The sequence below is a fragment of the Capra hircus genome, chromosome 27, assembly GCF_001704415.2.
Source record: "Capra hircus breed San Clemente chromosome 27, ASM170441v1, whole genome shotgun sequence".
Lineage (NCBI taxonomy): Eukaryota > Metazoa > Chordata > Mammalia > Artiodactyla > Bovidae > Capra > Capra hircus.
In genome coordinates this window covers 12,687,421-12,759,509 of record NC_030834.1, presented here as the reverse complement: position 1 = coordinate 12,759,509, position 72,089 = coordinate 12,687,421, and the positions used below count along the sequence as shown (strand labels likewise).

General features: G+C 46.4%; 1 protein-coding gene, 1 long non-coding RNA gene and 1 other non-coding gene across 3 annotated transcripts; all 3 read left to right on the top strand.

Annotated features, from left to right (window-relative positions):
• On the top strand, positions 31,930-32,001 carry TRNAE-UUC. Its single transcript has one exon. It is a non-coding gene; the product is annotated as a tRNA-Glu (tRNA).
• LOC102185430 lies at positions 39,889-50,071 on the top strand. Its single transcript, XR_001297376.2, has 3 exons — positions 39,889-39,979; positions 47,744-47,894; positions 48,680-50,071. It is a non-coding gene; the product is annotated as an uncharacterized LOC102185430 (long non-coding RNA).
• ZNF703 (zinc finger protein 703) lies at positions 59,727-64,044 on the top strand. The gene is made up of 2 exons (XM_018042121.1): positions 59,727-60,172; positions 61,182-64,044. The coding sequence occupies exons 1-2, from the start codon at positions 59,939-59,941 to the stop codon at positions 62,709-62,711; spliced, it is 1,764 nt and encodes a 587-aa protein (XP_017897610.1). The 5' UTR covers positions 59,727-59,938; the 3' UTR covers positions 62,712-64,044.

The window sequence follows — 72,089 nt, the reverse complement described above, 5'->3', positions numbered from 1 at the left end:
GTGACCCCGTGGACTGTAGCCCACCAGGCTCCTCTGTCCCTGGGATTCTCCAGGCAAGAATACTGGAGAGGGTATTGGGCCATGCCCACCTCCAGGGGATCTTCCCATCCCAGGGATCAAACCTGAGTCTCTTATGCCTCCTGCATTGTGGGCGGATTCTTTACCAGCTGAGCCCTCATGACTTCTACTACTTAGGAACTGTCAGCCCAGGAATCTGGATCTCAGTCGTTCAGTGGCCGACATAGTGGGAGAGCACAGTATGAAGACCAACTGGGGGGACTTCCCGGGGGACTCAGTGGTCACGACTTTGCCTTCCATGTGGGTTCAATCCCTGGTTGGGGAACAACGATTCCACGTGCCTCGTGGTCAAAACACCAAAACAAAACAGACGCGGTATTGTAACAAATTCAATACAGACTTTAAAAAAGGTCCACCTCAAAAAAAAAAAAAAAGCTTAAAAATAAAAGACCAATTGGGTTGTAGAAATGGAGCTTCAAACCCCAAACCTACTCTTGCCCATGAGGTCATAGGCCAATCAGTTGAGCTCTCAAAGCCCCATCCTTTCACAGATAAAGACATCATGGTGTTTTGTTCACAGAGTGATTGTGAAGATTAACAGATATTAGGAAGTGAAAATGATTTGACCACTGGACAGAGAGGCACAAATATAACGTGTTCCATCCATATAGATGGAGAAGGAAATGGAAACCCACTCCAGTATTCTCAGCTGGGGAATCCCATGAACAGAGGAGCTTGGCAGGCTACAGTCCATGGGATTGCAAGAGTCAGACAAGACTTAGTGACTAAAACACCATCCACAAAGGACCATCTAAAGCTAAAATATCCATCCCTATGCTGGTATTTCCTCCTTCACTTAAGATGATATCATTTCCTCTGTGATTAAAAGTAATCAATGCAATGACACATAGAAAGATGTTCAACCTCACTGATAATAAAAGACGAATATTAAAATATCAAGAGCCCACTTTTCAGAGAGCCTGTTGGCAAAGATTCAAAAGGCAGATGACACTCAGTGTTGGCAAGGGAAACAGCCTTCTTACATATAAATACTGTGGGTGGAAATATTAATTGATACAATATTTCTAGAAGACAATATGGTGAGACCTACCAAAAAAAAAATATATATATATGCATACATACATATATATAAAGGAAATAGTGCTTACCAAAAAACTGTAAAAAAAAAAAAAAAGTTTACTGCCACATTCCTCACAATGGATAAAAAGTAGGAGTAGCCTAAAAGTTATTTCACTGGAGATTGGTTAGATAAATAAAACTACACCCATATATTGAAATACAAACAATCATTACAAAGCATAAGATACAGTTCTATTTAGTCTCATAGGAAGAAGTTTGTATTAAATTACTGAATGGCAAACAGCAAATTATTGGACAGTAGAGGGCTTCCCCTGTGGCTCAGCGATAAAGAATCCGCCTGTCAATGCAGGAGACAGGGGTTCAATCCCTGAGTCAGGAAGATCCCATGGAAAAGGAAATGGCTACCCACTCTCATATTCTTGCCTGGAAAATCCCATGGACTGAGGAGCAGGCTACAGTCCATGGGGTCACAAAAAGAGTCAGGTACAACTGAGTGACTAAACAACCACCGTGATACAACCCACAGTTGCGAGTAAAAAGATACAAATATTTTATAGCTACATTTCAAAAGTCTAAAATAAAATACTCCAGACTAGGTTACCTCTGAGGAAGAGATCATGGGTGAAGGAGAGAAAAAAATTCTGTTTACATCCAGAGGTACATTATATTCAGAAAATACATTCCACCTGAATGCCAGGTGATCAGTTGCTTAAATTCAGCCACAGAGGAAGCCAAAGCTTATACATACTTTTATGTTAAAGCTTTATTATTGTGATTTCATGTTAAAACTATAGCAAAATTTTGAGGGCTGAAATAAAGTACAGACATAGTTTTTCTTGACCATCAGCTTAAATGGATGTTCCTTAACCCTTGCACTACCAATGCGTGTCACTTTCAACCAAGGTAGGTGACAAGCAACACATTTTGAGGGAAGCCTCATTTTTCTCCAACAGTTTATTCTTTTTATATTTTCCATTACATCTGAATCAAGGATCATTTATCATAAATGTTGCATGTGATTTTGGAGGACTTCCTCTTGAAACGTGGGCATGGTAAAGTTGACATCCTATCTTTTATTTGTCTTCGCCTAATGTGAAGAACTCTCAGATGAGGCTTTTTCCTTGAAAGACTCATGGCCTGAATAGAATTAAACATTTTTAAAAATTCAAAAATAGTTCTAAAGGTTCAAAAACAAATAATTCTGAAGGTTCAGAAAAGGTTCTTGATTGTTTAATGTCATGAATGTTATTACAACAAATAATTCTCTAAAATGAGACTTAATGCCACAAGCTGATTGTCATAGTTGATTCAGGCTGCTGTGACAAATTACTGCAGACTTAAACAACAAGCATTTATTTCACATGGTTCCAGAGGCCAGAAGTCCAAGATCAAGGTACCAGCAGATTAGATATCTGGTCAGAATTCTCTTCTTGCTTTGCAGGCAACAGCTTTTATTTTGTTTTAAGAAATCTTTAGATTTATTCTTTTTAGTTATAAAAATAATAGATGCATACTGTAAAAAAGCCTGGAGAATAAAGAAAAGTGAGGGAAATAGCATTACTTATAACTCAGAGACAATCCCTTCCAGCCTTGCCTGTTTGTTTATAATGGATAAAAGAGATTCAACAACTTAGTGCACTCTGACTTTTCACTGAACAGTATAACACAGGCATTTCTTAGGAGAGAACTATAAACTGCTGACCTTTTGCTACTTGCAGCAAAAACTCTTTTAGAAAATGTCAGAAATGCCACGTGCTTGTTTTTGGAGCCAGAGTCCAGAAAGTAGTGAGACCATCCCCATTATCAGTAGGCCAGAGGGCAGGGAAACTCTGGAGGACAGCCTGGTGGCAGTGGCAGAGAAAGCAGGATGCCAGCACCTTTGAGCACCTGGGGCTGAAAGGCCCTGGCGGGAAGTGGACCCCTGCAAACCCTAGCCCCTCACTCCCAAAGACTTCCACCTTACATGCACCCCGTTTTGCCCACCCAGATCGTCTTCTCATCAGCCAGGTTCAACCCCTCATCCCTGACTTCAAGAGCCTCCACGCATGTTCTGAAGCACCTGTAATCCTCCTGCTGACCAAGATGGGAGTGGCTGCTGGCAGAAGTGAAGGAAAGCCCTGAATCCCTGTAGCAGGGGAAAAGGTGTTCTCAAGTGCAAACTTAGAAGATGCATTTTCCTAGAACACTCACTCACATGCTGGATCAGTTACTGTGGGCATCTGGCTAGGTGACATAAAGATGCTCCCATGAGGCATGAGTGTCCCCATCCCAAGACTATTTGAGGACACAAACTGACAGCCATCCTCTTGTACACATACAGCAGAAAGAGAGCTGGCTCTCTGGTTTTCTTCTTACCAGGGCACTAATCCCATCATGAGGACACCACCCTCGTGACCTCTTCTAAACCTCCTTGCCTCCCAAAGACCCTACCTCCAGATACCATCACATTGGGGGTTTGGCTTCAAAATATAAATTGGTGGGGGACACACTGAGTCCATAGCATTAATTTACTTTTTCATCTTATAATTTTTTAGGTTTTCATAATATTTTTGGTTCCCCAAAGGAGCTGACAATATCATGGTTTTCCCAAAGCAGCCTAGCTAGCAGATTCTCTCCTATCATTCATATTAAGTCTCTCATTTCACTATGAGCTATTCCCTCATTTAACTGTTTGCAAGTTCATAATTTTGTGCATAAAATTAATAACTTTCACACATAGTAGTGCAGCATTTCCCTCTCACAATAATAAATGCACATTTTCACTTCCACTGATTGATAAGATTCCAACATACACAGCACAAAGGAGATTCCCATGCAAAGTTATATCTAGGAGGCTTGCCTCTATTTCAAAACAGCTATTAATAAGTCTGAATGCCACGCTTTATTCCTATCACTGCTGTCATTATGATTGGCTATGAAGCAATCACACAACCGTTGATTACACACAGTTTCAGCAACACAGAGATAACGTTGAAGTCAGTCTCAACTACCTGTCCCTCCAAAGGCCAAGCCCAAAACTGAGCTAAATATCAGATTTCAGCAGAATACTGAGGCCAGAGTTGGCCTTCGGTCCATCTTGAACTTATTCTTCTCTACATTGTTTGATTGTTTTTTAATGAGAAGCATGCATTTGTTTCATGATTGAACAGCTATTTTTATTAAAATCACACACACACACAAACTTAAAAAAAATTTAGATGGGTGGGAATATTGCATTGAACCTCTAAGTGGTTCCCAAGCTTTTTGAATAGCAGTTGTTGTCTGATTGTTGTCTGATACTGGAGCCTGCATCTGAGAGCTCCCAGTGCCCTCAGGGATCACTGTGACCCACCATGCCTCTCACTCAAGAGTTCCTGACGGAGCTGGCTCTTTCCCAGCATCAGACTCCCCTCCCTGTACTCCATGCTCTAAAGCCTGGCAAAGGCAGTGGCTCAAACACAAAGCTAACTACCTCCAGTTCCCATGCACAGCTTGCTAGGACTTCTTTCACTGACAGGATAAAGCCTAATCCTTGGGGTGACATTTAGCATCTTCCAAAGGATGTCCCCTACCTCTTCACCCATCCTTTCCCTGCAAACCATGCTCCTGGCAACCTGGACTCTGCCCCTCTCTTCCCTTCACCTCAAGTTCTCTTCCTGGTGAACCTGAACTTGCCCTTCAAGGTCCAGTGTCAACACTGCCCTCTCCATGAAATCCTCTTCCCCCACATCCCTAGCAGAATTTGTTTGTCATGCTGTCGATGCAGACCAAGAAGCCCCCTCCCCAATCTGCAAATTCCTGAAAATAGTTACTACATCATTGTCACCCCAAGTCCCGTGCACATAGCAAACACATCCTTCCAGCAAACAGAAGGACCTTAGCAAATGGTGAAAGAAAGAATGAACGAATGAATATAGACAATTAGTCCCAATATTTTGTGTGTATTTTACACCCACTCCTTGATATTCGAGGGAATGTTCTTCATAGATTGCAAAACCAAAGCTAGTAACCACTGGACCGTTGGATTTCAAGCCCCATTCTCTGGAGACCCCACATTCACAGCAGAGGCTGCAGGCAGCTCTGCGGTCCAGGAGAAGTCCCCCGTCAGTTGGTACAGGTCAGACCCTCACTGGTCTTCACAGGCAGGATCCCAGGGAAGACATATATGTAGTATTCTCTTTCATATTCTTTTCCATTATAGGTTATTAGAAGATACTGGATATAGCTTCCTGTGCTATACAGTAGGTCCTTGCAGGTTATCCATTTTATATATATAGTAGTGTGTATCTGCTCATCCCAAACTCCTAATTTATCCCTCCCTTTCCTTCTTCCCCTTGGTAACCATAAGTTTGATTCCTAGGTATGTGAGTCTGTTTCTGCTTTGCAAGCAAGTTCATTCGCATCATTGTTTAGATTCCACATATGAGTGATATCATGACATTTGTCTTTCTCTGACTTACTTCACTTGGTATGATAATCCTTGGGTCCATCCATGTTCTATGTGAAAAGTGAAAGTAAGGGTCACTCGGTCGTGTCTGACTCTTTGCGACCCCATGGACTGTACAGTTCATGGAATTCTCCAGGCCAGAGTACTGGCGTGGGTAACCTTTCCCTTCTCCAGGGGATCTTCCCAACTCAGGGACTGAACTCAGGTCTCCCGCACTGCAAGCAGATTCTTTACCAGCTGAGTCACAGGGAAGCCCAAGAATACTGAAGTGGGTAGCCTATCCCTTCTCCAGCGGATACTCCCAACCCAGGAATCGAACCGGTGCCTCCCGCATTGCACGCAGATTCTTTACCAACTGAGTTATCAGTGAAGCCAATATTGCTATAAATGACATTAATTCATCTGTTTTGTGGCTGAGTAATGTTCCATTTTATATATGATATGTGTATCATGTTTTCTTTATCCATTCATCTTTCAATGAACATTTAGGTTTATTCCATGTCTTGTCTATTATAAATAGTGCTGCTATGAACATTGTGGTTCATGTATCTTTTCCAATTAAAGTTTTCTTCTTTTCCAGATATATGCCCAGGAGTGGGATTACTGGGTCATATGGTAACTCTATCTTTAGTTTTTTAAGGAATCTCCATATTGTTCTCCATAATGGGTAGACCAGTTTATTCCCACCAAAAGTGTGGGAGGGTTCCCTTTTCTCCACAAACCCTCTCCAGGGTTTATCATTTGTATACTTTTCATTATGGCCATTCTGACCAGTGTGAGGTGGAACCTCATTGTGGTTTCGATTTGCATTTCTCCAGTACTGAGCGATGCTGAGCATCTTTTCATGGACTTGTTAGCCATCTATATGTCTTCTTTGGAGAAAAGTCTATTTAGATCTTCTGCCCATTTTTTTTTTGATTGGATTTGTTTGTCTTTATTGAGTTGCTTGAGCTGTCTGTATATTTCAGAAATTATGTCCTTGTGGGTCCAGTTTTGCCTGCTTTTACACTTCATACAAGTTGAATCCTAGGATATGCGTCCTTTTGTGTCTGTCTCCTTTCATTTAACCTCATGTCCAAAGTTTCACCCATACTACTGTGCTTTCTTTAGTTGTTAAAACAGCCAAATAAAATACCAGGGAAGAAAAGAATTTAGGAAACACGTATAGTATTACTAGCTGTGTCTTGGGCAGTCTGTAGACTGTAAGCTCCCTGAGAGTAAATATGATGTCTTACTCATTTTTTGCTATTTTCAACCCTTGAAAGTATGCCTAGCTTGGGGGAGAATGGATACATTTATATGTATGGCTGAGTCCCTTCACTATTCACCTGAAACAGCATTGTTAATTGACTATACCCCAATACAAAATAAAGTTTTTTTAAAAAAATTATGCCTAGCTCGTAATTGGGCCTTGACAATTTTTGGTTGAATTGGAAATTGTTATATTGCATAGACCATCTGGCCTTTTATGTCCTTTTTTTCCCTCTACAGCCTCATTGCCCCTCTAGCCCCATCTCCGCAACACCAGCCTGCCTGGGTGGACTCTGCCCTTTGTCTTTCTTCGCTGGGCCGTGCACAGGCTCTGTCCCTGTTTTCAACTCTGTTATTCCCTCTCCAGATGCTAAAATGACTCACTGGGGTGGAGAGAAGGAAGCTGGGAAGAAGTGGGGCTGAGTAGGGATCAAAGCTGTAGACAGAAAACTGTCGGGAGAGGATCCTGGCTGGGCCAGGAGAAGAGCTGGAAGCAGCCTAAATGCGGTGGTCAGACAGGAGACAGAGGCAGGCGCTGCTGGGGCTCCCCCCACCCCGCCTGGGCTCCAGACACCAGCTCTGGAGCCCCTCGGTCTGGGTCTGAGCCTCACCACCTTCCCTCCTGGACATGCATTGCAGCCAAGTTCAGAGCTCACCCCAGCTGTCGGGACACACTGTCACTCCAGCTGTTACTGAGCAATGGATTCCTGTTGCCAAGATATGGATTTGGTTTTAATAACAGTTAGTGCAAACACTGTAAATTTACTGCTGCGAGAGAGAGTTTTTGAAAACGTCCACTCTGGCTATAATTTTTCAGCCGCGCCAGCTGTTTGCGCTCAGCTCATACCTGACATGGTGCTTTGAAATAGCAATCACTGTATTTATAAGAAGGCGAGGACCCATAAATATGTCACAAGTGGAATATACAACGCCATATTTCACCATTTTCTATTTTAAAATTGTGAGTTATGGCTGCAGAAATGCACGCCCATTAAAGGTGATATGATGTATTTTCTGCCCTGTTCAGGAGTCCATCCATCATCGAGACAATAAAGAAAACCGCACTTACTTTTTTCCTGTCGTCTGTAATTTATGATCCCCAAAAAGCTGTAACCTTTTGGCAGGCTTTGCAGAAACCACTGCACTGTTAGCAACTAAATAACCTTTTATAAGGTTTTAAATGTGTTGCTACAGTCTCAATGCACTTGCTGTATTGATCCAGAAGATCTTGAGGAGGGGGAGAAAAAGGGAGTGGGAGGAATGGAGGAAGATGATCTATAACCAGATCGATAAAGGCATATAGATTGTTGAAAGATGCTTCTAATGATTTTTGCCAGCCATCATCTTTCAGCATGCCACGCCCTATCTCTTAGGCTTCGGTCTTGGCTAGAATTGATTGACCTTGCTTTTTCCTCCCTCTCCTCCCTCATTCCAGCTGAGCAGCCAGACAAGGGAGAAGCAGAATGCATTGGCCTCCACAGGCTATTTGCAGGAAAGCTCTGAGAATCGCAGGGCTGGAAGGGGTCATCAAGGCTATTTCAGGGCCCAGATGAGGAAACTGAGGCCAGCCAAGCAGCCATGACGCACACAAGGTCACGTGGCATTGGAGGAGCAGAGCTTTAAAGTGGATTTCTGGTTTTCTGTCCACCCTTTCCCCAAATCTTCCATCCGCTGGAGGTCTCCTGTTTGCCCCCAAGGAAGAGGTTGTGCCTAGAACAGGTGAACGCATTTCTGTTGAGCTCTGCAAAGCCAATAAATCTGCCTGACAGTGAGGTGGAGCGCGAAGACAGCGAGCTTGGGAATCAGACAGAACCGAGCTGAATCCAGACCCCACCTGTCACTCCCATGGGCAGTCACCAGCCTATCTAGATCTCTGCTACGCCTCCTGCAAGATGGCAATATAATCCACCTAAAGGTGGTGGGAAAGATTGGATCTGATGTCTGGACAACACTGAGCTCAATGCCTGTAAGTGACAAGGGAACAGTGAAAGTGACTGAGTCCCTGTCCTGCCCTGTTCAGCCCTCCTCCCATTGCCAGGATTTTCGTGGCTCTCCTCCTGCCCTCTTTGCCCCACCTTATTCTCCAGAACAACAGCAATGGAAACCCTCCCAAAAGAGCCAGTTAAGGGAGAAAGTTGGACGCCATTTTCAACTGCAAAATCTGTGGTGCAGAGGCATTACCTTGATTGTCAACGATGAAAGCAGCGGAGGTGAAAATGATTACTTTCCTCTCCTGAACACAAGTGGAGCCAGGCTCCTGGAGCTCCGAGACCACGCCTGGTCAGTTCCCTCTAGAGGGACCCACAAGAGGCCATGGGTAATGGAGCTTTTCACACTATATTCTTGGTAGGGAACATTTGCTGGGGGAAAAAAAGTCCTTGTGAAGCAACCGGACTGTGGTACAGTGGATGTGTCTCAGGGGACCCTCTTTCCAGACAGCCCTGCATTCTCAAAAGCAATGCTTTCAGCTCCAGGAACACACTGCTTGGGAGCAGAAGTGGACAAATGACCTGCAGGACAAATCCGGCCATGGCCTGAGTCTGTAAATAAATTCCATTAGAACACAGCCACACCCATGCGATTATGTATTGTCAAAGGCTGCCGTCAGCTACAACTGCAGACAGGAGTACAGAGGTCCCTCAGGGTCCAACGGGCGTTGGCTCCAGGGTCCCCACTCACGTCCCTTATATAAAATGATGTAGCATTTGCATGGAACCTACACAATCCTCTCATAGACTTTAAATCATCTCTAGATTACTTATAACACTTGATGTGATGTAAATGCTATGTAAATAGATGCCTGTGTGTGGCAAATTCAAGTTTTGCTTTTTAGAACTCTCTGGAACCTTTTTTCCAAGTATTTTTCATCTCCAAAGATGCTGAACCCAATGGATAAGGAGGGCCAACTGTAGTTTCGATGGAAACCAGAAGACCCACCAAGTCTAAGACAATTACCAGGGGAACTTGCCTGGTAGTCCAGCAGTTAAGCCCCCAGGCTTCCACTGCAGGGGATGTGGGTTCCATCCCTGGTCAGGAAACTAGGATCCCGCAAACCTCGTGGCAAGGCCAAAAAAAGAAAGAACTTTTACAAAATAAAACAGCTGCTAGCTCTTTCCCCAAAAAAGTTGCAAACCCCTGCTCTAAAGTCCACCCAGCTGTGCCACAAGCCAGAGGGGCATCCCAGCAGCAGGTGGTCTATAAATATGTGTGTGGTGATTTATAGTTTACAAAGCACTCTCAGGAACGTGATCTTAAGTGAACCTCCCAAGCAAGGAGATGGAGATTCTGATTATTCCTATGTTACAGAGAACTTCACTGAGACTCAGAGTCCAAGCACTTGCCCCTCCAGATAGTCCAAGGCGGAGCTAAGTCCTGAACGCAGGCAGAGTGTCCTGAGAGGCCCAGCCTCCCCACCACCCCATCCAAAACAGGAAACCTCATGTCCTTTGTGTGCCCTTCCCATACCCCTCTGGTGCCCCAGCCAACCAGCTGGCAACCTGCGATGTCACTTAGCTGCTCTGGTTCTTAGTTTCCTTGCATCCAAAATGAAGTCACGAAAACACTCACTTTGAGGAATGCTAAGGGGCTTTTCCCCTGGAGAAGGAAATGGCAACCCACTCCAGTATTCTTGCCTGGAGAATCCCATGGACAGAGGAGCCTGGCAGGCTACATTCCATGGGGTCCCAAAGAGTCAGACACGGCTGAAGTGACTTAGCACAAAGGGCCCTTCCATGATGCAAGTACCCTACAAAGCATTTCCTGGAGGAGGGGGGACCCACTTCCTTGGCCCAGTCTGAACCACCTGTGGACAGGCCATAGGAGAAGCTAGTGAGGCAGACCGGAGGGTAGGAAGGAGGGGAAGGAGAAGCCTTCCTCTGTGGACTGGCCACCCTAAAGCCCACATGGGCCCCTGGACCCCACAGGCCATGTCAGAGGATGGAGACCGTAAGAGTGGGCCCAGAGAGGCTGCCCGCACACTCAGGACTCCACCCTGGCTCTGGACAGAGCTCATCCCCAAGGCTGGAAAAGCCCAGGCTGCCCTTCTGTGGAGGAAGGGTGAGTCAGGGTGGGGAATAACAGGGATAAGAGAGGTCACCCCTTTGTCACAGGCCCTGCCATCTCTCTGTGTCCACGTCTCTCTCTCGCTTCCTGCTCTCTCCCAGAGCACCTCCCCCAAATCATTATTAACATTGTAAATAAAAAGCGAGAGGCAAGTTATTAAATGTAAAATATGCGGAGTTCCTCCCGGAACTCTCCGGGCAGTTCATAAACGTGACGGCTTAATTTTGCCGCCGATCCAGGCAGCTGATGAAGCATCGCCGGCTCCTGGGCTAATTGAAGCTGTTAACGAAGCGGAGGAGAGATGATCGCAGGCGCCCCCATCCTGCCCGCGGGGAGCAGCGGGGCTGCCCGGGCCGGAACCACGGTCCGCATCTCCACCCTGTCTCAGCGGCCACCGCGCCGGGCCCCCACCCCCGGAATCCCCGTGAGCGAACTCGCTCCCTGTATCCACAGCTCTGGCAGCTCAGCCGAGCTCCCAGAGCCTGCATCTGGAGTCAATTTAAAAGCCACAAGAGGTCCCCAAGTCTCCCCACGGAGAACAGTGGTTTCAAACACAGATTGGGGTAGAGTCTGCGCAGGGTTAGTCTTCCCATAATCTGAAGAATTCTGGCTCTCAGAGACCCTGGCCCTCAAACCTCAGGCGGAGTGGAAGCAACTCAGATTTCCATCAATGGAAGGATGGACAAACAAGCGCGGGTATGTTTATACAAAGGAATATCATTCGGGCACAGGAAACAAAATAAAGCACTGACACCTGCCACAACGTGGATCATCCTTGAACATATTATGCTGAGTGAAATAAGGCAGGAACAAGGGTCACTTATGGTATGACTCCATTCTGTGACATATCCAGAATAGGTAATTCAGAGAGACAGAAAGTAAATGGGTGAGCAGGACCTGGGGAAGGGGAAGACGGGAAGTGGCTGCTTCTTGGGGCAGGTTTCATTTGGGGTGATAGAAACATTTGGGAGTAGACAGGAATGGTAGTCACACAACATTATGAATTACTAAATGCTACAGAATCGTTCACCTTATATGTATGTGTGCGTGCGTGCTCAGTCATGTCCGACTCTTTGCAACCCCATGGGCTGTAGCCCACCAGGCTCCTCTGTCCATGGGATTCTCCAGGCAAGAAGACTGGAGTGGATTGCCATTTCCTTCTCCAGGGGCTCTTCCCAACCTAGGGATTGAACTCGTGTTTCCTGCATTGGCAGGCAGCTTCTTTACCCCTGACCCACCTGGGAATCCCTATGTTTATCTGTATTTTACCTCAATGAGGCCGATTTTAACTTCACACTCATCCAACTGGTTCCTCTTCAAGGGCTTTTGACTCCTTGATCTGAGCACTTGGTCAAGCCCTAGCTCCACGTTCCTGGCTCCTGTATGACAAGGGGTGACCATAGGCCTCCAGCCTCTTCTTCAACCAACTGAAGTATCAAAAACAACTGCTCACCTTTTACCCCTGTTGAGGTTTGTGGGCCAGAACAAGAGAGCCTGTGGTAGGAACAGCTCAGTATAGAAGAGATAACTAAGCCTTTGAAGTTAGGAGAACTTTACTGCAGTCCTGATTCTGCCATGGTATAGATGTGAGATCTTGGATGGATTCCCTTAAATTCTCAGATCTTCAGTTTCCTCATCTGTCACACAGGGATGGCCACATCAGCCTTGCTTTCTTCATAGATTTGTTATAAGCGTCAGAGGAGACACTTTGTGTTATTATTATTATTATTGGTACCTGTTTAAAAACTCACTGACTCGATGGACATGAGTTTGAGTGAGCTCTGGGCGTTGATGATGGACAGGGACGCCTGGTGTGCTGCAGTCCATGGAGTTGCAAAGAGTCGGACACAGCTGAGCGACTGAACTGAACTGAACTTTAAAAACTAGTGTATTGCACTCAACATCACTAGTCAACAGAAATGCAAGTCAAAACCACAATGAAATATCACTTCACACCTGTCAGAATGGCTATCATTAAAAAGAATACAAATAACAAATGTTGGTAAGGATCTCAAGAAAAATAAACCCTTGTACCCTGATGTTGGGAATGTAAATTGGTGCAGTCACTATGGAAAACCGTATGGAGGTTCCTCAAAAAATGAAAATTAGAACTATCATATGATCCAGCAATCCCACTTCTGGATATATATTTGAAGAAAAAAAAATTCCCAATTGAAAAGATACACGCTCCCAGTGTTCATAGCAGCATTATTTACACTAGTCACGATATGGAAGCAAGTTGTGTCCACCAATGAATGAATGATAAAGAAGATATGGTATAGGGAATTCCCTGGATATTCAGTGGTTAGGATACAGTACTTTCACTGCTGGGGCCCAGCTTTGATCTTTGATCAGGAAACTAAGATCCTGCAAGCTGTGAGGCCAAAAAAAAAAAAAAAGAAAAGAAAAAGTTATAGTGTGTGTGTATACACCTACAGTAGAATATTACTCAGCCATAAAAATGAATGAGATTTTGCATCTGCAATATAGATGGACCTAGAATGTATTGCTTAGTGAAATAAGCCAGACAGAGAAAGACAAATACTGTATGTTATCACATACACGCGAAATCTAAAAAAACAAATGAATGAATACAACAAAACAGAAACAGATTCACAGATACAAAGAACAAACTAGTGGTTACCAGTGGAGAGGAGAATGAGGGGAGGGGCATGATAGGGTATGAGATTAAGAGGTACAAACCACTATGTATAAAATAAATAAGCTACAAGGATATATTGTAACAGCATAGGAACGTATAGCCAATATTTTATAATAACTTTACTTTGGGTATAATCTATAAATATTGAATCACTATGGTATACACTTGAAACTAATACAATATTGTAAATCAGCTATACCTCAATAAAAAAAAATAAAGTGTATTAACCAACAAGTATTTATTAAGCAACTGCTCCATTCCTAACTGTGTGCCAAGCTGTGTGCAGGAAGCAGGGGAAGGGAATCAGATGGAGACCAGGCATAAGAGATCATCCCTGCCTTCCAGGTTAGAAAGGCCAAACCAATACAAATGAAGCCACTGGAAAGCAAAGAGCAGCTTTGTACAGTCAGTACTGATATGTTGCTGGAGGAAACACCGTGAGTTCCTGACACCGAGAGCCCAGGGCCCCAGGTTCTAGGCATGATCTGTGGCCAAGTCAGTGAACCATTTGAAAGGCACCTAAATATTTTATTTTTAATATTTTGACTTTTGTTTTCTTGCTTTCCTTTTCTTGGTCGCACGACTCAGCTTGTGGGATCTTATTTCCCCAACCAAGGATGAAACCCACATCCCCCAGCAGAGGAAGCCCAGAGTCTTAACCACTGAACTGCCAGGGAAGTCCCTAGTTCTCGGACTTTCAAGAGAAAAAGTTCACTTTAAGTTCCTCAGAGATCCTTCCTGGCTTTAAAAATCTGATACTAAGCAAAATTAAAACACAAACCAGGAAAATTATTTGTCATAGATATGTTAGAAGATGGATATTCTTAACATGTAAAGGGGCTTCGAAAATTCAATAGGAAAAAGATGAATATCCCAAAGGGAAAAAATTAGGTAAACAACACAGGTTTTTGCACAAAAACTTCACTACTAATTATAATAAAGAAAAATTGGAAATATTCTAAATCCAAAGCAAAGTAGAATATTTTTTATTTTCACCATGGCACAATCATATTATATAGTCATTGAGAATCCATTTTTTGTAATATTCAATGACAAAGTGTCTGTAATAAAAGAGGAAAAAAGAACGAAAACTTTCAGAATTCCAGTTTTATGTCTTGTTTATCCAGAAAAAAAAGACACTATATGCATTCAAAAGTTAACAGTAGTTATCTCTGAGTATAGGTTAATAATTTTATTTCTCTTTTATTCTTTTATGTTTTTCTGAATTTCTATAATGAGCACACTATTTTCTAATTTAGAAAAAATATGTATAATCTATGATGCAACAGAACAGCAAATTCAGGGTTTTACATTCAGCTCCATTAAAATTTCATTCTAGCACTAAAGTGATAAAACCTTCACTAAAATAAATTTTTGAACGTTATTAAAAATGGCCTTGATTATTTTGCAACTGTTTCTCTACAACAGCATCTGTCTCACTCAGTGGTTGATTAGCCTACCTAAATTCTCAACTATTCATAAAATGTCTTGAGGACAGGAATCTAGTCAAATTTATTCCTGGCACCAAATACCATAATAGGTGTTCAGGAGATGTTGGTTGAAACAAAGGCAAGAATCGAGAGCTCATAATTCTGAAAGAAATTGACCAAGGGGCAATAGAAAGTGAGGTGGAGGGCCTTGAAGGATGGGTTGTTTTTGATTCAGTTGCTAAGTCGTTTCTGACTCTTTCGCGACTCCATGGACTGTAGGCCTCCAGGTTCCTCTGTTCATGGAATTTCCCAGGCAAGAATACCAGAGTGGACTGCCCTTAAGTTCATCCATCTGTACAGTGAATGTGCCAGGTCCATAGGGCTATGCTGACACTGAAGATCCTGAGTTAGATGGGATCCAGAGCCTTGAAGCTTAGGGATAGACGAAGACATACCAAAAGCTGGTGGGGACAGAATAACAGAACTGAAACAGAGCACAAAGGAAGAAGCTGTTCATCCTTCTGATGCTGGAAGGCAGGAAGAGAAGCAGGGAGATGGTACAGGACCGCGAGGACAGTCTTAGAGGGACGCAGAGAGGGAAGGCAGTGATTGGAACCAAGGCTGGGATTCAGGGGAAAGAGGTGGGCTTGGAAAACAACACTCAAGGACATCAAGGGACTCTGCATCCTCCCCCATCACCCACATGCACACAAAGCTCACACGTGGGGAGCCGGGGTGCTCGGAATAGGCCCACCTTTTCAGGAGGGCTCATCCTACACCTAGACCCAGTGGGTGTCCCAGCAGCTGAGCCATTGCACTCTCCCTGTGACCAAGGTCTTGAGCCTCAGCATCCAGCTCTGCAGGGGTCCTGTCTCCCCATAAGTAAGCTGGGGTACCTGCCCAGCTCTATGTTGTTCAGTTGCGTCTGACTCTTTGCCACCCCATAGTTGCAGCATGCCAAGCTTCTCTGTCCTTTACCATCTCCCAGCGCTTGCTCAAACTCATGTCCATTGAGTCGGTGATGCCTTCCAACTATCTTGCCCTCTATCGCCTTCTTCTCCTCCTGCCTTCAATCCTTCCCAGCACCAGGGTCTTTTCCAATTAACTGGCTCTTCACATCAGGTAGCCAAAGTATTGGAGCTTCAGCTTCAGCATGAGTCCTTCCAATGAATATTCAGGGTTGATTTCTTTTAGGATGGACTGGTTTGATCTCCTTGCAGTCCAAGGGACTCTCAAGAGTCTTCTCCAGCACCGCAGTTTGAAAGCATCAGTTCTTTGGCGCGCAGTCTTCTTTATGGTCCAACTCTCACATCTATACATGACTAGTGGAAAAACCATAGCTTTTTTACTATACAGCTCTATGTGGGATATTATTTTAACCTTGAGAAGAGGCAGCTCTGAAACTGGGGAGCCCATAACCATGCCATCTGCATCACAATTCCATCACCTCTTGGTGATAAAGTACGAGTCTCTTTTCTTGCATGACTGCCCGGAGTTTAATGGGATGACCCTCCCCAATAAGCTGGTGAACGTTTCCCAGGGAATGCCCAGAAAACACACACAGTCTACAGCATACAGGGAAGCGTTTGTTGTTTTTTATTTCCATCCAGGAAATGCCAGGATTTCCCTCAGGGTCGTCGTTGCCTGCTCTGATCTGGAATGCATTATTTGAACGCAGGCAAATGTAAATTAACGTCGTCTTCAAACTGAGTTTCTCAGCTAGGTAACAAAACGTTGACATCAGTCTGAAAGTCAAATTAGGCTCTGCGTGATGTGGTGTGACCTGAGGTGTTGACACCCTGGCCGGGTGCCTTTCGAGTTTCGGGAAAGCTCGTGATTGGGAACAGAGCTCATGACTTCAGCTGGTTCCCAGAACGCCCCTGGACAGCGAAGAACCCCTGGTGAGCAAATCCGGGATGTTGCTTCAGCCTTTTCCAGGAAATGCGCACGATACGTTCATCCTTCACCCCATTACCGGGTCCCTACGACGCATCTGACGCTGTGATGGGTACTCAGGGGCAGCGGGTGACCTCCAGCAGATGTAGACCCAGCCAACAAAATCTCCCCTGGACCACCGTCTCTAGTTCCCACCCCAGAGCTCTCCTCCCTTTCCTGTCAGGTTGGTTTTACCTCGTGATTTCCTTTCCTCACCTTCCAATCACCCCTCCGTCCACTGCAGACCCCCTCTGGCCCCACCTCTCTGTGGAAACCTCTTCTACTGAGGACACTAGAAGTTTCCTCACTATCCACCCAAGGATGGGGCGTATTCCTCCCATGCATGCGTGCAAGTGTGCTAAGTCACTTCAGTCATGTCTGACTCTTTGCAACCCTATGGATGGTCTCCCACCAGGCTTCTCTGCCCATGGGATTCTCCAGGCAGGAATACTGGAGTGGGTTGCATGCTCTTCTCCAAGGGATCTTCCCAACCCAGGGATTGAACCCACATCTCCTAGGATTGAACCCCATCCTGCATTTCAGGCAGGTTCTTAACCACTAGTGGCACCTGGGAAGCCCTCCTTCCCCCCAACTTCTTTCCAATGTTCACACACAAAGTTGATGCATCACTCCTTTCTGAAATTCTCCTCCCTCTTGACTGTCACTATTTCCTTATGGTTTTCACAAACATTTCTGACAGATAATTCTCCTTAGAGCCCTCAAAAATAGATAACTGATGAGAACCCACTGTACAGCGCAGGGAACTCTATTCAGTTCTCTGTGGTGACCTAAATGAAAAAGAAATCCAAAAAGAGGGGATATATGTATACATATAGCTGTACACTTTGCTGTACAGCAGAAACTAGCAGAAAACTGTAAAGCAACTGTGCTCTAATAAAAACTTAAAAAAAAAAAAAAAAGATCATGTCATCTGGGAAAAAAGTGCTCCCAGCCCTCCCTATTTCCTACAACTACAGAATCCAAGCTTCTTGGCATGAAAGATGTCTTGGGATTTAGGCCCTGACAGCCTCTCCAGATTCACCTCCCCACCATTCACTGCCTCTCCCCACACCTAATGCCACAGCAACTCAAAACCATGTGTGAGATCCCTTGAAGACCATGCTACCTCCCATGTGTGCTGTGTGAATGCTCTTCCCCGGAATACCTTTCTCCAGCCCACCTGGTCATCCACCTGGCGAGCCTGGACGCTTCTTCAGAACCTGGTCAGTTGTCACTCTCTTGGTGAGGTCTTCTCTGATCAGCTCAGCCCTACTTATTCCAAAAAGAGCCATCTACCCCTCCTCTGGACTACCCTTACTGTCTACACTCAGCTCCACTGTCACACAGACCACACTGTCTTCTCAGGGTGCCCTAGGGCACAGTTCAGACCTTGGCAGAGCATCCCTTCTGAGCTGCTGGCAGCCATCTGGGAGGAGCTGATCCACATGGATCACTTTGCCCTCTTTTCAACTCAGGAACACCACAAGCAGGAAAGAGATCTGATCGCTGGGCACTCAGGTGGCCTTTCCAGGCTCTGCATGGAGGCTGAATTAAGGACAGAGCAGAGGGCTGCACCAGAGCTCGTCTAGAGGGGGCTCAGGGTCCTCTCAGTCCAGCCCCAGCCTCTTTGAGCAGCACAAGAGGGGACCACAAGGTCCAGGAAAAAGACAGGAATGCCCAGGAAATGAGTTAGTGAGTTGGCATGAAGTAAGCCCCGGCCCTGCAGTATCTGAGCAAGAGTGGTGAGTGTGGGTCACAGATTTCTCTGATGGGGTGTCACAGGCCTGTCCACAAGACGGAAGGCTGAACCTCCTGTTGGCTGAGTTATACCGGAGGGCCCGAGGGTTTTTTCTTGGTGACAATTTTGGTGTTTTGTTTTGTTTTGTTTTACACTGCCATGAGATAAAGAGAACAGCTTCTGTTTCGCAGTTTTCACGGTAATATCATGTGCATTTGAGAGTCGGGGCATGCGTCCTGCTGCTGTAATTTTTTTCCCATCTGGAAAGATGGAGGGGCGGGTGTTCACGCTCCCTGCGACCGTGGCCTTCCCAATGTTGTGGTTTCGCCGCTTGCTCTCTCACGCAACTCCCAGCCCACTGAGGGCAATAAATCATTCCCTTGGGGTGGGTACCATTAAAAACAAAAGGCAGCTGTGCTCAAGGGCCCCTGGGTACAGAAGAATAGACCCCCTTGCCTTGGCCCTGCTAACACATCTTCTTCCAAACCTCCTTGAGAAGGAGAACCTTGAGTTCTGAGAAGAGGCCTGGCTGACTCAAGACACGAAGAAGGGCTTTCTGAAAATGTCACGAGAAGTGGGGGTGGGTGGAAGAGAAACGCAGGAGTCCAGTGCATAATGGTGTGTTTTAAACCACATGCCTTTTTCCAGACTGGGTTATTAAATTAATTCAGAACTTATGCTCACACTTAAAAGATCTCTCTCATATTTTATGAACACGATGATCTCAGAGTAATTTGCACTGGAAATGTGTCATATTAAATCAGGGGCACTAATAAACTTTATGACTTAAACTCCACATGGATCAGACGTGGCAGATAAACCATCCTACTTTTGCACTCACGTTCATGCCATTGAAATATGGCTCCTGCTATAGGAAACCATAAATAAGCTTGATAACATTCCTTCTGCCCCACCGTAAACGCACCCATCGGTTGGAGGCATCACCTGTCTGTCCTGCTCCTCCACTCCAAAGCGTGTGATGCCGGTGGAACGGGTTGACCAGGCAGAGATATTTCTTTGGGATTTTAAAGCAATTTGACTCCCATGGCCTTATGAGCTTCCATTCACACTGGCACAGCCTTTGTGCTGGACTGTGTATAACTGCTCAGGAGTGTTTTACAGGTACAAGTGTTGTATAAAAACTCCTGGATGGTGAGTTATGATATCTGAGCACTTCTGGTTCTGCTTCTGGCTGGCTCTATGATCTGAGCACAAGTCAGACAGGATGGTGTAACAGAAAGAGTCCAGGCATGTGAATCAAAGGTTTATTTCCACTTAACAGAGGTTTTTTTTTGAAAACTTCATGTGATCCAGGCCCTGTGCAAGTCACTAGAAATAGAAGAGTGAATAAGATTCTATTAGAACCCCAGCAAAGTTATTTGGGAAGCTAAATTAAATTATCCGGGCTTCCCTGGTGGCTCAGAGTTAAATAATCTGCCTGCCAATAGAGGAGATGTAAGAGACGCAGGCTCCACCCCTGGGTCAGGAAGATCCCCTGGAGAAGGACATGGCAACCCACTCCCATATTCTTGCCTGGGAAATCCCATGGACAGAGGAGCCTGGTGGGCTGCAGTCCATGGGGTGGCAAGAGTTAGACATGACATGACTTAGCAACTAAACAACAACAAATCACTACAGAATACATAAAGATCTGTACAAATTTATATAAATACTTTGCAATTTTGTTTGTTTTAAATTTTATTGAAATACAGTTAATAGTTTTAGGTGTACAGCAAAATGATTTTGTTATACCTAATAAATATGGCACCCCACTCCAGTACTCCCGCCTGGAAAATCCCATGGACGGAGGAGCCTGGAAGGCTGCAGTCCATGGGGTCGCTGAGGGTCGCACATGACTGATCGACTTCACTTTCACTTTTCACTTTCATGCATTGGAGAAGGAAATGACAACCCACTCCAGTGTTCTTGCCTGGAGAATCCCAGGGACGGGGGAGCCTGGTGGGCTGCCATGTATGGGGTCACACAGAGTCGGACACGACTGAAGTGACTTAGCAGCAGCAATAAATATATATTCTTTTTTAGATTCTTTTTCATGAGTTTTTAAACTCATATAAATAAGTGTCTGAGACTAGCAAAGAAAATTCAGAAGAATGAGGAGGGACTCATCTCACTAGATATTTAAATACAAAATCAATATATTCAAAGTGGTGTGGTACTGCCAAGCTTTCACACAAACTTCCAGCCAACAAACCTGAGGGTGTGGGAGTCAGGGTGAAAAGAAGGGAAATGACTGGAAGCCTGTATTGGGAACACATGGACGTCCCGGGACTCTGCACCAAGGTGAATAGCCAAGCATCTGCTTTCCCTACTACTCAAGGAAGCTAACAGTCTTTCTCCAAAAAAAATTAAACTAAGGAGATTACAAATTCACATCAAAGGACAAGAGCTAGACAAATGGTGAAAATAAGAAAATTCTATGAAAGTCGACTCTTTATATATGAAGGACCGTCCACCCATTCCTGCTCCATTTCAAAAGTGCGAGCAGCCAAGTACAACCTCACACACATCAACAGAATTCTGAGGCAGGAGACTGGATGGTACTTCTCTGGTAAGGAAAAAAGAAAAAAGACTTCTACATACTGACAATAAAAGAATGCTGTAGAAAAGGTCACTGGCAACCCAATCCTCCTCCCCCTCATCACAAACAACTCCAATTAAACAGGGACAGAGAGCTAAGGATCATCAGACCCCTAAGGAAATCCTTTCAGCAGAAGATGCAACAGAAAGGAAAATAATTTGGAAAGAAAATAGACAAGGCAATAATATTCTCAGAAAGAAAAGATTATTTTTCATCCATAAAGCAGAAGCAAGATGTTATTAAAAAAGGTATTAGTGCTATTAATGCACAGCTTGAAAGCAGGAAAGAGCTCTTAAAATTAAAACTGATCATCAAAATAGCATTATTCAAAAGGATTAAAATTATAAAGTAAAGAAGTCTCCCATAAATTATAACTAAATGGCAATAAAGTAGAAAATAGAAGCAGAAAAGATACAAATACTTGTAAATCCAAAGAATAAGAATCCAAATAATAAGAATTTCATAGAATAGAAGGGAAAATTCATGGGAAAGAAATTATGAATGGAAAAATTAAATAAAATTTCCTAGAACTAGAGAACATGAGAATTATCCAAGTGACTAGCATAGTGAATGAAAAAAAATTCACATCTAAGAACACCACTGTGAAATTTCAAACATTAACAATAAAGAGATAATCCATTAAAAGTCCATGGGTCAAGGTGGGGTTGGAGGCAGCAGATGCATATAAAGAATGGGTTGAATTTCTCAAAAGAAATCCTAGATGTCAAATGATAGTGGATCAATGTCTTAAAAGTTATGAAAGGAATGCAAAAATCCATTGCATTACCATACAGTATCATAAACAATCTAAAAAAGAAATGAAAACAATTCCATTTACAATAACATTAAACATAATAAAATACTTAGGAATAAGCTTAACCAGAAGGCAAAATGCTTGTACACTAAACACTACAAAACATTACTAAAAACAATTAGAGAAGACACAGAATTGGGCAGATATGCCTGTTTGTAGACAATATTGGTAAGATGTCAATACTACTCAGAGCCATCTACAGATTTAGGACAGTCTATTGAAATCCCAAAAATGTTTCTGCAGAAATGGAAAACTTCATCTTATAGTCATGTAGAATCTTAGGGGAACTTGAAAAGCCAAAACAATCTTGTAAAAGGATAACAAAGTTGGAGGAGGTCTCACACATCCTGATTTCAACACATACGACAAAGCTATGATAGTCAAAACAGTGTGGCACTAACATAAAGACAGAAAAATAGACCAGTGGAATAGAACAGAGAGCGCAGAAATAAACCCTAGCATATGGGAAAATGATTTTCAACACAGATGCCAAGACCACTCAACAGTTTTCAGCAAATATTTCTGGGAACATAGCCACGTGCAAGAAAATGAAGTTGGACCCTTACGTTACACCATATAGCAAAACTAATTCAAATAGATGAAAGACCTACATGAAAAAACTAAAAATATAAAACTCTTAGAAGAAAACACAGAGGGAAAACTTTCATGACACTGGATTTGGCAATGATTTCTTGGCTATAACATCAGAAACACAGGCAACAAAAGAAAAAATTGAGAAGTTGGACTTTATCAAAATTAAATTTTTGTGAATCAAAGAACACTATCAACAGAGTGAAAAGAAAACCTATGGAAATATTTGCAAGTCATACATCTGACAAAGGATTGATATTCAGAATATATGAAAAATTTCTACAAGTCAACAACAAAGAAACCAACACTCCAATTAAAAAGTTGGCAAAGGACTTGAATAGACACTTCTCCAAAGAAGATATACAAACGGCGAATAAGCATTTGAAAAGATGTTCAATATCATTAGAGAAATGCAAATCAAAACCCCAATGAGAAACCACTTCACACTCATTAGGATGGCCTGTATAAAATAAATTTTTAAAAAGCAGAAAATAAAAAAGTGTTGGCAAGGACGTAGAGAAATTGGAACCTTTGTGCATTGCTGATGGGAACGTGAAATGGTGCAGCTGCTATTGAAAAAAAAAAAAGGTGGCAATTTGGCAATTCCTCAGAAAATTCAATAGAATTACAATGTGATATAGTAATTCCACTTCTAGAGATACACTCAAAGGAAGTGAAGGCAGGGACCCAAAGAGATATTTGTGCACCCATGTTCACAGCAGCATTATTCACTACAGCTAAAAGGTGGAAATGACCCAACTGTCTATCAGCAGATGAACAGATAAACAAAATGTGGTATAGCCATATAACAAAATCCTATCTATAAATTCTGCAATAAAAAGGAATGAAGTATTGCTACCTGCAAAAATATGGATGAATCTCAAAAAATATATGTTAAAGAAGCCAACAGAAAAGAATAAATATTATACGATCTCATTTGTAAGACAGTTCTAAAGAGGGTAAATCTCTGGAAACAGAAGGTAGTTGAGTGGTTGCCCGGGACTAAGGCCGGGAGTCGAGATGCGCTTTAAATGGGTGCCAAGAGACTCTGGGGTATGCCCCACAGTGTGATGCTGGGGTGAGAGAAATGTTCTAGAACTGGATTGTCGTGAAGGTTGCACAATAAATTTACTAAACTCACCAAACTGTACACTTAACAAGCGGTGAATTTTATGATAGGTGAATTATACTTCAATAAATCTATTTTATATATTTATAAAAAACAAAAACTGGTGTCATCACTCCTCCCCACACTTACCGTATTACCCAAAGAGCTTTGTTCTGAAATCCTGAAAGTGAACAGGGGACACCGGCAAAATGAAAAAGATGAAATTGTCCGCTGAAGCACTTCCTGACACCGGGAGAAAGACTTGCAGTCTTCACAAGCTGCTTGGTCACAGTCAACGGAGACGGAGAAGCGAGGTGGGACCAGAGTTCCTCTTCCTGCAAAGGGGAAATCACAAGCAGCAATGCCTTGTGAAACTGACAGGCAGTGTGTCCCAACGTCCCATTGGAGCATCAGAACCCTGGAAAGAGGGACTGTGTTTCTCCCCAGTCTCCAAGACGGAAGGAAGAGTTATTACTATCAGGTGTTTGGAGGAAAGGAGCAGGGCTGGATCTGTGTGTGTGTGTGTGTGTGTACATGCATGCACCGTTACACAGTTAAACCCCTACACAGACACAGACTCATTTGTAAGTACAATATAAAATACAAAGTTTCATCATCAGAATCATATCACAATTATTTTACACAGTTTTGATTATAGGGAAACGATAAGGCAGTACACTCAAACCCTACTCTTGGTTGGTTGCCCATTTTTAAGTAGGAAATGAAAAAGCTTTAAAAAAATAATCTCTTTTTACACAGGTTGGTCCTCATACAAATTGGCAGGCAGCATCTGCAAAAAGAAAGTCTCTATCTGGAAAGGTAAACGCTTAATTCAAGCTTCTGTGTAGTGAAATTACTTCTAAACAAGATTTTAAAGGATAAAAGTAGTTTAGGGAGTTCTGTGGGGTTTTTTTGGCCACACCTTGCATAGCGTGGCGGGGCGCGGGGTAGTCCCCTGGCCAGGGAATGAACCTACGGCCCCTGTAATGGAAGCTTAGAGTCCTAACCACTGGACTACTAGGGAATTCCCAGATAAAATCAGTCTACAATGTTAATTTCAAAATGCACACTGTTCTTGAAAGAATGGACTAGAAAACAAGGAAACAAAAACAGTTGCATTGGGTTCAAAAGAAAACCTTTGCTAGCTTCATTAGGTTGGGAGACGATGTCCTTTATCATCACAGAGCCAGCCATACGGTCGTTACTATCATTGTCATGGTCTCCAGTGTGTGTAAGAAGGTGAGGAAGACCATGAAGGCAAAAAGTAACTCTGGACAGAGGAAAAAAACCTAAATAACACAGATCTCCAGAGATCATTCTTTTGCTTGAATTTCCAGCGTGGCTGGTTCTGTAATCAGATTAGCCAAATATTTATAGAATTTCTACTTTCCCATTAGCTTTACAGACATAACAAACAACGTGATTCGTTTGTGTGGAGAAGTTCATTGAGGTCAAAGGTAGGAACTGCATTTGACTCTGCCACTTCCAAGCTGTCCACTTACACGTGTGCCAGCTTAAGCATGTTTAAGGATCCTCACTACCCTCAGGATTGCCTTGAGAATTGAATGATGCAATGGCTGGTAAAGCAGTAGCCATCAAGAGCCCACCCAATCAGTGGTGGGTCTTTTTCCATCCCATTCACAACCCTGCCCATGCACGTGCACATACACACACACACACACACACACACACACACACACACACACACACACAACAAGTTTACTCTGAGAAGCCTTGTTGACATTTCCCATGGAAAAATACAAAAGAAAATCATTTTCAAGAAAAAAAAACTCAAACAGCACACAAGATGAAGACTGTAAAGGAATTCCTGCTCCCATGGAAGAAGGACTTGTGCCTGGAAACAGCAGAGACACCTATCCCCTGCCTTCTCCTATACCTGACAGGAATAGGGTAAGAGGACTCAAGAGCGCCCAAACCTGGCTAGGAATGTTCCAGGTGAAAGGCAGAGCTGGGTGGACCCGGCTGATTACGGGGTCAAGACTGCGTGTTCAAGCTGTGTCAGGAGATTGACCCCGGCAGCCACCTTCTTTTTGACCCTGACCTCCTCACGGCGCTCCCATCACCCTCACCACAACTCAGGAACGTGGAACAAGGCACCAGGCAACTCATTATTGAGTCTGACCAGCAGCTTCCTCTCAGAGCTCAGAAACAGAACTTCCTCACTCCAGGTGTGCTGTTCCCACCACTGTGGCCAGCCCAGCATGACTTGGAAGACGAGGGGCCACCTCCTCCCACAGGGCGGCTACATGGGAGGATCTGCCTGCTCTTGAACGTCGTGAGCTGCCCAGTCCTCTACCACAAATCTGACTAATCCCAGGATACACTTCATCCCACACTGGCCTCCTTTATTTTATAACCCATGTGGATTTCAAATCTGTTATTTCCTAAAGCATTCGTTTCGACACATAAGGTCTGCAGGACCCATTTCTTAGGCTGACCAAACTCATCCTAGTTGGCCCGGGACCTCTGTGGCTTGGACACTGACACCCCTGTATGCCACAAAACCTCTCAATTTGGGGCAAACCAGGACAGTTGGTCAATGTTAATGATAAGGTTCATCATCCTCTGCTGACATTTACGTGGTTAGACCAACAAGATGAAAAGCACGGAAAAGAATGCCTAAGTAGCAATGGTAATTCTGGAAAGTTCTAGTAAGGTCCAAAGCCATACTCGGCAAGATGGACATAGGCATTGAATGTGGCCAAACCAGGTCCCCGTGGCGTTCATGGCAACCTCAGTGTGGAAAGGGGTGGCTGCAAGTCAGCCCCCTCTTTTCTGAGCTCCTTGGAATAATCTCTCCCATAAATATTTCAAACGACTTGCCAAAGGAGAAAATGGACTCAGGCAGTGGTTCTCAAATCACAGTGCACTTAAGAATAACCTGAAGGGATTTCTCTGGTGATCCAGTGGTTAAGACTCCACACTTTCACTGCAGGGGACATGGGTTCAATCCCTGGTTGGGGAACTGCCACATAACGGGGCCAAAATTTTAAGAAATAATAATAATAACCTGAAGAACACATTAAAAATATGCCTTTCTGGCTAGTAAAAAGAATGAAAAAAAAATCCAAACATGAAAGAATGAAAGCTCAGACTGTTTTAATATGAAAATGAGAAAGGAAAATGATCCATGTCATATACCAAGTTCAAAAATCGCACACAATGTGAAAAAATAGTAGAAAACAAAGGTATTCAAGTTAGTAAGCCTGAAGAAAACTAGAAATAGGATACTGACTGCTTGAGGTTGGACAATTTGACGGATGCCATTTTAGGGTGGATTACCTCACAATTCTGTGACATTCAATTTCAATTCTTTTCAGCCCTATGAAACAAGAAACACAGATTCTGGTTCCAGCTGGATTATGCTGCTTCAGAGAACTGTAAAGCAGCAAGAAAAGACTTTCTTCTATATTCTGTAATCTGCTGGGAGTCTTTGCTACCCTCTTCTAATGAAAGTAAAAGTTACTTAATAACAATCAAAAAATACGCCTTTGTCAGTCCTATTCCCTAGGCCCGAGCGTAGAAAGTTTAGCTTGAGGGTGTCCAAAAAGCAGTCTTTTTAACAAGAACCCCAAGGGATTCTGATGCACGTAGAGTGTTGAGTATACTGTTCAAGGGTCTGGAGCGGGAGAGAAGCTGTGAGAATTACTTGCCCTCTCATAATAAGTAAGGCCAAACCATGCAACAAGGATCTCTTGGCATCAGGACTGCTATTATCCAAAAAGTGCTTTCTTATAAATCTTGAGGTTGTCAGAGTATCTAAAGCAAAGCACATCTGAGTCAACCCAGATAACTATGGTCTACATATACACACATGCTATGCCATGTATGGACCCATATAGCTCTAATGTATATATAGTTAACAGCATAAATCAGATCACAGCTGTTAAAGTGGCACTAAGAAACAGGCACTCAATAAGCCTTTATTCATGGGATGTTTAATGCTGTTGTTGCTCAGTTGCCAAGTCGTGTTTGACTCTTTGAGACCCCATGAACTGCAGCATGCCAGGCTTCCCTCTCCCTCACCATCTCCCAGAGTTTGCCCAAGTTCATGTCCATTTCAGTGATGCCATCCAACCATCTCATCCTCTTTTGCCTTCTTCTCCTTCTGTATTAACATGTATGAACACATCAGGAGTCCAGTTCTGAACACATTAAACCTGAGATGGCAGGACAGTGAAAGTGAAAGTTGCTCAGTCGTGTCCACCTCTTTTCGATCCCATAGACTATATCATCCATGGAATTCTCCAGGCCAGAATACTGGAGTAGGTAGCCAGTTCCCTTCTCCAGGGGATCTTCCCAACCCAGGGACTGAACCCAGGTCTTCCGCATTGCAGGTGGATTCTTTACCAGCTGAGCCACCAGGGAAGCCCGACAACCAAATAGAGGTGATACTGGGCAACTGACTACAAGAGCCAACCACTCTGGGATTTGGTCAGAAGTCAGATTGGGGGTAGAGATACAGATAATAGGGAGCGAGCCACCTAAAGCCTCCAGGTCTTCAGGAAAACATAAGCTACACAAGCTACAGAGGCTGAGGCTCAAATGCCAAGTCAAGGTCAGAAAGCCCACAAGCAGGAGCCAGGCTCCCTACCTGAAATTAGGAACTGGTAGAACCTGGGCTATCTATCCACCAACAGAAGCCAGACTGTCTACTCTTCAGCTCAGGCTACAGCTCAAAGGCCAAGTGTGGAAATCCTTTGCCTCTTGAGCATAAAAACTCTAATTCATTACAGTACACAAACACATGGAGGAAAGCATAGGATTGTACCATGGGCACTCCACAACCCAAGACATCAACAAGAAAAAAGACTCCCACAGACAACATTCCCAAGGGAAGATACACTGAGGCCACAATCACAGGCTACATGTGGAAGGCCGAAAGTATGCCATGCAATTGACATTACCCCCATCCCTCCAACCCTCATCCAAGGAGAAGGAATAAATCATACCTGCAGAGCTAGAGATATTAAGACAATCTGAAAGCGACTTTGAAATCGGTTCAGTGGGAAACGGAAAATCATTTCAGGGTTTTAAGAAAAAGCTGGGCTTGCTGAAAGGGGTATTTTAGAATGATTAGGGTGGCGATGACAAAAAGAATTAAATGGAGAAGGGTGAGATTGGAGGCAACAAGAATAGACCTCACACTATCCACCTACAGGTAATGTCTTCTCTTCTTCTGAACGTTTCTAAAATTTAACCTGCACATTTCTAATAACGTCATTAATTTATTTTTATTTATTTATGGCTGTGCCGGGCCTTCATTGCTGCACAGGATTTTCTCTAGCTGCAGCTAGCAGGGGCTACTCTCCGGTTGCCGTGTGCAGGCTTCTCCTTGCAGTGGCCTCTCTTGTGGTGGAGAATGGGCTTTAGTGCACGTGGGCTCAGTAGTTGCAGTTCCCAGGTTCTAGAGCACACGCTTAATAGTTGTAATACGTAGGCTTAGCTGCTCTGTGCCATGTGAGATCTTCCCAGACCAAGGATCGAACCTGTGTCCCTACATTGGCAGGTGGATTCTTTATCACTGGGCCACCAGGAAAAACTCATCTGCACTTCTTTTAGGACCTTATGACCTCACCACTTTATTGCATGTTTTATAGCTACTTTCCCATATATAAGCCAAAGAAAGGAATTTGCCGAACTCAAGGCTCACTCTACATATATACACATATATATCTTTCTGTATTCCCCACAGCACCTAACAGTGTGCTGGTCACATGGGAGACGTTTCATAAAAAATGTGTCATGAATAAATGATCCAACACATGAACAAGCACGACGTTAGAAAATGATTAATCAGAACCTTGCTCCGTGGACCCCTGCCATGAACCAGAGCACAAAACCAAACTTGAATTGGTCCATCATTAGTTCATCTCCCTAGTACCAGGTAGGTTCCCTAAACTGGTTCTCTTCTTGGTGTATGCAGATATCAGCTGTCAACGATTTAAAAACCAGTTGGATTCAGTGACAGGCTTAAGCCCCATCCCATCGATGAAATCTGCCATGTGTGGATTTCCCCTGTATGAATGGTGGCATAACCTGTCTTCCTCTTCAACTCGATTGTCAGTTTGTAGACATTTGACTCTGTTATAGCAGGCTTTGCCCTAAATCTGATTCTCCCCATTCCTAATCAGTTAGAGCCCTTCTCCTTCCCTCTTTGTAAGGGACCAAGCCTTGGGAAAGAGCAGTGACTTAAGAAATTGCCCAGGACCACAAGCTTACCAGATTGAATAGCAGGGCAGCAGAGATTGCCTGCCCCCGAGAGGTCCTAGAGCCTTGCTCATGGCCGAAGCTTTCCTGCATAATAATGGTGACAGTAATGATGAGTGACTGCAGTGATACAGAGCTACCTCATATTGAACACCTAATATTGCCAGGCATGGGACATCTTTGGTGGTCCAGTGGCTAAGACTTCATGTTCCCAGTGAAGGGGGCACAGGTTCAATCCCTGGTCAGAGAACTAGATCCCACTTGCCGAAACTAAGAGCTTGCATGCCACAACTAAAGTGGTGCAATGAAGATGGAGGATCCCATATGCCACACCTAAGACCCAGCACAGCCAATAAGTAAATAAATTTTTTTTAAATTATTTCCAGGCATTACGCCAGTCATCTTTAATATGCGTGTGCACTAAGTTGCTTCAGTTGTGTCTTTGTGAGTCCATGGATTGTACCCTACCAGGCTCCTCTGTCCATGGAATTGTCCAGGCAAGAATACTGGACTGGTTTGCCATTCCTTTCTCCAGGGAATCTTCCCAACCCAGGGATTAAACCCAAGTCTCCTGAAATGACAGGTGGCATCTTTACCACTAGCACCACTTGGGAAATCCCTATCTTTAACATAATCTGGCATAAAATTCTCACAAGAATCCAGTTTAAAAGGTACCAGCATGCCCATTTTAGAGATGAGAGAATCAAAAAAGGAAGCTAAATAAGTCATCGCTGTAAACATCTAGTAGGGTTCAAATCCAGATCAGCCTGAAAGTTCTCTGCACTCTTCCTATCCCCCCACCCGGCCTCCACACTCCCAGGTTCCAACAAAACACCCAGCATCTCCCTCAGACACTTTGAAAAACTGTCTCGAGGACTTTAGATGATATACATGAACTTTGGAGCTGGAATTGCTTTCCAGGAGACTAGAAGCATGCTCAGACACCAGCCTCCTAAGTTTTTATTCCAGTTTCGTTCATGGCCTCTTGAAGAGACTAAATAAACCTGGTTCCATCAAGTGGCCTCCATCTCACCCTGCAGAGAATGAGCTGATCTGCCCAGCTCGTGATTTCCGCGCCCTCAAATTGAAGCCAACTACCCACCCACGTGGCCAATGCAACTGCAAATAAACAGTTCTGAAATTTTACCGGGCTTATTTGGGGATACAGAGTAAGACCATCATGGAGAAATAGTATTCATAGCACATTCTGGTACTTACATTACTGAAAGGGTCCATTGCCAGCATGGTCAAAACACACTGCACGGGCAGGCTCTCTAGCTCAAAATCACTGCAGAATTAATTATTTTAAAGGGCTTCAAGAAACTTAAAGTGAATGCTTTTTTTAATTATTCTACAAACCACATGACCTTCAATGAGCCAACAGAAGAAACAAACTGTGATCCAGTCACACTGTGAACTATCAGAAATTAGTAAAAACAGATGAATTATATTACAGCTACTTGCAACAACACAGATGAATCTTAGAAACATAATAACCAGGCAAGAGATACGATCAAATGACTCAAAACCAAGAAGAAAAATAAATACATAAATAAATAGATAAACAGAAAAAACAATGGTGCAGATATTAGTTATCTAATGGGAAAATTTTAACAGTTATTATTTATGCATTCCACAAAAAAAAAGGAAGAGAAAGGACAGAGAATATTACCCAAGAACTGGAATCTGTTCAGGAAAGAGTCAAATGGAAACACATTTGAAATGAAAACAGGAAAATTACTGACATTAAGAACTCAATAGGGACTTCCCTGGCGGTCTAGTGGTTAAAACTTTGCCTTCCATTGCAGGGAGCACAGGTTTCATCCCTGGTTGGGGAGCTAAGATCTCACACGCCTCATGGCCAAAAAATAGACAGAAAATAACGAAACATAAGACAGAAGCAATATTGTAACAAATTGGGCCAAAAAATAAATAAGAAAGAAAAGAGTTGAATAGAGAGAATTCCCTGGTGGTCTAGTGGTTAGGACTCAGCACTTTCAGTGCCGGGACCCTGGTTCAATCCCTGGTCAGGGAACTAATATCCCACATGTCTTGGTCTTTCCAGGTGGCAGTACTGGGAACGAACTTGCCTGCCAATGCAGGAGACGTAAGCGAAAGCGAAAACGAAGTCGCTCAGTCGTGTCCAGTTCTTTGCGACCCCATGGACTGTAGCCTACCAGGCTCCTTCAGGGATTCTCCAGGCATGAATACTGGAATGGGTTGCCATTTCCTACTCCAGGGGATCTTCCCAACCCAGGGATCAAACCCGGGTCTCCCGCAAAGACGTAAGAAACGCTTTTAATCCCTGGGTCAGGAAGATCCCCTAGAAGCCACGGCAAAATCCACCCCAGTATTCTCGCCTGGAGAATCTGACGGACAGCGGAGCCTGGCTGGCTACTGTCCAGAGGCTTTCACAGAATCAGACATGACTGAAGCGACTTAGCACAAAGAGTGTATTATGCTAACTGAAGTATTGATAAGTCAGACTGAAAAAGACAGGTGCAGCGTGATTTCACTCGAACACTAAACAAACAAAAATTATTCAACATGAACAAATCAAGCATAAACAAACACATATAAACAGAGAACAGAGTAGCGGTGACTAGAGGGGCAGGGGGAGGGAAGGTGAAATGAACAAAGTGGATCACCTGAATGGGGACAGATGGAAACTGAATTTTTGGTGGTGAGCACGCTCGCATGTACAGAATTAGACATATAACACTGAACACGTGAGACTTCTATAATATTATAAACCAATGCTACCTCAATTTTTAAAATTTAATTTAAAAATGTTTTAATCTGCCATGTTAATCAGCTATATCCCAATATAAAATAATAAGAAAAAGTGTTTAATGTTTTAATCTGAAAAAAAAAGGGAAAAAAAGATTTTCTACAAACTCCAAGCAAGATAAATACAGAGACTATTCCTAGATAATCACAGGAAAATTACTGAAAACCAAAGACAAAGATCTTTAAAGTAGCCAGAGGGAGGGGAAAAATCCACATTTTTTTTTCCCAAAAGAGCAACAACAAAGCTGACAGCTAAAAGCAATAGAAAAAAATAAGAACTAGAAGACAGTTAAAGGAAATTTTTAAAGTGGTCAAGAAAGTAATTGCTAACCTAAAATTCTATGCTCAGTAAAAATAATCTTCAGAAGACATACTACAGATATATTCAAGCAATGAAAAACTGAGAGAATTTATTAGTAGTATATGGAACACTAAAAGGATTTTTCAGGCAGAGTAAATAATTCTAGATAGAAATGTAATAATGCACAAAGGAATAAACAACACCAAAAATGTAAAATGGATGGGCAAATCTAAATTAATATTTACTTACCATATAAAACAATAATACTAGTGTTTTGGAGGGTTCAAAATATATAAACAGAATTAAATATATGTTAACAATAGAACAAAAGACAGAAAGGGGGTAATGGAGTTAAAGTGTTGTAAGATTCTTTTATTGTCCAGGATGTGAAACAAATATTCATTTAAGGTAGGTTATAATAAAATAATGGTACATGCTGCAATCTCTAGGGTAATCATTAGAGAATGATAAAAATAATGTACCAATAACAAGCTAATGGAACAGGGAAATTGAATAATTTTTTAATGCATGATTAATCCAAAGGAGGAAAGAAAGGAGAACAAATTTAATAAAAGACACATGGAGCAAATAGGAAGTAAACAGTAAGATCAGTTTAAACCTTAGTATCAATATTTACTTTAAATATACATGGACCAAAGTCTCCAATTAGAAAACAAAAATCGTGAGACTGGATAAAAATAAATAAAATCCAGCCATATGCAACACACAAGTAACACATCTTAAAATGTAAAAATACAGGAAGAAAAGTTGTGTGACAGTTTTAAAACCTAGTCACAAATCCTTTTGCACTCCTCTCATTAAGAAGTGGGGGTTTAACTCCCCTGCCTAGTCTGGACAGGCTTGTGACTCCTTCAATCAATAAATAATGGCAGCAATAACACTGCGATTTTTTCAAGGCTAGGTAATAAAAGTCTATGCAAATTTGTCTTTATTCAGTGAAATGCTCACTCTCGGAGCTTTGAGCCACTGTATAAGCAGCCTGACTGCCCAGAGGCTTCCAGGATAGCCCAAGTTACATAGAAAGTCCTCACTGAGCCCAGTCTCCAGTTATCCTGGTCTGAGTACCAGCCAGTAAGTGAAAAAGTCATCAGATAACTCCAGCCCACAGTCATTCAGGTGTTCCCAGCCACAACTCCAGACATCGTAGAACAGATATGAGACATCTCTGCTATGCTCTATCCAAACTCCTGACCCAAAAAACCTATGACAGAGACAAAAGAGGTGTTGGTTTGTCCACCAAGTTTTGAGGTGCTCTGTTATAGAGCAATAGATACTTGGGAAAGATTGAAACTAAAAGGATGGATGGAGAAAGATACTCAAAGCAAAGATTAACTAAAGAAAGATGGTGTATCTAGACAAGTATCAGACGAAGTAGAGTTTAAGGCAACGAGCTTTACTGAATAATATTTCCTAATGAAAAAGGGGTTGATAAAACAGAAAAATATAGCAATTCCAAATTTGTACACACATAATAAGATAGCTTCAAAATGTATAAAGCAAAAACTGACAGAATCAAGGAAGAAAATGCAATCCACAATTTAGAGATTTTTCTTATACTTCTATGAGTGCACTTTAAAGGGTAAATATCATTCAGATACATTCTCTGATGACAGTTAAATTGAGCAAGAGACTCAAAACAGAAACTTAAACAGGAAACCCCCAGATGTCCAGAAATTAAGAAATATACTTTTCTAAATAACCCATTGATCAAAGTAAAAAAAAAGTTACAGTAAAATATCGTGTTTAACAAACAACAAAAATTACATCAATAAAAAGAAAAGGCAAACACAGAATGGGAGATATTTGCCATACATAGAGAGATTAGAAACTATTTTGAACTGAATATCAGTGAAGCACCAAAATTAATAGATGCAACTGAAATACAGATCAAGAAAAATAGCTCACTCCACTCACCAAAATGACTAAAAAATTCTTGCTGAAATAACAATACCAAGTACTATCAAGGATATACAGCAACTAGAAGTCAAACAGTCCGGGTGGTACGGTATGTAAATTGGTACAACCACTTGGAAAAATTGCTTGGAAGTATCTATTATAATATGTTCATACTTTATGACACAATAATTACACTCCTCTTACATCTAACAAAAATGAGTACAGACATGTGCCAAAAGACATATGCAGGAAAGTTCACGGACGCTTTATTTGTAACCACAAAAAAATGGACACAACACAAATGTCTATTAACAGTAGAATGAATGAATAAACTGGGTGATTTATTCACACAGTGGGATATCACTCCACCAGTGAAGAAGAATGAGCAACTAATACATACGGATAGATGAACATGGATGAATCTCGCAAATGCAATGCTGGCTGAAAGGAGGTAGACACAAGGATAAAGTAAGTGAAAGTGTGGCTCAGCCGAGTCGTGTGCAGCTCTTTGCCACCCTGTGGACTGTAGCCCGCCAGGCTGCTCCATCCATGGGATTCTCCATCCATGGGATTCTCCAGGCAGGAATACTGGAGTGGGTTACCAGTCCCTTCTCCAGGGGATTTTCCCAACCCAGGGATCAAATCTGGGCCTCTCGTATTGCAGGCAGATTCTTTACTGTCTGAGCCACAAGGGAAACCCAGACATAAGAATACATACAACTTCTGGTGACATGATTCAGAACAGTGGTTACCTTATGGTGAAAGAGGGTGAGAAGGGATGTCAGAGAAACTGTTAGAGTATCAGTAATAGGTCATATCTTGAACTAGGTGTAGTTACATAAGTGCATACTTTCTAAAAAATATAATAATCAGGCTATACACTGAAAGTTTGTGAGGTTTACTGTGATGTATGTTATACTTTTTTTTTTTTTTTGGTTTTTTTTTTTTTAAGCAAAGGGGTAATAAACACGAGATTCAGGATAGTGGTCACTTTTGGAGGACAGACCAGAAAATCGGATGGGAAAGCACACAGATGCTTTAAATTTACATACCGGATACAAACCTATACCCTTTTGTATGTACCATATATTACATTAAATGTGAACAAAATTATTTTAGTAAAAAAAAAACTACTCAGATATTTAGAATGCACGTGCTGCACTCAGGAAGAATTTGTAAACTAAATTCACATAAATGACCTTCAGAGATATTTAAATACAGGAAGACAGTTGCATTAATTGAATAAGTGTCCTCCGAGCATCACGCTGATTGTCCCTTCAAGAATCCACTTTGTATGAGGCTGAGCAATAATAATGACAGGCATTATTGAGTATACATGCCACTGTCTGTCGAGCACTGTTGTGAATGCTTTACATGCATTTAATTGTCGTATAACCGTATGAGGCCGGTACTGTGATCACCCCAATTTAACAGATGGGGAAACACACACAGGGAGTTCAAGTGATTTGCCCGTGGCCTCACAGCAGGCAAGCGTGAGAGCCAGCCTCGGAAGGCAGGTTTTGAATTGCAGTCTGGTTTCAGAGCGCACTCAGTTAACCTCTGCAGCACTCTGCCTCCTGCGAGAGGCACATCTCCAATTTCTGGGAGTTCTCAACCATACCCAACTCCCAACAAGGCCTGAAATGGAATTCCAGGGTTTTAACACCTGCCTCCTAGAGAAGGGTATAATGATGTATCCCCAGTAACAATGACAATCAACCATGTTGTCATTACCTTCAATAACACCAGCAATAAATAATAAATAAAGCCCACACTGTACCATATTACGGAGTGGATTTGAAAGTTGCCATGATAGGACAATTAACATGTGCCTGCATCCCAGACCTTCACTAAGAAAGGAGGAACCTGGATAAATTATCATTTCTCTCTGAACTTTCTCCTGTCCCTTCTTGGCTTATAGCACCTAACACTTTAAACTATGCACTCAATTTATTTGTGAGGTGTATCTTACCTCTCCTCTGGGAAGACAGAATTAGTTTCTGATTCTTCCTTGCCTTCCTTGTGGTCCACATTACATAGACATAGTACATGCTCAGCAAATATCTATGTGATGAGGGCATCAGTCAGTTCAGTCACTCAGTTCAGTCGTGTCCAACTCTTTGCAACCCCATGGACTGTAGCACATCAGGCTTCCCTGTCCCTCAGTAGCTCCTGCAGCTTGCTCAGACTCATGTCCATCGAGGCGGTGATACCATCCAACCATCTCATCCTCTTCCAGTCCCCCCCCGCCCCATCCTCCTGCCTTCAATCTTTCCCAGCTTCAGGGTCTTTTCTAATGAGTCAGTTCTTTGCATCAGGTAGACAATATAAAGATGAGTTCAAACACTCCAGTTCTTTTAAAAAGCATGTACATATCCCTTGACCTTGCCCATCAAACTCATTGCTATATTCCTGGGACGTAGAAAAGGACCTGTAAGTTGGTAAATACCACATTTTGGTTGAATGAATGAAAATATGAAAGACAGACAATTCTCCCATACTGTAAAGTATCTATATCCAATTTCTCAACTGTGCAAATGGTCTGGCTGACACTTACAATGGGTCAACGTGTCTATCAACTCAAAGGAATAAGGAATTTGCTGCTGTACTGCTGGGTCTTGGTGACAGAAGGAAGAGTTTACGGTAGAGTGATGGGCAGCTGCCTTGAGAGAAAACCCTGCCCACTGGTCCAAGCCTGTGGCTGCAGTGGTGGTGGCCTGCCTTTGGGATTTGCAGTGAGCACTTCCTATCATGCAGTCTGGGGTTGACTGTAAATGTCTTGAGTATGTTCAAGAATTTTCTTTTCTCCCCATCCAGCTTTATTGAGATGTAACTGACGAATGAGTGCTAAGTCATTTCAATCGTGTCTGACTCTTTGTGACCCTATGGACTGTAGCCTGCCAGGCTCCTCTGTCCATGGGGATTCTCCAGGCAAAAATACTGGAGTGAGTTGCCAGGCCCTCCTCCAAGGGATCTTCCTGACTCAGGGATTGAACCCACCTCTCCTGCGGCTTCTGCATTGCAGGTGGATTCTTTACCACTGAGCCACTGGGAAGCCCATATATCTTCTATATATACCTATATATCTTATAGCTAATATACCTATATATTTTACAGATATAAATATATAGATACAGATATCGTATCTGCTTTATCCATTTATCCACTGATGGACCCTTAGGTTTCCTTGTCTCAGCTATGGAGAAAAGGGCTGCAGCGAACATGGGAGTTCAGGTATCTGCTGAAGATCCTGTTTTCATTTCCTTTGAATATACACCCAGAAGTAGAGTTGCTGGATCACATGGTAGTTCTATTTTTAACTTTTGAGGAACTTCCATACTGTTTCCATTGTAGCTGCACCAACTGAATTCCCAATAAGCATGCACAAGGGTTCTCTTTTCTCCACATCCTTGCCAGCACTTACCTCTTGTCTTTTTTATGACAGCCACTCAAAACATGACTTTTCCTTGTGGTTTTGATTTGTACTTCTCTGATGATTAGTGATACCGAGCACCTTTTCATGTACCTGTTGAATACTTGTTTTCTTTGGAAGAATGTCTACTCGATTTCACTGCCCATTTTTTTAAATCAGATTGTTTGAGTTTTTGCTATTGAGTTGTATGAATTCTTTTATGCTTTGGATATTAACTCCTTATTAGTGGGTTGCTTTGGATATTAACTCTTTATCTGTGTGTTGTCTTTTCATTTTGTTGATGGTTGCCTTTGCAGTGCAGAAGCTTTTTAGTTTGTAGTTCTCATTTGCTTATTTTTGCCTTTTTTTGGCTTTGCTTTCCAGGTCAATCCCAGAAAATCATCACCAAGATTAATGTCAAGGAATTTACCACCTCGGCTTTTTCTAGGAGTTTTTCAGCTTCAGGTCTTAAGTTCAATTTTTTTTTAATTATTGAAGTATCGTTGACTTGCAAATTATATTAGTTTCAGGTGAACAATGTAGTTATTCAATATTTTTTTAGCTTACACTCCATTTAAAATTATTATAAAATACTGCCTATATTCTCTGTGCTGTACAATATCTCCTTGCAGGTTATTCATTTTATATCTAGTAGTTTGTACCATGTTCAAATCCTTAGTTCAGTTTGAGTTGATTTTTGTGTAGGGAGTAAGATAGAGGTCCAGTTTCCTTCTTCAGGATTTTCTTTTTTTGTCTTGTAAGAAGTCACCACCATATCCTCCAATTAAAAGTAGATTAAAAATTTTTTTTCAAAAGAAGTCACCACCAACATCCAGCTTTGTGGTGGGAAAGGGAAGGAAGTTCCCCTCCTCCGTCTCCCCTGCTCCATGTCCATCTCCGGTTTTCCTTGGGGAATTACTCCTCCAGCAGTGGGGAGGCACATGCTGGCCCTTTTCAGATAGGCAACATCACGAGGCAGGGTGAGGGACGCCTCGAGGCACCTTCTGGAACAGACGTCTGGGGAAAGACTGTCCTTGCCGTCCCTTAAATAGCAGGCCTTGTTCCTCCAACCCGGACGCTAACCCCCTTCCTCTCTCCTCCCCAGTCCGTCTCCTACCCCGCGGCTCCTTCAAGCTCAAAACACAGCTGTCCTGTCCTCTCTTTTTCCTCCCCGCCTCCTCCTCCGGGTCTGCCCTGGGGAAAGCCAGAGCCTGATCTCAGGAGCAGAGTCTACAACACAGCCCACGGAGCCTGGAAGAAATGCCCTGGAACGAAACTGGTTCTTGGGGGCCTCGCTCACCAGAGCATCAGAACTCAACACTCAGCCCAGCTTGTCTGTTCAGATCCTTTCATTGCACAAAGTCCACTTCTGGTCACTGCATATTGAGATGTCCCCTACAGGGCATCCATCCGTCAGCAAAGCACCCCCCTTCCCTTGGCTGAGCCACATTGTGGGGGAGGGGGGGTGCCCTGGGGATGGGAGGAGCCTAACCCGGATCGCTCTCCGACACTGAGGCTCAGAACCCAGTGACTGAGAAGTTTCCTCCAGACGCCTTGTCTTCTAGAAGCACCTATTCATTCTTAACGCTCTGGGTGAGTTTTTATGGCACCTATTTCAACCCCTCTGGGTGTCTTCCAATGATGTCTGCCTGGGTCCGTTCTCTCGGGCGCTCTCTCCATCTCTTTTTTTGGCTCCTTCAGTTTATTTTTGCCTCTCTGTGTGTGTCTCCCTCTGTCCGGCTCCAGGCCTCTGCACGTTGCCCCGCGTCCCTGCCTCCTTTTCTGTCCCTGGGTTCTCCTCTCTCCTCCATCCTCCAGGAGACCCTGGGAACGGAGCTCGTGGCGCCAGCGCTTTCATCCCGATCCAGGTGGCTACAATCCAGGACAGGATTTACGGTGCCCTGACCCTGAGCCGTCAAGAACGAACAGCCAGATTAATGGGGTGGGCGGGCTGGGGTAATAATCGTTTGTTTGATGTGACAAGCCTGATAGGCGTTGATTTACTTACAGACTGATGGGCTTTTAATTGAGCACCTCCATCCCAGGCACTTCAAAGGCGGGGGAAGTTGACAAGGGGCCCCTTTCACGGAGGGCTCCCGGTGATTGACAGCCCCCCTTCTACCCGCGCTCCCCTCGCCGGAGGATTGGGCCCGGCAGCCCTGACCCGGCCCTGCTGGCAAAGTAACACGTCTTTCTGTGCAACTCAGAAATGGCCTTTTGTCTGCTGCCAAGGAAGGCAGGCCCTGCTCGGAAGGGCCGGCCGGTCTCCCAAGAGGATGAGGCGTGGAGGGGAGTCTGAGATGCTGAGAACCGGTCCACAGGACCGGGTGGGGGGGTGAGGGGGAGGGTGGACGGCGGGGCCTGCGAACCGGAACCGCTTCTTTGTTCTTCCGATTGTTGCTGGGCCCGCTGGCTTCCGCTCACCTCTTCCTCCTGTCCTCACTTCCTCTCCCTGTTGGAACTCTCTTTTTGCTTGGGGAGAAGGCAATGGCAACCCACTCCAGTACTCTTGCCTGGAAAATCCCATGGGCGGAGGAGCCTGGTGGGCTGTAGTCCATGGGTCGCTAAGAGTCCGGACACGACTGAGCGACTTCACTTTCACTTTTTCACTTTCATGCATTGGAGAAGGAAATGGCAACCCACTCCAGTGTTCTTGCCTGGAGAATCCCAGGGACGAGGGAGCCTGGTGGGCTGCCGTCTATGGGGTCGCACAGAGTCGGACACGACTGAAGCAACTTAGCAGCAGCAGCCCTTGCTTGACTCCCCAGCTCATGGACTCTGCCTACTCCTCCTCTTTTCCCTCACACTTCTTCCTTCTGCTGGGAAAGGCCCAACGAGGTGGAGTTGGCTTTTGCTGTCCCCCGGCCTGACCTCTTGAAACCAGTCCCCGTTCTCCCGGGACGGCCGCCCCTTCCCTTCTCAGGCTGCAGGTGGCGAGGCCTCAGCTGGCAGCACCCTGGGACCCCTCCTCCCTACACTGGTGTAGGTGGCCATACAGTGACCAGGGCCACAGAGGCCTAAAGGCAGGGACTCAGGTCCAGTGGGGTTTCCATCACATTTCTGTTTGGGCTAGAAGCTTTAATCATAGAGGTTTTATTGTGTTAGAGATTTTGAGTACTGAAGGCTAGGACTTCATCCCCACCCATGGGGCAGAACCTCTATACTGCCCAAGGGTTTCCTCAGGCTTCCTCACTAAGTCAGGGATCAGTGAGACATCCCTCCCCCGCACCCCCCACCGACACCCCAGCCAGCTTCAAGTTCTGAGTCAAGCTGCTTTAGTGATTGTGGAAAGCCCTGTTCCCTGTGTTTCTCTTCTTCCTCTGTAGTAACTGAACCAAGATCACTGGGCCAGGAAGTGAAAGAGTAGATACCTGGCTAGAAAGGCATCATAATAACTCACATTTGCATAGCATTGTGGAGTTTGGAAGTAATTTCACATATATTATCTTAATTGGTCCTTTAACCACCATGTGAGTTAGTAAGTGGCATGTTGTTATGGCCGTTAGAAGGTGCTAAAATTGAGACTCAAAGGATAACACGTTCCCAAGAGGCAGAATTGGCTCTCAAACTCAGGTATCTCCCTCCAAGTCTGCTCCTTCCTTCGCCACCCCCGCTGCAGCCTGGAGACTATTAAACTGTTCCTTTGTTGTTTTTTTAATTATTGTTAAATAATTAAAGGTCTTAGTTTTGGCACTCCGGATCTTCCATCTTTGTTGTGGCGTACAGAGTCTTTAGTTGTGGCGTGCAAACTCTTAGTTGTGGCATGCGGCATCTGGTTCCCTGACTAGGGATCGAACCCCAGCCCCCTGCATTGGGAGCATAGAGTCTTATCCCCTGGACCACCAGGGAAGTCTCTGAAAATAATGTTTTATCATAGCTGATTCACAATATTATACTACTTTCAGATGTTAAACATAGTGATTTAATACTTTTATAATTATAATACTTTTATAATTATACTCGACTTGGTTGTAAAATATTAGTTATAGTCCTCCTCCTTTATAAAATATATCCTTGTAGCTTGTTTATACATAGTAGTTTGTACCTGTGGGTCCCTACCCCTATCTTGCCCCTCCTCCCTTCCCTCTCCCCACTTGTAACCATTAGTTTGTTCACTATATATGTGAGTCTGTTGCTGTTTTATATACATTCATCTTGTTTTTTAGATTTCACATATATATCACAATATACAGTATTTATCTTTGTCTGACTTACTTCACTAAGGATAATACCCTCTAGGTCCATCCATGTTGTTACAAATGGAAACATTTCACTCTTTTTTATGTCTGAGTAATAGTCCACTGTATAAATGTACCATGTCTTCCTTTATTCATTCATCTCTTGATGAATACTTAGGTTGCTTCCATATCTTGACTGCTGTGAATAACGCTTCTGGAAGCATTGGGTTGCATGTATATTTTCAAGTTAATGCTTTCATTTCCTTCAGATATACATCCAGGAATGGAATTGTTGGATCATACTGTAATTCTATTAACAGTAAAAAAAAAATATTCTCACGAATGAATCATTTTACTCTATAATTGCAGAGTGGAGACCTTTCTAAAGTATAAAAATCAGGGCCCAGAAGTCATAATAGAAATGATGGATAAATTTGTCTACGTAATTTATCTTTACATATTTTACAAGCAAAGTCAAGTGACAATAAACAGGTATGTAAGGAACATTTGTACAAATAAATGTGTAAGAATAGTATCAGCATTACTTCATATAACAATAGAACATTTGGAAAACACAGCCATTAAGAGGGACCAGGTAAGTACATTCCAGTACATAACGGTGAAATTTTTGTTGAAATGATTCTTGCTGAACTATTTGAAGAAAGGCCACAGTATTGTGTGACAGTAGAGTCAAACAGCCTAGGATATATTCCTAGTTCCACTGCTTGCCCTTGGTCAAATCATTTAAATCTTACATTGCCTCAGCTTCCTCATCTGTAAAATGGGACAAAAACACCACCTACCTTATAAAGTTATTGTAAGGACTAAATGAGTTAATAACACATTTCATCTAGTCATCGACATTACACCCTTATTTCACATCCAACAACGAAAGAAAAATGCTGCAAAATAATCTGTGATACAATGCTCTTTTTAAGAAATCAATGTCAGAGACATTAAAATGCAAACAACAAAAAAATACCCTTAGAATTGATTAAACTTGTCTGTGCAAAACGCTTAGAAGAGAGACTGCACAGTCCATGCTAAGGGAGCGACTGTCCTCATCACTGAATTGCATTCTCTCAAGACTGCTATCTGGAGAAGGAAATGGCAACCCACTCCAGTACTCTTGCCTGGATAATCCCCATGGATGGAGGGGCCTGGCAGGCTACAGTCCATAGGGTCGCAAAGAGTCGGACACGACTGAAGTGACTTCACTTTGCTTTCCTTTAAGACCTCTATCATGGGCAAGTGAATCTTCATTTTATAGGTGAGGAAGCAGAGACTTCAAGAGATGCAATAGCTTGACCAGCTCACAGAGCACTGAGCCCCCAGCAGGCATTTCAACCTGCCCTTAGAGTGCACTCATCCAGTTATTACAAGAGCTGACCACGGCCCACCAAGGTGCCAGGGAGCTGGGAGCTGAGTGTTGTTCTCTATCGCCTTTGCTTTCCTAAACTGAAGCTTTCCCTCTCTGGTGCAATTACTCTGCTTTTCCCTCCCTCTTCCTCCTTTGCCCTTGGCCCTGATCTTGTTACTTTTCTGTTTATGGCTTTGGGTTGTACTGTGTCTGTGTTTTGGATAGTAAGGGATCTCAAATCTTTTATGGAGGCAAGAGAGGTACAAATAAGTTTAAAGGTAAAACTTAGCTTTTAAGGATGACATGTAGCAAGAAAAAAGGAGAGAGAAACATGTCCATGATAACACACAAGGGTACATAGGCTCAGCACCAACACGTCAAAAAAGTGCTTACAGACCACCCTCCAGTCCTACAAGGGACTGTGATGCCAGATGTCCTCAGAGCTCAGCTCACCCCCTCAAGCTAGGTTGTCTGCCACAACAGACTCTTTTTTCCCATGACCCAGTGAGACACTAGGAGGTCGAGCGGGTAGCGGGGAATTTTGAGAGGGAATGGGAGGGCAGCTAACTTTAAGATCTTCTCTGGCTCTGCTTGGCACACCCCCTCCCCATCTCAAAAAAAAAAGGAACATATACCTGAAAGAGTGTGAGTTTCTAGGTAACTATTGCAGTGAGTCTGAGGCAACCAGAGCATCCCACGAGCTCCAAATGGAACCAATGTCTATCGGTGTTTTCAAGGAGGCCTATCAGTGTTTTTAAGATCAGAAAGAGAGACTTCAGGACCCATTTCCTTTGGAGTTCTGCAGGGCCTCCCCACAACCCTAGTGGCAGCCCAGGACCCATGACTCTTTGAGATCACAGACAGATGCCACTTGCCACTTCTGCGTCCTCATCCCAAGTGAGGAATCCCAATATTCTACCTCTTCTTCCAAGCTTGTAATGCTCATGTTAAAAGATAATGAACAGGGCCTTCTGGTGATCCACTGGTAAAGAATCTGCCTGCCAATGCAGGGGACATGAGTTTGATCCCTGGTCCAGGAAAATTCCACATGCCACAGGGCAACTGAGCCTCTTTGCCACAACCACTAAGCCTGAGCGCTAGAGCCCGTGAGCTATGACTACTGAAGCCCTCTCACCTTACAGCCAGTGCTCCACAAGAGAAGCCACCCCACTGAGGAGCTCACACACAACCTGGGAAAGTCCATGCACAGCAACAAAGACCCCACACAGGCATAAATAAAACAAATAAAAACTTTTAAAAGATAATGAATACCCAGGTTCCCAAGGACTGACATAATCAAACTGAACGTAACTCAGCTTAATGTTGAAATTGTTAACCACCTTGAGCTACTAGTTAGTGTGATATCCAAGAAATGTATTTCCTTTAAATTTTAGAACATCTGGTGGAGCTCCTGTGAGTTCTGGGCACCTTGGTGCAAGGGAAGCTAACTGGTATATCAAGATGGTTAACAGATAAAGAAAAGAAGAAAATTAATAAAACAGGGCATAGGATTGCACTGGGCTCTTCGCTCCCATGTAGAGAAGCCGCCAGTTGTCTTGGGCATTGCATTCTTGAATTTCCATGGGGTTTTCAGGATGGAGAGGGTTTTTCTAGAACTTCTGTTGACTGTCCCACATGCCCTAAGATCCACAGAGCACTGAGTAAAGAGTGGAGGTGAAAGCTGGGTAAAGTAGTGAGTTTAACAAGGTTAATTGCATTAGGGAGCTTCGCCATGGGCCACAAAAAGAGCACACCATCCCTTGGGACTCCTGAGTGGAGCCTCCTATTCTTCCTCCAGGTTGGAAAAAAATGTACTTTAGGCTCCAATCCACCAGAGAAAGAAAGGTGTATCAGCAAAGGAGGGGAAAGAGGAAGATGAGTGTTTGGCTATTTATTCAAATACATGCAGTTCATCTCTGTTTAGGGGCCTCCCTGGTGACTCAGATGGTTAAGAATCTGCCTGCAGTGCAGGAGACAGGTTCAATCCCTGGATCAGGAAGATCCCTTGGAAAAGGGCATGGCAACCCACACCAGTATTCTTGCCTTGAGAATTCCATGGACAGAGGAGCCTGGAGGGCTACAGTCCATGGGGTCGCTTCTCAAAAAGCAGGTTTGCACCAAATCCCTTCCAATGTCTTCTGTATCCAAGCCTCCTGTGAGATAATCCTCTTAATGGAATATTTAAGAAATCAGATATAAATCACCAACCTTTTATCTCACCGGAAGACTCATGTGCCATAGGACGTCTGGTGTATACATCTATCTACACACAGATGGTTGCAGGTGTCTTTCTGAGCAGATGTCACTGTATTTTTAGGCTCTATATGTTTTCCAATATCTAAATCTATTTGTTTTCTTGGTGCAGAAATTTTAGCAATTTTAGAAAATCAGAGCCCAGAAAATAGAGGCACCTGGAGACATTTCCAAATTAAAACACACATCCCTCAGAGAAACCTTTTATGTCATTTGCAACCAACAAAAGTGCCTATTGTTATGATGTGCTCATAAATAACTTGATTTTGGCATACACTTTGGTACCAAACAGAAGATGAATAAATTAAATGTGATTTACAACCTTTTTCATTTTTATTAGCACTGCTCTGAAGAGTTTATGTAAGGGACATGCCATAGCAGTTATGCCAAATGTTTTAAGGCGTTGGTATTGATATTATATAAATTAAGGTGTTTTAATTTGCATTCTTTAATTAACTAAATACTGGCAGAAAAATAAAACACAAGGGCAGCCCTGACTTATTGCCTCTATTAAACTGCTGACGTCTCCGAAAAGATGCTTTAAGTAATCCAATTCATTCGGAGAGGGGGAGGGAGGCATATTAACACTCTCTTATTTGGCAAAATATATTAGGGTTTAAGAAACCAATGTTCAGCTTTGTTTGCAGGGTGGTTTGGGGGGGTGGTGTTTTAAGGTCTGAATTTATGTCCCTAAAGAAGGAGCTGACCCGATGCTTTAATCATCCATCCTATGCAAGTCTGAGCTAAAGAAGTGGGGGCAGCCTGGCCCCACCACTGGGCATGGGCAGGCTCCTTGATGCAGGGCCCTGCCGACCAGGACTGCCTGCCCTTGTCGCCCAGAGCTGTATCACTGCCAGTCTCAGAAAAGAAAAGCTGGCTGAATTAGCCCAGTGGTCCGATGGATCCCGTACCAACACTATTGTTGTTCAGTTGCTGTAAGTCATCTCTGACTCTTTGCAACCCTATGGACTGCACCACGCCAGACTTCCCTGTCCTTCACTGTCTCCCAGAGTTTGCTTAAACTCATGTCCATATAATGCCCATATCATGTCCATATCAACTTAATCACATCCAGAAATCAAAGAGAGAAATAGCTAACAATCCTCCAGTGGAATTAGCTGCTTCTGGTCAACCCTTCCCTTCACACACAGAACCCCCCAACCACACACACACACGCACACACACACACACACACACACACACACACACACACACACACAGAGATTCTAATAAGATATGTCAGGAGTACTCTAATTCCTTTCCACAAGCCCTGGATCTGATCACTATCTCCAGAGACTTTGTTTTTTCTTTTCCATTATGGTTTATTACAAGACACTGACTATTGTTTCCTGTGCTATACAGTAGGATCTTGTTGTTTACTTACTTCACAAGAGTAGTTTGTATCTGCTAATCCCAACCTCCTAATTTGCTCCCCACCCCCCATCCTCTTTCCCGTTTGGTAGCCATAAAACTGTTTTCTATGGGAGACTTTTTTAAAAGTTACTCTTACCATGGAGTCATTAACATCTTTCTCATCCAAATTCTTCCTTTCTCTTCACTTTCTAGATCATTCTTGATTTTTGCGGTTTCTCCTCTCCTGGTCAGGCTTCATCTTTTATCATTTTCCCCTCCAGACTTTTAGTGGGGAACAGCTCTAAGGAGAAGATTACAACTCCCAGTGGTTGGCCAGGGGAAAGAGCCAGCTTCTCAAACACAGGTGAGAGCACTGTATTTCTCTTCCCTAAACCCACGGGGAAAGGAGCCATCTGTACAAACTTCCCTGTTCTCCCACGATTCCCAGGGGCTCTGGGTTCACTTCTCTGCCTGGACTGGGAGTCAGCACGTCAAGGGCAGACCTCTAGGGGCTCACGGATGCTTGCTGAGCTGACCGGAGACATCACCCAGGGAGAGGTGGGCTGGAGAGCGGAATTCACCTTTCTCCTCTGTCCACACTCTCTCTGCACCTTCATACACATGGTCCCTTCTGACACCACCCGATCAGAGGCAGTTCAAAGGCCACCCAAGGCCCCTTGTCCAGACCTCAGAGGACTGTCATTACATCACGTCCCCACCCCAGCGTTCTTCCTGGACACCGTTCCTCACTTGCTCCACAAGGATGGATTCCAGCTTTTTAATCAAGAAAATGCCATTCTCCTTCGCCAGACTCCTACCCGCCTCCTCCAGCCCCACCCCCCACACCCCCCCCACCCAATCGCACTTTCTTGTCGTTCCCCATCTCGCAGCTCTGTCAGTTGTTTTAAAACAAAAACATGTCTCCTGTCATAAATAAGATTGTCATTATGCATGTCGACTGCAGTGGGGGAAAAATTCACCCGGGGCCTGATGTGGAACAGGCGTAAACATCATAAGGAAAAGGACACGGTCTCCTCAGCGTTTTCAGCTACCGTTCTGGTTTGGATTGTTTGGGTTTTTTTCTTTTTCTTTTTTTTGGTTGTTGCTGTGGTTTTTATCATTTGTGCATTGATTTATTATTTATTTCAGGAAATGAATGAGAAAAACAAAGACAGCCTGGCAGAAAGTGGTTGTGTACGATGTATCAAGATGGACCTTGGGAAACATGGAAGGGGTACCCTCAGGATGCCTGAGAAAAGTCTTCAAGATGGTACAATTCTTTTTTTATATACAAGTATTTATTTTGGCTGTGCCGCACATGGGATCTTTAGTCACGGCATGTGGGATCCAGTTCCCTGACCGGGGACTGAGCCCAGGTCCCCTGCGTTGGGAGCATGGAGTCTTAGCCACTGGACCACCAGGGACACCCCCTAGAATTCTACTTTAGACGGTCTGGAATGAACGTTTATCCTGATTCCATGGCCCATCAATACTCCATGCAGTCCTGACTCCTCCCAGTGTTACAGGGTGAAGGTCACTCACAAAAAGTGAGCTTGGACGCAGCAGACCAAGGAGGCCCAGCCCTGGGCCTGAACTAGAGGAAACAGAGGCTTTCCTGTGCATCTTTGCCACGAGAAACTAAAGTGTCCAAACACCTACAGAACGGCATCATCTGTTGCTCTTTTTTTAGTTTTTTTTGTTTTTCCCTTGGCAAATGGTCAATAAAGCAGAAAACTCTTATCATCTCAATCCTTGTTGAGAAGTTACATACCCATGCCCTTGGTGCCTCTGAATTCTGTAGGCAATGCCTCTCCAAAAATACAATATTCAAATAAGAACAAAGTGAAGACTGTTCAGCCGCTTTGGCAAGCACTCTGCTAATAGTAATTACTGATGTCATGATTTGATGTCTTCAGACACATCGCAAGCCTCGTGCTGGAAATTTGCAGCGAGAACCAGATACAAACCTCCATGGATACAACAGCAGTTTACGTATTATCTTTGGCACGAACTTCTGCCTTCTTGTGAGCGTGAACGAAAAAAGGTGCAGTCCAGCGTTTCTGTTAGGGTTCACTGATTGGAAAGTTGGCAATGTTAAAATGTGTATTTATCAAAATCATGGATTCCTTGAGGCTGGACGTAATTTTTCCTCTCCTCTTTCTTCTGCTAAACGAGGGAGAAGGTGGGACGAGAAGGCAGAGCAAAGCAAGAGAAGCACGCACATTTTCTTAAATCCAGAGATGGAAATGGAGCCCTTCTTACTGAGCCTTCTCCAGATGAATGCCACCAGACATTCCTGGAGGCATTGCCCTGGCTTTCTTCCCTGAGTCCCTCGGCTGAACTTCTAACTCACTCCAAGGGTGTGTTGGGTCCTACCTACTTTCTTGAAAGGGGCTTGTTTTGAACGCATATAGCTTTCAGCCCTGCAGTTCTATTCCTAGGAACTTACCCTATAGTTTTATTAGCACACATGGAGAATTATATATATTATATATACAGTAAGACTCCTAGAGGGTGTGGAGAAAAGGGAACCCTCCTACACTGTTGGTGGGAATGCAAACTAGTACAACCACTATGGAAAACCGTGGAGATTCCTTAAAAAATTGCAAATAGAACTGCCTTATGACCCAGCAATCCCACTGCTGGGCATACACACCGAGGAAACCAGAATTGAAAGAGACACGTGTACCCCAATGTTCATCGCAGCACTGTTTATAATAGCCAGGACATGGAAACAACCTAGATGTCCATCAGCAGATGAATGGATAAGAAAGCTGTGGTATATATACACAATGGAGTATTACTCAGCCATTAAAAAGAATACATTTGAATCAGTTCTGATGAGATGGATGAAACTGGAGCCGATTATACAGAGTGAAGTAAGCCAGAAAGAAAAACACCAATACAGTATACTAACACATATATATGGAATTTAGAAAGATGGCAATGATGACCCTGTATGCAAGACAGCAAAAAGACACAGATGTGTATAGCGGACTTTTGGACTCTGAGGGAGAGGGAGAGGGTGGGATGATTTGGGAGAATGGCATTGAAACATGTATACTATCATGTAAGAATCGAATCACCAGTCTATGTCCGATGCAGGATACAGTATGCTTGGGGCTGGTGCACGGGGATGACCCAGAGGGATGTTGTAGGGAGGGAGGTGGGAGGGGGGTTCATGTTTGGGATCGCATGTACACCCGTGGTGGATTCATGTCAATGTATGGCAAAACCAATACAGTATTGTAAAGTAAAATAAAGTAAAAATAAAAATTTTAAAAAATAATAAATAAATACAAAACAAAACAAAACAAAAAAAGACTCCTACATACGAACAAGTTCTGTTCCAAGAGTGCTTTCATAAGTCCAACTTGTTCATAAGTCCAGCAAAGTTAGTCTAGGTACCCAGCTAACACAATCAGGTATTAGGTTTATAATACTGTAACAGTTTTAATACTGTACTGTAATAGGTTTATAATAGTTTTCACACAAGAGATACATATAAAACAAACACACAAAGAGATTTTTAACCTTATAGTACAGTACAGTAGGACAGTACAATGACTGGCATCCAGGGGCTGGCATCGAGGGAAGAGGAGAGAAGAGTCACTGACTGGAGGAGAGAGAGGAGGTGGGAGATGGTAGAGCTGAAGGATCGCCACCAGCGATAGGAGACGGAGGGCAAGCTGCAATTTCACTCACGCCTGATGTTGATAGAACGGATGTTTGCGTCTTTGAAAGTTCGAAACTTGACAGTTCATATGTAGGGTACATAAATACACACATAAACATATATATGGTTATTCACCATAGGAACAAACACTGGAAACCATCTAAATGTCCACCAGCAGGGGAATGGTCAAATAAACTCATCACACATCCATGTAACAGTGCGGTGAAACTAAAAAAGTAAAATAAAATGCAGAAGCCCATGATGCAATCTCCAAACTATATTAATTTTTAAAAAAGCAAGTGCAGAACATTGTATGTAGTATGTTGCCATTTGTGTATAAAAGGGAGAAAGAATACGTATGTATTTGTTAATATATGTACAGAATACCTCTGAAGGATGGACAATATACTCATAGCATTGATGCATGGGGGAGAAGAACTGGATTGCGAGAGGGAGGTCTTTTTCAATGTGCATTCTCATAGTTTGGGAATTTGGTGCCATGGGAATCCACTTAATCATAAATAAATAAGTGCATGTTTCCAAAAAAAGTAATAGCTTAAATCATTTTTAGAGGGGGCTTATTATGGAAATCTCCACTCTGAATGGACTACTATATACTTGGATACTTGAAGCCAGCGGCTTGGTTGGGACCCCGCCTCTTGGATTTCCATCTCCCAGCAGAGGCTGGCAGAGGGCCACGGAAATAAACACTCCTCGAAATTGTTCTGACATCTTGGAATTTGGTTTTATCAAATACAAGCAGCGGTAATTGAGCCACTGCCTGAGCGGCTCTTCCCTTTTCTCTAATCATGTTTGTTGAAATGAATTTGAAGCTGCACATCCCTGCTAATTGGGAGGCCAGCCTAGCAAAGGGCCTGCTTTGGGCAAGTTGAGAGGCTTATCCACCAGAAGGGAGGGGTGGGCATCAGAGAACTATCATCACCTTCATGGCTGAAGCCCATGGGTGTCAGAAGCAGGTGTGACATCTGTCCTGTGCAACTGAAATAGTCGGTTTGCTACCAGGATCTCTGGGGGCCCAGTGGTTCCGGCTGGGAGGGTGTGCTCAGAGCACGGGGGCAGGACATCTGAGGAACCCTGGTCCCCGCTTCCCTTTCTGGGGCCTCCGCCCTGCTCTTGGACTCCCCTAATACCCAAATGAGAGATGGTGCATGAACGCACCTGAAATGATGCATACTAGCACCCAGAGGCGCTCAGTAAATGTGGTAGAATCTGAATTGAACATGAAGCAAATGCTTTTTTAGAACAGTGGGCAACTGGAACCAACTCGTATGTCTAAAATACATTAGCCACAAGGATATATGGTACAGTGCAAGCAATGCAACCAACATTTTATCACAACTTTGAATGGAGTATAATCTATAAAAAATTGTGAATCACTGTTGTACACCTGAAACTAATATAATCTTGTAAGCCAATTGTACCTCAACTTTAAAAATTAAAAAAAAAAAAAAAAAGACTACTGGGCAACTAAAGTACAAGGTAATGAGCACGATTTCAGTTACAGCCTCCTGACTTTTTCTTTTAATCTACAAAAGAAGCCCACAGGTGCCCAAAGGAGAAGATTGCCCTGCCTTTTAGGAGCCAGCAATGTGCATGTCTTGGAGGTGACCAGGACTGGCCGGCCTGCCCTGGTCCTTATCTCCCCTGGGATCACCTCAGGCCTGTACCTACCAAGTAGCCAATAAACAGTACTTGAATGAATTCGTTCAATCCAGTTCAATTAATGAAATGAAAGTTTACCTTGCTCCCTTCTCTGTGTCAGCTTCCTTTCTACCATATTCTCAGTCCTGGTGCGAGTTCTCAGTCGCTTCAGTCGTGTCCAACTCTTTGTGACCCCATGGACCATAGCCCGCCAGGCTCCTCTGTCCATGGGATTCTCCAGGCAAGAATACTGGAGTGGGTTGCCATGCCCTCCTCCAGGGGATCTTCCCAACCTGGGGGTCAAACCTGTGTCTCTTAGTGTCCAGCACTAGGAGGCAGGTTCTTTACCACTAGCTGGAGATAAAAATAAAAACCTGGTTGTGAAGAGCAGTATTCTGGAAAACAGTTGAAGTCATTTGTTATTTTTTAGACCACATTTTAAAAATCTTTGCCAACAAAGGTCCATCTAGTCAAGGCAATGGTTTTTCCAATAGTCATGTATGGATGTGAGAGTTGGACTATAAACAAAGCTGAACGCCAAAGAATTGATGCCTTTGAACTGTGGTGTTGGATAAGACTCTTAAGAGTCCCTTGGACTGCAAGGAGATACAACCAGTCCATCCTAAAGGAAATCAGTCCTGAATATTCATTGGAAGGACTGATGCTAAGCTGAAGCTCCAATACTTTGGCCACCTAATGCAAAGAACTGACTCATTGGAAAAGACCCTGATGCTGGGAAAGATTGAAGGCAGGAGGAGAAGGGGATGACAGAGGATGAGATGGTTGGATGGCATCAGTGTCTCAATGGACATGAGCTTGAGTAAACTCCAGGAGTTCATGATGGACAGGGAGGCCTGGCGTGCTGCAGTCTATGGGGTCACAAAGAGTAGGACACAACTGAATGACTGAACTGATACTGATAATGAGGCTGTGCCAGGCAGCAGGTGGGATCTTAGTCCCCTATGCAGGGTTCAAACCCACACCCCTGCATGGTGAGCATTGAGTCTTAACCACTGTCCCTCAGGGAAATCCCTGAAGTCTTTAGCTTTCCTGCTGCTCTCTCAGGCCTGCATTCAGATTAGCTCAGAAACAGATACTTGCATTTGAATCCTGGTTCTACCACTTTTGAGCTGTGTAATTTGGGCAAGTTACTTAACCTCTCTGAGCCTCAGGGCCTCACCTATAAAAACAAGCATACTCCATACCTCATCAGTTTGTAGTGAGAGGTGAATGAGTTCTTACAGGTAAGGAGCTCAGACAGGCCAGCATACCGTAAGGCTCCATAAATGTTATTATTACCCAGGGTCAAACACTCTCTGCTAATCGCAGCCAAGGTGTTGGCAGATTACTAAAGGATGATTCCTCCCAGCAGTATCTGCAACTTAAAAGGGGAATCTGGAAGAAACCTGAAGGCCCAAAGGAACAAAGTCGTCAAGGGTGACTGCCCAGGGCTAAGGTTGATGTCTGGGGCGGGGCTGGTGCAGGGAGGAGAACTTCAAAAGCACACCTCCTGGCACCCCACTCCTTGCCACCGCCCCCTACCACCAGCCGCCCTGCCTATCTCCCCGAGGGCTGATAGGAGATAAACGAAACCACTTCTTCAAAGCACCCAGCTCAAGGACCATGATCAAACACGGGGCTGGAAGATAAGCTTCAGTCTACATTTCCTTTGTCCGTTCCTTCCCATAACTTCTCCAAAGGAAACTCCAGGTGGGGGAGGGAAAGGAGGCAATTCCTTCTTCTTTCATCAAAGGGAGTCACCTCCCCGTCCCCATGGTGGTGGGGCTGTAAGAGGAGACCCAGTAGGCCCTCTTCTGCCAGGACTACCACGTGGCTTCAGGCTCCCCCAGAAGCTCTGGGGGCCCGACTTTATCTGTCAAAGCCGGGGGCGGGGGGGAGTGGGGGGGGGGCCAGACACCTGCCCAAAATAACTCAGAAAATTGCTGCAAGATGATGAATGCAAACAGGTATTTGGGGAAAGATCCTTTAATGGGCTCATACAGTTGACATTTCGAAAAATACTAAGTCATCCACCTTTTTGTTTACATGGAGAGGGGAGACAGAGCTAAATAACCCTCCTTTGTAAAGTTCTTATTCATTCATCAGCAAACTAGCACTGGACATGGATGGCATTCAGACTGCATGGATTCAAGCCGCCATCTCCTACCAGCTCGAATTGGCGGCAGGGGTACTTAACCTCTCTGTGCCTCCACATCCTCCTGGTGAAATGGGGTAACCATACGACCTACCTCCTAGGGCTCCAGTGGGGACTAAAGAGAAATCGTGCAAAGCGCTTACACATGCTTGGCTCTCGTGTTAGCTGCAGTGACCACGATGGTTAGACATCCCTCTAGGCAACAGTATACAAAGAGGATGAGAGCTATAGGGAAGCATCCACGGTCCAGCAGGAGGATGGACAAGTCAATAAATACTGGCAGGTGCCGGGTGATGAGTGTAATAACAGAACAGAATTGGAGCTGTGAGAACGGAGAAGGGCCACCAGAGTGGGCTCCCCAGCAAGGCTGGTCCTTCTAGCTTTGCCCGCTTGCTCTTACAGTGCCCCAGGCTCCTCTGGCCTCCTGGTGCCCGGGGCTGTGTCTGAAGCTAGGCAGACGCAGGTGGTGCTGAATCAGGGCTCCTGGCCAAGGCAGTAATTGCCAGCCGCTGAAAGATATTAAGCGCCAGGGAGGAAAACCAAGTCCTCTATGAGGCAGACTTTTCAGAGTTCTTACAGCTTGTAAAAAAAAACCAAAAATGTAAATAGTTACCCAGTGTGATATTATTTCCTGTTGTTGCCATTAGGGCTTGAGTGTCATGTAGAGAGAACCCATCATTCAGGCAATTCGGCCCCACGACGATGGAAAACTCTGCATTAACGGTACACAACGCACCTCCCACCGCTCCTCCCAGCCTGACTCAGGCAGGGTTTTTTTTCCTGGGTAGCGAGTTTTATGTAAATTGAAATCTTGAAAAAATATATATATAAATATTCAGAATTTCCTAAAGGATTTTCGTGATGGCTTCTTAGAGGGTTTTTTTTTTTTTTTTTCAAAGACCGGGGAAGGGGTACCCTCACTTGGGTAGGGGGCTGGGCCCTAGCCTCGGATCCTCCAGGCCTGGGGCGACTGTTCTGAGCAATCACCCCACAGATGCTGAGGACACTACTGGTCACAGCTATCACTGACTCGGGACTTCCTTTGTGCCAAGCACTAGATATGTGATATGCATTTTCTGGTTTGGCCTGCTAACCCTGAGGCGGTCACTGCTAGGCTTTTTTTTTTTTTTTTTTGCTTAGTTTTAAATATTTCTATATTTTTATTTGGCTGCATCTAGTCTTAGTTGTGGCATGTGGGATCTTTAGCGGCGTAATGGGCGATCTTTTTTTATTAAGTTGTGGCATGCGGGTTCTAGTTCCCTGACCCAGGATTGAACCTGGGTCCCCTACCTTTAGAAGCATGGAGTCTCAGCCACTGGTCCACCAGGAAAGTCCCACACTCTTAGGCTTTACAACTGAGGAACTCAACGCTCAGCAGGGTTTCCTTGCCCGGGACCACTGCAGGATTGTGATGCAGAGGCCTAGTTCCCAGAGACCTACCTCCATGAGAGGACTTTGTCACCCACTGGTCACAGACCTTTGGGTGAGTGACTCACCTCTCCATGCTATACACGGGAATGACAGAGGTACCCGAAGCTTATCGAGAGCCTGAAGCACAGAATGTGACTCTTCACCACGTTGGCAGGGGTATGCTCAAGCAGCCCCACCCTGCCCTACTGTCACGGTGCCCTCCCTCGAAGGGCAATCTGGGAAGGGCCTCTTAGCCACGCAAGAGCCGCTTTTCTGCAAGGGAAGCACCTGGGCCCTGAGCAAGACAGTGTCTCACATGGCCTTTTCAGCCACACCCTATCAATAAACACAGCCCAACTGAAAACTTCTTTTAACCTTTTTCCCTCCCAGGTGACAAGTCATTCCTTTGCAAATGGCCCTTGCAATAGGCTACTAGGACCCCATTTAGGACTCTGTAGAGGTTAGCATTTCAGCTAAATGAATATCAATTACCGATTGTAATAATCCTCTAGCATCCAGCAGCGGTAAAGAATCCACCTGCAATGCAGGAGATGTAAGTTCAATCCCTGGGTTGGGAAGATCCCCTGGAGAAGGGCATGGCAACCCACTCAAGAATTCTTGCCTGGAGAATTCCATGGACAGAGGAGCCTGGTGGGCTACAGTCCATGGAGTCACAAAGAGTCAGACACGACTTAGTAACTAAACAATCTTTTAATTAGGCCTCTGGCCTGGCTGAGTATGATTTTTCATTTTCCCAACTAAGGTGATTGGATGGATCCAGCCAAAGGGGCCCCACTTTGCTCATCAGCATCCCAAAGGGAAGCATGGCCCTAATCCCTTGCTAGCATTTTCCAGGAGAGGGGAAATAGGGCTGGTCTCCACCGAAGTGCCATCTGGCACCCCCAGTTCCTAGTGATGACTGTGAACTAAGGGAGCAGGGTTTTTTGAAGACAATATGTGATTCCCTGGGCAAACTCCCCACCCTTCACCCCAAGCCTGGTCACCTCCTCCTCACCTCCTCCTCTCCCCGCCCCCACTTTCATTCATTCCTTACCTTCTTCTTCGCCTTTCCTCCCCAAGTAGACAGTAAATATTTTATCACCTTGCATTCTTCTCCCCTCTTTCTGTTGCCTCCTGCCCCCCATTCCTTCCAAATTCCTACATGCCCTTGTCTCTCTCTCCCCTCCTCTTTGCTCCTAACTGATTCCCCATTAATCATTCAGAACACACATCTGCATGGGTCGGAGCAGGAGCCCTTGGCTGGCGTTCACAGCTGGGCTGGTTGTGATCATCAAGAAGGGGTCTTTTCATCTTTTCCTGTCTCCTAGGGTTCCCCTCTTGCCAGATCTTCCTCCTCCTCCAAAGTGGCGTTCCAAGGCCCACCGTCTTCTTTCTGGAAGGTTCTGCACTCTCTCTCTGCAGAGAAGTCTCCCAAAGGCCAAATCACCTCGTAGATTGAAGCAGCCTTGCAGTGGTCATTTAAACTTGACACTGGCAGTGGCAAGGATGTCAGAGTGCTCAGAGGCTGGTAGGAGAAGGAGGAGTGGGTAGGGGATAGGGACCACCACAATAAAATAAATGGGGTCTCCCCCCTCCTTCTTGTACCCCCCGTGCTGCGGTATGGAATACATCACCCAATCAGGACATCCCTTGGCATTCATTGTAACCTAGTTTTATCAGGATTAAAATCGGGGTTGGGAACGCCTGTGTAATTTCTTAGAGGTCTAGACATCCTGTCCAAAAACCAGACCGATCCAAGGAGTACACTCAGTTTAGTGTTTGATTGACGTGGCCTGGGAGTGGTGCCTGGTGCCTTCTCTACTGAGCATCGTAAAGACTGCCATTTGTTATTTCTGTGATACTCGTTTCTGTTGGAAGAACGCCTTTGAAATCGTCTCTGCCCTTCTGGGGATCTCAAGGCGTTGATCAATGAGCAGCAGAGTCAGAGACCGGCAGTTCGGGAACAATATGCCCCGAGTGACAGGCCCGACAATCCGAGTGACAGATGCGGGCTGGGAGGGGGGTGCTCAGAGCAGGGCAGTGACACCAGCGCGCCTCCACTGGCCGCCGAGAGAACCGGGAAAGGGTTCTCCCCAAAGGCCTGCGTCCAAAGGGCCAACTTCACCCTCTTCTCAGCGGACGGGGAACTCTAACGCCAGGACAGGGACTATGTGAAATCTCTGTCGGGTGCGAAGCTGGCAATGCATACTTTATCCGAAAGGCACGGGAGGCAGGAGACAGGGGGATACTGTTATTTTCATTTAAAAGTTTTTAACTCCGAAATTCCCTTGGGAAAACCTAGGGCATCTTCCCCCTCGAGAAGAAAAGGGGGGCGGGGCGTGGAGGGGCCGCATCTTTGGCGCTTACAACGACGTGCAGCGTTTACAGAGACCCGCCTCTTGTAGGATGCAAACCCCTCCACGTCCCTACCCACCCGCTACCCCTGAAACAGCAGTCAGGCGCGGTGCCATGAGAGAATTGTGTGCCCTTAAGCAGCACGCCGTAAGAAACCCGGAACACACCCAAGCATCGAACCTATAAATCGGTGCGCAGGCACCGGGCGCCAGGCGCGTCCCGGCGGCGTGCACCACAAGCGGGGACCGCGCCTTATCGAGACCATCTCACCCCGGAAGGGGAGTCCTCAAACTTGCAGGTTGCGGACAGGGCTGGCTCAAAGTTGCTGGAGCGGTTTTCGCCGCGTCGTTAGAACCGTGGCTGCCTCCGAGGTTCGGGCGCTTCCTAGTGAGCACACCCGGGAGGAAGCCAATTCGGGGGGGAAAGAGCTGAAAACCCGAGCCGAGCTGGGGTTCTGGAGGAGCGGCCCGCCCCCAGGCGGCCTCCGGGAGCGGCTGGGACTTGGCAGTCCCGGAGCCGGCCGCCAGGGGCTCCTACCCCATCCCCCAGCCCACCCAATTCACCCCACCCCAGAGACACACGGACTGCGGGTGACCTGTCCCCCTTCCCCGGCCAGCACCACCCCACCCCACCCCAGCCGTGCGAAGGGAGAGAGCGCAGAGCGACAGAAAAGCCCGCGGAGGGCAGGGCGCAGAGCCCAGGGTCCCCGGGGAAGCCCTGATCTCGCCGGGACCCCGGGACCCGGGCCGGCCCGGTTGGGGGCAGGGGAGGAGGCCGGCGGTGGGGCCAGGCCGCGGCGCGGCGGCTAGCGGGCGCGGCCCCTTTAAGGCTCTCCCCGCCCACCGGCTGCGCCGGGCGCTCTCCCCGCCCCGGGGTCCCGGCGAGATCGGCGATTGGGCGGGCGCGGCGATCCCTTTGAAGTGTGGCTGCCGATCGCGGCTATTTGACGTGCGGCTCGCGGAAGGCGAAGGTTTTTGTGTTGCTCGCCGGGGCCAGCGGCGGCGGCGGCGGCGGCGGAGGAGGAGGGGTGGAGACGCGGCGACCGCTGCACCGCACTCGGAGCTGCGGAGCGAGCCCACCCGCCCCGGGAGCTCGCCTCCCCGGTGCGCCCCCGCCCTCCCCGCCCCCCTAGCGGCGCTGCCTCCTCCAAATGAGCGATTCGCCCGCTGGATCTAACCCAAGGACACCCGAGAGCAGCGGCAGCGGCAGCGGCGGCGGCGGGAAGAGGCCGGCGGCGGTGTCCCTCTTGCCCCCGGCGGACCCCCTGCGCCAGGCGAACCGGCTCCCCATCCGGGTCCTGAAGATGCTGAGCGCTCACACCGGCCACCTCCTGCACCCGGAGTACCTGCAGCCGCTGTCCTCCACGCCCGTGAGCCCCATCGAGGTCAGTCCCCTGGTCGCTGCCCGCCAAGCGCCCGCCCCATTCCGCCCACCACTGCCCGGCTCCCTGCGCCCCGCGGCTCGGTGCGACGCTCGGGTCCGGCCCCAGTGGCCGACGGAGTGAGAGGAGGGACGGAGATAGAGGGATCGGAGCCCACTGGGTTCTCCCCTACGGGCTTCTCCCCGGGGGAGAAGGTTCCCCTTCCACACTCGCCCTTCGGAGCTTCGCGTTTCCTCTCTCGGATTGGATTTGCTCTTGGAGTGTCCACTGGGCCCTTTACTTTTCCTCGGCACCCAGTCCCCAGGCCATAAAGTCTGTCTCCTGGGCTTTTTTCGGCCCCCCACCCCACCCCCACCTCTCCACCCAGGTTTGTTCTCTTTGAAGCCCGATCGCCGCCCCCCCCCCCCTTCCCGTCCCACTCCGCTTCTGCCCCATCCGGTTGGAGCGCACGACGCCCGGGCACTCCCGACCCCGGCTCCTTCTTCCTCCCGCTCCCCTGGGGGCCCTCCCCGGGAGGGAAGGGGGCTCCGAAGAGAGCGCCTGCGGCCGCCCAGGCTCAAGATCCAGCTTCTCCCCTGCTCCCACCCCGCGGCGACACCGCCAGAAACCCGTCCCAAGCGAAGTTCCCCAAACTGAAGGCATAAGTTTTTAATCCAGGCCTAGAGAGGAGGAGGAGATGAGAGAGCAGGGGGCGAGTCACGGCCCCTCCCCCAGCCCCGACTCCAGAGAAGTCACCTTCCCCCGGGATGGCCTTCGGTGGACGCCTTCCACGGCCCGTTCCCCAGGGCCTGCGGCGCCCTCCGGGACCCGGGGCAGCGAGGGATCCCACCACTACCAACGCGCAGTGTAAGCGCAGTTGCGCTCAGCCCCCGCGCTCGCAGCCGGTCTCCCGGAGGCCCTCCTTTCCCCTCTCACCCACCCTGCCCCCCAGGTAAACCACCCCCCCCCCCGGCCGCTCCGTGGGTCCCTGGTCTCATCCGCTTCTCCCTCCCCTTGCCGCTGTCTCCCACAGCTGGACGCCAAGAAGAGTCCTTTGGCGTTGCTGGCCCAGACTTGCTCGCAGATCGGCAAGCCGGACCCGCCGCCCTCGTCCAAGCTCAACTCGGTAGCGGCGGCCAACGGGCTGGGAGCGGAGAAGGACCCCGGCCGCTCGGCCTCGGGCGCCGCCTCGGCCTCTGCGGCGCTCAAGCAGCTGGGGGACTCCCCGGCCGAAGACAAGTCCAGCTTCAAGCCCTACTCCAAGGGTTCCGGGGGAGGCGACTCCCGCAAGGACAGCGGCTCCTCCTCTGTGTCCTCCAGCTCCTCCAGCTCCTCCTCCTTGTCCCCGGGAGACAAGGCGGGCTTCAGGGTGCCCAGCGCCGCCTGCACGCCCTTCCCCCCGCATGGAGCGCCGGTCTCCGCGCCGTCGTCCTCATCCTCCCCTGGCGGTTCCCGGGGCGGCTCCCCGCACCACTCTGACTGCAAGACCGGGGCCAGCGGGGAGCTGGACAAGAAAGACCAGGAGTCCAAGCCCAGCCCGGAGCCGGCGGCCGTGAGCCGCGGCAGCAGCGGGGACCCTGGCCCGCACGGCGGTGGCGGCGGCGGCGAGCCTGGGGCCTCCGGGCGCAAGTCGGAGCCGCCCTCCGCGCTGGTGGGGGCCGGCCACGTGGCACCGGTGTCGCCCTACAAGCCGGGCCACTCGGTGTTCCCCCTGCCTCCCTCCAGCATCGGCTACCATGGCTCCATCGTGGGTGCCTACGCCGGCTACCCGTCTCAGTTCGTGCCTGGCCTGGATCCCAGCAAGTCTGGCCTCGTGGGAGGCCAGCTGTCGGGGGGCCTGGGCTTGCCGCCGGGCAAGCCCCCCAGCTCCAGCCCGCTCACCGGGGCCTCCCCGCCGTCCTTCCTGCAGGGATTATGCCGAGACCCGTACTGCCTGGGAGGTTACCACGGCGCCTCGCACCTCGGCGGCTCGGGCTGCTCCACGTGCAGCGCGCACGACCCGGCCGGGCCCGGCCTGAAGGCGGGGGGCTACCCGCTAGTGTACCCGGGGCACCCGTTGCAGCCGGCCGCGCTCTCGTCCAGCGCCGCCCAGGCGGCTCTCCCCGGCCACCCTCTCTACACCTACGGCTTCATGCTGCAGAACGAACCGCTGCCGCACAGCTGCAACTGGGTGGCGGCCAGTGGGCCGTGCGACAAGCGCTTCGCCACCTCGGAGGAGCTGCTCAGCCACTTGCGGACTCACACGGCCCTGCCCGGCGCCGAGAAACTTCTGGCCGCCTACCCGGGGGCCTCGGGCCTGGGCAGCGCCGCCGCAGCCGCTGCGGCCGCTGCCTCCTGCCACCTGCACCTGCCCCCGCCCGCCGCCCCCGGCAGCCCGGGGTCGCTGTCCTTGAGGAGTCCACACACTTTGGGGCTAAGCCGGTACCACCCGTACGGCAAGAGCCACTTGTCCACAGCCGGGGGCCTGGCCGTGCCGTCGCTGCCCACAGCTGGACCCTACTACTCACCGTACGCGCTGTACGGACAGAGACTGGCCTCCGCCTCGGCACTCGGGTACCAGTAACCACAGCCCTGCCTCCTCCCCGCGCCCTCCTGCCCCACCCGCCGCCGCTGCAGCCCCCCGCCGCCTGCCCCCGCCGCCGGAACCCCCCCTCCCACCGCCCAGATCCCTCCCCTCCCCACCGGACTGTGTATTTATTTACTATAATGTTAGCTTACAAGCTGGGAATATAAGTGCATTAACGACCCACAAGAGTCAATGGTATGCAAAGAGTCTGTTCGCCCCTCCCCTCCCCGAATAATAATATTAATCACACCAGTAACTACATGCCCCCGCCCCCCCCCCGCCTTTCTTTTCTGTTTTATTTTTTCTTAGATGTAAGTTTGCCTTTTTTGTTTTTGTTTTTGGATTGGTTTGGTTTTATCTGGAGGAGGGGGCAGCGTGGGAGCTTCTTTTTGTTTTCCCTCCAGGGGGACTTGCTTGCATGCTTCCTAACGTTCAAACTACGTTTCCTCCTCCCCGCCCCGCCCCTCTGCCCTTCATTCCTTCTTGTTTCTGTCCATTCGAGGTTCTGGTTTGTTGGATTTTTTTTTCTTTGTACAAGTAACAGAGAGGAGGTATTTTTTTTGTAACGCATTCGGAGGTGTTGGGAGCGACCTTGGGGGCTGAAGGTCTTGAGCTCTGTGGACCGGGGACTCTGCCCTGTGACCACTCCCTTGCCACTCTCTTCCCTCTGGGCTCCTTAGTCTGCTCCCTGGTCCCCCAGATTAGAGCCTTGCTCCCCTATCTTGCTCTGAGCACGAGTCAGTGGCTGGAGAGTCTTCCAATAGCCTTTCCCCTTTCCAGACTCTGAAAGGCCCCAACCACTCGGTGGTGGTCGCACCACCTGCTGGTGAGGGGGCTGGCAGGGCTCATCTCATTCAAATAAAAGTCCTAGAAGGCCCTGCTGGCATGAAACTTTGCTGTTTATAGTTTGCAAAGTGCTATTATAGTCATTGTTTTTCTCTGATAATTGGGGCAGGGGTCCCTGTCCTGGCGATGGGGGCTGGGTCGGTGATTCTTGCTAGATCCTTCCAAAGCAGACCAGTGGCAGTATCAGCTGGCAGTACAACCCTTTTAGCACCTTTGGGGGGTGTGGGAAGGGAGTCAGGGAGCATGCGGATCACAGCAGAGCCCGTCACCCCTTCCCAGGCCTGACCCAAGAGTCCCCAGAGTTGGCCGTGGGCTCCCTCAGTTACTGGGATCGAAGACTCGGCCCAGGGTCTTCTCCCGACCCCCTCCCTCCCACCCTCCCTCTGGGCCTGATGCAGGGGGCTGCGGGGCCCATTTGAGATGAATAGAGCTCTCCCTTGGTAAGACTTATTTTGTTAATAAATGGAGTACTTGGCTATATTCACACCGTGGTGTGTTTCTGTCTTGCCTCACCCAACGGCCCACTTCCAGACACCTAAGCAGATGCCCTTCTTTTATTCTCATTGAAAACACCTTATGGTTTCCTTCTCGGATTTCCGTTCAAGAACGAGTTTAATGCGTGTTCTCAAGAAAGAGGGGGAGGAAGGGGGATGCGGGAGGGGGCAGAAAACCAAACTGCCAGCGCGTTACAAATAATAAAATGCCCCCCGCTTCCCCCCCGCCCCAACTCGGTTATTTAGCTCCCAAGCTCACTTCAAAGGTCTTGACATCACCTGGGAACGGGGCGGGGAGAGTGTGTGCATGAGGACTTTTCCTCTAGATGAGGGTCTAGATTCGAGACCCAAGGGGCGGAGAAGGGACCCAAGATCCGGGGCTCAGAGACTCTGGGCTGCACCATCCCCGGGACCCGCGAGCAGGCAAAGACGACGTGCCTCTGGCGCCACCTGGTGGCAGAAAGGCGAACGACTGGCGCCCGCCGCAAACGCCTTCCGCGCTTCGCACTCAAAAAATGAGGATATCCTCTCCCTGGCAGTGCCTTACATGCACCTTAAAGTCCAAGGGTATACGCACCTGCCGCGAAGGGCGCTTCTCACGGCTTGGGGACTCCCTAACTCTAGCGCTGGATAGTGGGCCCCCAGTTTGGGTTTTGCGGAGAAGGCGCGGCAATGACTTGGCATGTAGGAGCCACCCTCGGTTTCCCCGTCTTCTTGAGCCGGCACGATAGATACTGGCTTCTGTATCCTTGAGCAGGCGACAGCGGGGATGCTGTTTTTCAGGATGATGAGGAAAGGGCCGGAGCACCCCTCTACTGTGCTGGGAATCTCCGGGGTCCGAAGGGGGGGACCATGGGGGCCCCGGGGCCTGCGCGTCTTCCTTGGTGCTTTCTCGTTCCCACCCCACCCTCCCCGGGGCAGGGGGCGCCCCTTGCGGCTGGCCCCTCTCAAGTTCCTGATGCAGGACGCCCGGCACCCACCTCTCAGGTTGCAGCGGGCCACGGCGCTCGGATGCTCGGCCTCCTGCGCCTAAGGCGTGGAGCCACCTGTTGGGCGCGCTGAAAAATGTCCCCCTCGTCCCCTCCGAGCCGCGCTGCTCTACGTCAGGCGCCTCGCAGCTTTGGGAGCTGCTGTTGTTGCCATTCGTGTTGTTTTGCTTGACGTTCTCGGTGAGGAATGCGACTTTAGGGCAATTCCTGCTCCACAAACTGTGTGCTTTAGAAACATCCGGAAACCCAGAGGTCAAGGGGGTATCTCTCTGCTGGCGCTGATTCATCCCACAAATGGCCCCAAACTCCTTTAGAGAATCACAGGGTGGGTCTTGGCCTCATCCGGCGTCATTCAGTCGGGATTTGACAGAACTTCAGCGTAAGATGTTTCATGGGGTTTGGGACTTGAGGGGTTGCCCCTACAGCTTTGTTTCCCGGCAAAATTCCTTCCCTAGTCAAGAGAACCTCAGTCATCTGCAGAAAATAGTACTCCTGGAGTAAGATCCTGTATGTGTCCCCAGGGAAGGAACCTGGTCTGCTGGCATCCTCGCCCACAGTGATAAACACGGTACGGGAGAGGCTGGAGGCCCTGAAGAAGTCGCCCCTGAGGGCAGCTCAGAGTCTTCCTGAGGGACCATCCTTACCAGACTTCTCAGAGTTCAAATTGGCCCGAAGCTTGAAAAGAACTGAACTGTAGCGACTTGCTTTATTTTTTTATCTCTGTTGTTTTGTTTGCTCTTGGTTAATCTTCCCTTCCTCTCACATCTCCCTTTTTCTTTCAGGTACCTTTGTATGCTTGTTTCTAATGCCTGCTAAAACTGCTGGAAATTGCTCCCTCTGCAGGGAGAGTTAAACTTTTCTCTTAAACTATGGTCAGGGGCTTCCCTGGTGTCTCAGGTGGTAAAGAATCTGCCTACAATGCAAGGGACCTGGGTTTGATCACTGGGTGGCGAAGATTCCCCTGGAGAAGGAAATGGCAACCCACTCCAGTGTTCTTGCCTGGAGAAATCCATGGACAGAGGAACCTGATGGGCTACAGTCTATAGGGTCGCAAAGAGTTGGACACAGTTGAGCAACTAACACTATGGTCTTCAGACCTTCCTAAGGACCACAGGCTCCCCTTGTTGGAACAGAAGAAAGGAAGAGACTTGGTATCTCCCCATATAGTGAAAGTTCTCTCCAGGTACTTGGCTTACAGGAAAGGTGTGAGAATGCACATTAGACCTCCTCCTCAGAGATTTCCCCCAGAAAATGTATCATCGGCTTTTGCAGACCAGGAAGGATGCCTTTGGCCTGATTGGAAAAGGCTGGTGCCAGCTCCCACCGTGACTCAAAAGGGCAAGCAGACATTGTAGCCTGGAGTGGTCCAGGTTTCACCCTCCCAGTCAGCCCTCCCCACCATAAAAGGGTGAGGGTCCCAAGACATGTGGCTGTTTTCATTCACTGGGGCAGGGGGTGGTGGTGGTGGGGAGTGTGTTACTTGCAGGAGCTACAGAAACAAAGTTGCTGTTTTCAGAGCCATAATGCTGCCCACCAGCTGCTCATTTGCATAATTAATTCATCCAGCAACTCTGTGCTCCAGCATCACCTCCACCTTCCATCACTCCACCTCCTCCTCCTCTCCCTAGCCCTCCTCCCACCCCTTCTCCTAATCTCTTCCAGGCGCCAGAACCGGGGGCCTGTGTTCCCAAGGCACTGGGAAGGGTGACAGCCACACAGCTGGGCCTTTAGACACTGGACGTTCCTGGCTCGGGGTCATAATTTCACACCTCCTGCCTGGTTATTTTTGTGGCCTCATGGACAGCAGGGAGAGGAAGAGAAGGGGGGAGACCTCACTCACCCTCAGATATTGCTCAACAGAATTGCAGGGGGGTTGTTTTTAACTTCCCAGTCACCCCTCAAACCCATCCTCAGAGAATTTGCAGCCCACAGGGGAGGTGTGGGGTGCAGGGGCCTCCATCCTTTGCAGTCCTAGCTGCCCTGGCCTCTCCAGCATCTTGGGATGTGTCTCAGTACATGAACTAACCCCTTCCTGATGGATGTCTGGGTTTCCGTGGAATCTGTCTTCCAATAATGCCGCGACTCTGTCCTGTATTAATCATTCTGCAGGGGAAGCTGCACTCCAGTTTTCTGTTTGACTTGATTTCATTCATCCTGTCTTTTTGCGAAATAGATGGTTGAGTGCATCCGATAATGTATGGTTTAATTTGGAGCACTATGGGTTTGAATTACCATTTTCATAATGCGCTGTGCATTAATGTGTTACATCATTTATAAAGAGGAATGTCCCGGGTTTCAAACTTTCCTCCTGAAAGCCAAAGTCACCTCACGGAAACAAAGCCAGATCACATGGACCCAGCTCCTCGCCTGGCTGCCTCCTCCCCAAGCCAGGTGAAACCTGCCAACCCCTCCCTGCCAAAACCCCACCCCCGCCCCCTGAGGCTTTTATGTCCACAGAATGCAGGTGGGTGTCAAAAGTTTGGGGAGGAACTTGCACATGGCTGCCCAGGAGCCATCAATGGCAGCACAAAAGCTCCCCCTCATTATCACATGGCAGCCCGGCCCCTTAGAGGAGACCTCCAGTGGTCGGCTCCCCCTCGACCCTAAACCCCACACCCCCTCCCTGATGGCCCGTAATAACACCAGCTGTCTGTTACTCAAACTCTGACTGAGGAGGAAAAAGCACTGATTATCCAAATACAGTCATTAAAGGGGAAATGTGTTTTTAGGACTGTCAGAGTGATTAATGAGAGCTAGCCGTCTTTGCAAATGCACTTGTTTAGTCTAACTGGCAGCTTCTATTTTCCTATTGATTTATTGCAGCCGTTGCCGGGCCTCGGTGTGTGCAGTCAGGGCACTTCACAACTGTGCCCTGTTTAAACAGGAAAAGCATGCACCGGTTTTGTCCGGGAGGGAGGGAGCAGCCGAAAGTCTCTCCCCTCAGCGCAGTCTCCAGGGCCCCAAACCAACAAAGAAGACATTAAAAACCTGCAGCCCAGAGAGAGAAGGAAACTGCCTCCCCTCGGTCGTCCTGGTTCCAAGGTCAGCGGAGGCGCACCCTGGCCCCTGGACAAAGCCCGCCCTATTGTCACACTCAGCATGCCCGCATCCTCTCCTCCGGTCCCCCCAAACCAGCTGTCAGCCCCTGAGTCCAAGGACAGGAAAGGCACCCAGCAGAGCAGGGAGGCCGGGGAGGGGGCCAATGGGCTCGGCCAAACTAAAAACAGAATCGAAGCCACCCTGCCATCCAGGGGTGGGAACAAGATCGGGGGGTTGCGGGAAATTGATGGAGCTCCATGGTTCATTTGGGGGCTTCCCTGGTGGCTCAGTGGTAAAGAATCCGCCTGCCAATGCAGGAGACTCAGGTTCAATCCCTGAGACAAGAAGATCCCCTGGAGAAGGAAATGGCAACCCATTCCAGTATTCCTACCTGGGAAACCCCATGGACAGAGGAGCCTAGCAGGACAGTCCAGGGGGTCACAAAAGAGTCGGACACGACTTAGCAACCAAACCACAACATGGTTGATTTCAACTTTTAAAAAGTGGGTGGCAGACACAAGAGTGCTATTGACTTCATTCCACTTGCACAGTTTGTTTTGACAAATGATGTACCTAATGACCAGCATGGAAATGGCAGCTTGAAAATACAGACCTGGTGTTGGAGAGTCAAACTTCCAGGAGGTGGATCATCAAGGCAGACAGAGGTTACAAGATTCCTGTTGTGACCAGCGCAATGCCGGATGCCAGGAGACAGAAGAAAACTCAGACCAGATTCCTGCCCAATTTAGTTGGGGGAGACAAGACACACCCATGAGATGGAGAATGAGATAGTATTCTATACCACTGCATTTATGCTGATCTAGTAAGCGTTTACTTATGCAGTGCAGACAGTGGGGAACTTGACCATTTACAATAAGGGGCTAATTGTGCAGATCAGCAGTTGGGCTGCAGCAGCTGGAGGGAGAGCTCTCTGGGGCTACCTGCCCACGGGAACCCTGATCTGTTGGGAGGCTCCCCAGTTCCCCTCAGGCACGTCCTCTTCTGAAAGCTGGAAGATGGATGAGGCCTTCATTCCATGGTGATGAGCAGGCTGAGCCAGAGCTCCAAGCCGGCAAATCAAAGAAGAGGCTCCCCAGAGTTCCCTGGGGGCCTAGTGGTTAGGATTTGGTGCTTTCACTGCAGAGGCCTGGGTTCAATCCCTGGTCCGGGAACCACCCCTTGGAATACAACGAACAGGCTTCCCTTAACCCACTTGCACCTTCCAGACCTGGAAATGGTTTATGCTTCTTCCTAGATGAAGTGCCTTTACAAGTTTTTCCCAGGGGCAGTGGCCTATCGCCAGCTTTAATACTTCCCAAGACAGGAAAAGCTGTCAGTGGGTTTGGATCACAGAGGTGCTAGGAAACCTCTTAAGAGAAAAGAAACGGAACCTGCCAGCTGAGTGGAAATGAAGTGACTGTACGACTCAAAATGGAGACCCAGGGTGTGAGTGTCCTTTGGTAGCTTGAGGGAGAAACTGAAAGACTCTCCCCTCAGCACAGTCTCCAGGGCCCCAAACCAACAAAGAAGACATTAAAAACCTGCAGCCCAGAGAAAGCAGGAAACTGCCTCCCCTCGGTCGTCCCAGTTCCAAGATCAGCGGAGGCGCACCCCTGGCCCCTGGTAAGTCCAGAAAGTGTAGTCATCATACATACAGTTAGAAACAGCACTGAAGCAGGGGCCAGAAATCCTGGATTTTTCTCTGGTTCTGAAGCGTATTGCTGTGCGACCTTGGAGAAGTCACTTAATCTCTCTGAGCCTCTTTTTTCCCATTTCTGAAGTGCAACTGTTGGTCCTCATCATCTTTAAGCAATTTTTTTTTTTTACCGTGAAGTATTTTATTTATTTTTAGTTGAAGTACAGTTGATTTACAATATTATATTAGTTTTGGGTATACAACATAGCGATTCAATGTTTTTATAGATTGTACTCCATTTAAAGTTATTGTAAAATAATAGCTATGTTTCCCTGAGCTGTAAAATATATCCTCAAACCTTATCTGTTTTAATACATAGCAGTTTGTACCTCTTACTCCATTACCCCTCTCTTGCCGTCCCTTCTCTCTACCCACTGGTAACCATTAATCTGTTCTCTGCCTGTCTGTTTTGTTATACATTCATTCATTTTTTTAGACTCCACATATAAGTGATAATAGAGAGCATTTTTCTTTCTCTGATTTCTTTCACTAAGCATAATACTCTCCAGGTCCATTCACATTGTTGCAAGTGGCAGGACTTTATTTCTTGTTCATGGCTGAGTAGTATTCCTGTGTGTGTGTGTGTGTGCGTGTGCGTGTGCGTGTGTGCGCGCATGCACACACCACATCTTTATCCACTCTTCATCTGTTGATGGACACTTAGGTTGTTCCCATATCTTGACTATAGTAAACAGAGCTGCTACAAACATTGGGATGCATGTATCTTTTTGAATTCGTGTTTTCATTTTCTTTGGATATATACCCAGGAGTGGAATTGCTCCATCATACGATAGTTCCATTTTTAGGTTTTTGAGGAGCTTCCATACTCTTTTTTAAATAGTGGCTGCACCCATTTAATTCCCACTAAGGGTGCACAAGAGTTTCCTTTCCTCCACATTTAAGCTCTTTCTAATCGAAATAGTCTATGAGTTTTTAAATGTTTCAAGGGTGATGCACTATGCTGGTCGGAGTTGGCTCTGACAGTGGTCCTCAGTCTAATGCAATTCTGAAATTCCTATCAGGACAGTAAATATGGAACATCCAGAAAAAGATACCTTGTGACTTCACCTCCGTGATGGAGGGCAGGTGGAGGGTCCACAAAGATACTGTAATGCGAACTTTCCATCCAGGGAAAGAAGGAAGCATTAAAATACTTTGTTCATTTGACAAAATGCTGAGGATACAGTGATGCCGGTATTTCAGAGGCTGCTTGGATGCCTAAGTGGGTCAAACATTATTATTTTAAATAGCGTTGAGAATCCTGTGAGGTTAAACCAAGGTCTACATAAAGACTCTTATTTTTCTCAGCCTACAGCCAATTGCTTTTGGAAAATGGAACTGGTGAGGGAAGAAATGAAAGGCAGAGGAAAATCAAACCACAGTGGGGGACCGTTCCTCTGAGTGGGCAGTGGGGATCTCCATCGATCTTTGAAACATAAAATAAAATGATCCCCCTGGAGTGTGAATCAGAGGCCAGATTTTAGAATGGAAACAGTCATTTGGAAGATGTTGCTGCACATTCCCCGTGCCGTTTGTTCTCCTGGGTAGGTGGATGTGTGAGTGTGAGTGTGTGTGTGTGTGTGTGTGTGTGTGGTGTGTGAGTTATATACAGGCTCGTACCCAGTCCATAAAGGGAATAGTATGACTACACAGTCACACTTATCCTTCTCACTTTGACAACTTCAAATACAGGCAGCACCAAACACACACACAATAAGCCAGGCACACCCTGGAGCAGGGTTCCCCAACCCCCGGGATCCAATGCCTGATGATCTGAGGCAGAGCTGACGTGATAGTGATAGAAACAGTACGCAGTAAGTCTAAGGCACTTGACTCTTCCCGAAACCATCCCCCCAACCTGGTCCATGGAAAAATCGTCTTCCATGAAAACGGTCCCTACTGCCAAAAAGGTTGGGGACCGCTGCCTTGTGGCATCTCTGTAAGCGTCATTTCGTGTATGCCATGGCACAGTTAAATTTTTAATATTTACAACAAACCTGCCATTCACTCTCATGAGAAAAACGGATTTGGAGAGGTTAAGGAAATCGCTCACGGTTTCACAGTGAAAGAGCTGTGGAGTCAGGACACAAACGCAGTCCTGACTATAAAACTCTTTGCACTGAGCCAGTAGCTTCAGACTTTGTACCCAGGTGGGTTTCAACGCTGCAGATGGATAGAATAAGGGGAACTGTCCCATCAGAATGTCTTGGCCCGTGTGTCTACATGTGTTGGGACCCTGCTGGACGCCGTGCAATTGAAGGTCCATGGGTCATTCCAAGAGCTGAGACTGCTGAGTGCAGTAGTTTGCACT

Bases quoted from the DNA above. Each gene is read 5' to 3' on its own strand.
- ZNF703 (XM_018042121.1), top strand. From the start codon at position 59,939: ATGAGCGATTCGCCCGCTGGATCTAACCCAAGGACACCCGAGAGCAGC. The intron at 60,173-61,181 runs GTCAGTCCCCTG...TGTCTCCCACAG, and splicing joins CGCCCGTGAGCCCCATCGAG to CTGGACGCCAAGAAGAGTCC.